General features: G+C 34.0%; 3 protein-coding genes across 13 annotated transcripts; 1 reads left to right on the top strand and 2 right to left on the bottom strand.

The window, feature by feature from the left end:
* Positions 1–11,631: 11,631 nt before the first annotated feature.
* On the top strand, positions 11,632–40,720 carry LOC125682417 (myosin-2 heavy chain, non muscle-like). Of its 5 annotated transcripts, XM_056157064.1 has the most exons (19): positions 11,694–11,791; positions 13,709–13,794; positions 19,064–19,168; positions 19,601–19,705; positions 19,931–20,044; positions 20,172–20,276; positions 20,804–20,929; positions 21,097–21,231; positions 23,377–23,484; positions 23,574–23,708; positions 25,395–25,529; positions 26,229–26,354; positions 27,712–27,837; positions 30,642–30,776; positions 32,394–32,519; positions 32,783–32,833; positions 35,413–35,547; positions 39,771–39,836; positions 40,062–40,720. In XM_056157064.1, the coding sequence occupies exons 3-19, from the start codon at positions 19,089–19,091 to the stop codon at positions 40,117–40,119; spliced, it is 1,866 nt and encodes a 621-aa protein (XP_056013039.1). In that variant the 5' UTR covers positions 11,694–11,791; positions 13,709–13,794; positions 19,064–19,088; the 3' UTR covers positions 40,120–40,720. The 5 variants fall into 5 exon arrangements, with proteins under 5 accessions (XP_056013040.1, XP_056013041.1, XP_056013043.1 ...); XM_056157065.1 differs by lacking the exon at positions 13,709–13,794 and having other exon boundaries at positions 11,632–11,791; XM_056157067.1 differs by lacking the exon at positions 32,783–32,833.
* On the bottom strand, positions 39,975–48,386 carry LOC125682418 (centrosomal protein of 128 kDa-like). 4 transcript variants are annotated; one of them, XM_048922985.2, is made up of 12 exons: positions 48,090–48,234; positions 47,707–47,844; positions 47,216–47,341; positions 46,464–46,489; positions 45,959–46,099; positions 45,149–45,292; positions 44,990–45,052; positions 44,653–44,847; positions 43,663–43,882; positions 43,037–43,114; positions 41,460–41,540; positions 39,975–41,303 (listed from the first exon to the last, which is right to left on the bottom strand). In XM_048922985.2, exons 2-12 carry the CDS (start codon positions 47,842–47,844, stop codon positions 41,082–41,084), a joined length of 1,434 nt encoding a protein of 477 aa, XP_048778942.2. In that variant the 5' UTR covers positions 48,090–48,234; the 3' UTR covers positions 39,975–41,081. The 4 variants fall into 4 exon arrangements, 3 of the variants coding, with proteins under 3 accessions (XP_048778942.2, XP_048778944.2, XP_056013044.1); XM_048922987.2 differs by having other exon boundaries at positions 47,988–48,109; XR_008800688.1 differs by having other exon boundaries at positions 41,271–41,303; positions 43,063–43,114; positions 48,090–48,386.
* A 1,706-nt stretch (positions 48,387–50,092) lies between these two features.
* On the bottom strand, positions 50,093–70,091 carry LOC125682420 (uncharacterized). 4 transcript variants are annotated; one of them, XM_048916931.2, is made up of 10 exons: positions 69,715–70,091; positions 59,998–60,126; positions 59,834–59,883; positions 59,515–59,715; positions 59,256–59,318; positions 53,559–53,750; positions 52,533–52,746; positions 51,424–51,501; positions 51,246–51,326; positions 50,093–50,894 (listed from the first exon to the last, which is right to left on the bottom strand). In XM_048916931.2, the coding sequence occupies exons 1-10, from the start codon at positions 69,730–69,732 to the stop codon at positions 50,589–50,591; spliced, it is 1,332 nt and encodes a 443-aa protein (XP_048772888.2). In that variant the 5' UTR covers positions 69,733–70,091; the 3' UTR covers positions 50,093–50,588. The 4 variants fall into 4 exon arrangements, with proteins under 4 accessions (XP_048772888.2, XP_048778946.2, XP_048778947.2 ...); XM_048922989.2 differs by having other exon boundaries at positions 59,998–60,253; positions 69,183–69,733; XM_048922990.2 differs by lacking the exon at positions 69,715–70,091 and adding an exon at positions 62,252–62,303.
* Between the last annotated feature and the right edge of the window lie 1,998 nt (positions 70,092–72,089).

Genomic DNA, 72,089 nt, shown 5'->3' with positions numbered 1-72,089 from the left:
CAGCATTCAGGATTAACTCGGGCTCAGACAGGTTTTGGGATTTAATATTCTCATTCGATTTAATAATGTGACGTCTATTGCGCCTGAAACTAGTACCAGTTTGGGCTTTTATAAGATATCTACGGTCATTCAGGCGACTTATTATGTGGCAAGGTTTCCATAACTTGGAATCTTGCTGAAATCTGATATTTTCACCTTCAGTTAATGGCAACAACTCATGGCTTGACCTATTGTAAGTCTTTGAGGTCTTATCCTTACTGTTCTGCATATTTACAGCAACCTCATGATGGTTTAGAACATTTGGGGCAAGCTGGGAGGGCAGTACAGGTAATATTGACCTAAGCTGTCGACCTTGCAATAACTCAGCAGGGGAGTAACTTAAGTTGTCGATAGGTGTGTTTCGATATTCCAAGATCCCTAGGTGAGGGTCGCTTTTGTTACCCTTAGACTTTTGAAATATTCTTTTGATAGTTTGGACAGTTCTTTCGGCTAGTCCATTTGAATGAGGGTGTTTTGGACTGGAAGTATCATGGTTAAACCCATAATCTGAAGCAAAGTTGATGAATTCCGAGGAGCTGTTTGGGGTCCGTTGTCAGACACTGCTTTTTCGGGGATGCCAAATCTTGAGAAGATTGACTTCATTTGCTTTACAATGAATTTACTAGTGGTTGTACTAAGGTGGGTCACCTCAAAGTAACGGCTGTAGTGATCTACTACAATCATATAATCCTTATTGTCCCATTGGAACAAGTCTGTGGCAACTACTTGCCAAGGGTAGTCAGGTGTTGGATGGGGGTTAAGGGGTTCTTTGGGGTTTGAATTTCTATAAGACAAACACTGCGGGCAACTAGATACAAGTTTTTGTACATCAGTATGGAGACCGGGCCAAAATAGGGCAGTACGAGCTCTACGGAGGGTCTTCTCGACGCCTGCATGACCTATGTGGAGGCTGTCTAGTATTTGGTTACGGAGTGACCTTGGGATAAGAATCTTATGACCATTTAGCACAAGTCCATCTATGTAGGACAATTCATCTATGTAGTTCCAAAATTCTATAAGAGAGGAGTCACACGACTTTCTTTCAGTAGGACAGCCATTCAGAATGGTATTGATTAAGGTTTGGAGGTCCAGGTCATTTGCAGTTGCGATGCGAATATAATCTAACCTACGGCTTGTGATGGGTATCCTACTAATGATGCTATGAACATGAGAGTCCATGCCCTTTGAGTACTGTGGGTAACTGTTTGGCAAATGTTTGCGAGACAGCGTGTCGGCCAGTGGAATTTTGGTGTCTGGTATATAGATGACATCAAGGTCATAATTGCCTAGTTGTAACAACATCCTTTGGAGACGGGGAGGGGCAGCATGAAGGGGTTTCTTAAAGATTGGAACAAGTGGCTTATGATCTGATTGGACAGTGATATTGCGACCATAAATATAATGGTGAAAGCGCTTGCATCCGAAAACAATTGCAAAGAGCTCCTTCTCTATTTGGGCGTAATCACATTTGCTAGGAGTCAAAGATTTCGAGGCATATGCAATAGGCTTGCCTTCCTGTATTAGGGCTGCGCCAAGGCCATGTTTTGAAGCATCAACTTTGAGTACTATTGGCTTAGATGGGTCAAAATATCTAAGAATTTGACCAGGGCTAGCGGTTAAAATGCTTTTGACCTCGTCAAATGCTCTTTTCTGGGGTTCGTCCCATGCAAACTGTGTATTTTGTGCGAGAAGTTTACGCATTGGGCTGGTAATGTTGGACAAATTAGGGGCAAACTTAGATAAGCAGGTCATCATTCCGAGAACAGCCCGGAGCTCGGCTTTGCTGGAAGGGGGTGGCATGTCTCGAATAGCAGCCACTTTTCCCGGGTCAGGTTCAATTCCACTCGAGGTAAGAATGTGACCGAAATATTTGACCTTGTCAACTGCTACATGCAGCTTATCTTTGTTGAATTTGAGACCTGTTTGTCTTGCTTTTGACAAGACCTTATGAAGAGCTTGATCATGCTCTGCTCGGGTTTGACCATAGACAAGTATGTCATCAACAAGGGCAATGACACCAGATATACCCTCAAAACATTCGGCGACCTTTCTTTGAAATTCATCCTGTGATGATTTCAACCCAAATGGTAGTCTCAAGTATTTATACCTCCCAAATGGGGTATTAAAAGTGGTTAAATATGATGATTCCGTGTATAAGGGAATTGTCCAATAACCGCAACGAAGGTTAAGCTTGGTGAATACTTTTGCACCTGTAAGTTTTAAGACAGCATCTTCTAAGGTTCTCATGGGGTAGTGGGGTCTTTGTATTGCTTTGTTAAGGTCCCTAGGGTCTAAACATACCCTGAGCTTACTACAAGTCTCAACTACAACGAGCGAGTTTACCCACTGGGTTGGCTCTGTGACCTTTGCTATTATGCCCTCTGACTGCATACGTGTCAGTTTCTGTGAAAGTTTCTCGTGAAGGACAAGGGGTACCTTACGTGGGGGTGAATTACTGGGGCTACTGAAGGATCAATTTGGATGGTGCATTCGCCCGGTAATTTTCCAATTCCTTCAAATATGTCTCCATACTCTGACAAAACTTTGCCTTTGGAGAGGATCAGTGTAGAGGGGGTGTGGTTCCGCTTAGGGCTAGGGGTCCCAGTGCTGTGGATAGAGTTGTGTTTTGAGAGGGGTTCTGGGGCAGGTCCTTTATCCTGGGGTGTGGCCCTGGGATTGCTGGTGGGTACTTGACTAGTGGTGTTACATGCATACACAAGTTTGATCAACTTAAATGTTAGACAATCTTTCAGACCTAATATAGCAGCTGAACATGTGTCAATAACATGAAACTTGAAAAACATAGACTTCTCTTTGTAAGTACATTTCAAAGTACAACAACCTAACGAGCTACATGTAATTGGCTGACTATTGTAGGCAGTAAGATTGGCACTACTAGGTATGATCTCTACATTCTGATCTTCTGAAAGCTTAAGTGCATCAAACACTCTCTTAGACATGATATTGACCTGAGATCCAGTATCGATCTTAAATCTGACAGACTTTGGTATTGTACCAGTGTGAACTTTCAATATACAAAATGCTTGGTCATTTGAACAAGTGATTTCTGACACATCTGAAATGCTATCAATAACAAATTCATTTGAACAACTCGAATCTACAGATTTCTCATAATGTGTGTACATCTCATCATTGACATTAAGAGAATATATAGATTTACAAACTTTCGCAAAATGATTATATTTTTTGCACTTTGTACACTACCTTCCTTTCGCTGGGCAGCGATCTTGTTGGCTGTGGTCGTAACCGCAATTTTTTTCACTGACCAGTAGGGTTAGGATACCTCGTAGATCTGTGTGGATCTCTGCCAGATGCGCCTTTCGTCTGTGGTCTGTTGCGATTGTTATTGGACAGGGATGGAGGTTTTCTGAGTTGACGTTTCGCGTTTCCTTGGCGATATATTTGTCTCCCACGATTACTGCCGGACTGTGCACGATGTAATTTGCTCTTCATCTGTATTTCGTCGACCGCACCTTTCATGGTCTTCAACTGTATCTGGCTGTATTCGTATGTTTGTAGAATTTGGACAGCTTTGTCTAGCGTCAGGTCTGATCCTGCGTTTATGAGTTTTTCGCATGCTTTCTCCTCCAACACACCGAAAACTAGACGATCTCTGATCATTTCTTCCGGATCGGTATAATTGCAGTCTTTGACAAGTGTCTTTAACCTTGTTAGAAATTGTTCAATTGTGTCGTTTCCTTGACTGGTTAAATTAAATTTGTACCTGGCGAAAATGGGGTTGAGTTTTGGCTGCACGTGCTTCTGAAATCTCTCGTAATGGGGAACCAATTTCTTCTTATCTGTCTCACTCATATCTGTCCAGGTATCTGCAATTTCTCGTCCTCGTTCGCCAACCCATAATAATAGGTATGGGACTTTAATAGGCTCGTCTTTGGCCGCTAACGGTCCCTTGAACATAAGCTCGACTGTAGACTGGAATTTCCGCCATGTTTCTGGGAGATTTGAGCTATCCCAGTCCATTCTGGGGATCGGAAGTCCGGTTAGATCTGACATCTTCCTCTGTAACTGTGTTTTCTAGGGTCCGATGATGATCTGACATCATGTAATAATTGTGTTCGTAAGATGGACTGGCCTCAGACACTAAGAAGGGCCAATCTGAAACACCAATACCCAACACGTGTTCTCAGCTTCACAGCTTTTATTTCAACTCCAAAATGAGACTGCAGTAGTTAATCGATTACAATCAAGGGGGAGTAACTCTAAATATAACACAATCCGTATTGTATCATATTGTACGAATTAAGTTTGACGTGTCGTAGAAAAAAATGGTTAAATCTTTGAATTTTTATCCCATTTTATCATGTAAAGAGACTAATATATCTTAAATGTAAAAAGTGACGTTAAAGTCTACAACGTCAAAATTATTTCATTCGTGAATCACATAACATGATTATGCCAGATATTTTGGTTCAACACACAATAAAATATCTTTGTAACGAACAAAAAACCGCATATTAAATTTAATTGCGTTATCATGTCAATTACCAGGAAAGGGTCGGAGAAAAACAAAACATGGTCTGACAAAAGTGATGATACAGCTAAATAAAGTGATCAAACATCGGTAGCTATTAAATCTGGCATACAGAAAATTAAAGAAAGCTTACAACAAACAGTGAAAACATGTGATCTTGAATCCATGGTAACAAATATTGTGAAAGGTCTCCTGAAAAATTATGAGAAAGAGTAGAAAAACGTGAAACAAAGTTTAAACAAAAAATAGACAGACTTACAACTGACGTTGGTAAACTAACAATGGAAAACGAACCCCTATGGAGAAAAAAAAATTGGTAGGCAAATAATACCACATCTACAAAAAGAAATAAATTAAGTCCGTGATTTAGCAACATTTTCCACAGTGAAATTGAATTGCAATTAACAATACAGCCGAAAAAATAACATCAAAATATATGGCATTCGAGAAACAAAAGGGGAAAACATCCTGGAGATTATAAAATCTACATTGAAAAAGAAGGGAGGGGTGTGTGTGTGGAAGTTGACCATCGAGACATTTAGGCGGTGCACCGCATTCCAGGATCCAGTCCAAACGCACCAAGGCCAATCCTAATGAAGATGAGAAACAACGACAAAAAGGTGAAAATAATGCGATACAGACCTGCTGTGAAGGACACATCAGGCAAAGTTCGTCTTGGGGCCGACGCCACTAAGGAGAACAGAGAATTGATTGTTCGCCTTTTAGACCACGAGAGTATAACATCTGCATGGTATTTTAATGGTTCAGTGTATGGTAACGTAAACGGAAAGCGAGTGAAGTTCGATATACTCGATGACATTGACTTCAAAGTGAAAAAAATCCGGGAATAGAAATTCCGCCCGCTATCAATTTAGACTTTGGTGTGAATTTATTGTACTTCCGGTGCCGTAACGAACAAAGATTTTGGACATCTGTCATCTAAAAAAAAAAATACAGTTTTTTCCACTTTCAACCATTAATATTTACAAGTACATGAGGATCGAACCACTTTAAGGAATTAGAAAAGATATTTTTATTGTTCATATGGAATAATAAAACACATAGGGTCAAAAAGGAGGTCATTGTTAAAGATATGAAGATGGGGGATTAAAATGGTAAACCTAATGGCATTTATAGCAACTATGAAATTATTCTGTATTATATATCTCATGTTTTCAAATAGAGGGATGGAACATTTTATTCCAAAGTTGGACTTCAGCAAATTGATAAACTGGAATTGAGTACATTACAATATTCTTGAAAACATTGAAAAATAAATTTTGGATAAACGTAATCAAAGCATGGTTTATTTTGCATAACCTTAGTAAAACGTCTGATGTTGCTGCTGATGCACCTCTATTTTATAAACCAATTATTCATATTGGTGGAAAACCATTTTATAATAAACAAATATTTGACAGCGGCATCAGACAACTGAATGGTATAATCAATGAAGAGGGTTCATTTCTTGGTTTTGAATCGTTTGCAATACTTATCCAAATACAAAGACGAATTTTTTAGTATATATAGCATTATTCATGCTGTTAAGGCTTGGGTGAAAAATTGTAAATGTGACAAACTATCAAAAAGCTCACAAATCAATTGATTATGTCAAACATATATACAGTGTTGAAATGCAACAAATCAAAACTTTTTTATGAAAATATAAATCAAAATACTTCAATCATATCAGGCAAAACAAAATGGAGTGAGCTTTTAGAAGTCAACACTAAAGAATGGAAAATGATTCATAAAATACCCTTCACAGTGACAAAAGATAGCAAAGTTCAATGGTTTCAATACAGAATTATAAACTGAATCTTAGGTACAAACTCTTTTATTCAAAATTTATATTTTAAAAAATGACTCATAATCAAAATTTATATTTAAAAAAATTACTCAAACTACTGCAATCATTGTCATTCCGAAGATGGAAGAATAGAACATATTCTAATATTCTAAAGGAATGAGATTTTTTTTTTTTTTTTTTTTTTTTTTTTTTTTTTTTTTACAATTTTTTCTTGCAGAATTTGAGCATTTTCTGGATGAAAAGGCTGATTCACAGATAGCTTTTACTTTTTTTTTTGGTTTTACTAAAAATGATAGCATGATACAAAACACCATTGTCTTATGGCTTAAATACTATGTAAATATGTGTACACAGCAAGATGCACTGAGAAGTCCTTGAGAAGTCCGTGCTGCAAAATCCCAAAGGAAGTTTTTTATGAAACAAAAATTTATGTCGTATAAAAATCGTAAAAAGGAAAAGTTTGATGCCCAATGGAATCGATGGAACCTGCTGTGTTATTCTCTCTCTCTCTCTCTCTCTCTCTCTCTCTCTCTCTCTCTCCACATACCTTCAGCTTATGCTTTGTTTCTTTTCTGGGGGGTTTTCTCTGGATATAATATTAATGTATATCTGATGTACCGGTATATGCACACACACAAAAATAAATAAAATAAAAAAAATAAAAAACCGCATACCTCCTTATCAGGAGTAGCCATTGTTAAATATATTATATTGGTTAAACGCTCATTATCAATCACAAAATTAAAATAGGAATCGTACCAGACTCTCGCTCGTGCAAAGTTTTGAGAGCGAGAGTCTGGGGGAAAGCGAGACTAGTGAAATAGACTAGTGAAGACAGATTAACGTCATCAACTGCTGACCGTACGTGAAATGAATCTACGTCTGTTGATATGTCACATTATCATACACCGTACATGTATTCATTGTATTGATAAGAAAATGGGAAAAAAGTGACGAGGCCTGTGGACGTTATTTTGTATTAAACTCTCGTTCAAAGTGTGTTTTGGTAAAGCAATTTTACTGGTATTATACTGTAATACTAAGCAAACATATTTATCAATTTAGAGATCGATAACGTTATGTGATTTTGAGACAATTAACTTTCAAGACCAATATAAAATTTAGATATTTTATCTTTCGTCTAGTAAATTGAGAAGAATGAAGTTTATATAAAAATAATGATAATCGCAATATTGTTTTGGAATTATTTCAATAGCATTCAAAATTATATAGATCGAAACCTTTTTTTAACTTATCAAGTAACAGATTGATAATGACCGGTCAACAAGGGATGCGTACTCCTCCTAGGCACCTGCTCCCACCTCTGGTATGTCCAGGGGTTCGTGTTGCACAATTAATTCTTAATTTTGTATTGCTTATAGGAGTTATGAGATTGATCACTGTTCGTTGTCTTCACCTTTCATCGACTAGTAGGGGTAATCCATTTTAATCCTCACTTAGAGTACCAGGGGCCTCTAGATTGGACACATTTATAGCTAGCACAGTAATTACAAAAACATATACAGGCATTAATCATTATGACGGAAAATTATGTTAAGAAGTACATTTTTGTGTATATATAATTAGGAACGGGGGAAAGTATTGGCTGTGATGATATTGTTAAATTTAGAAATTGCATTTCAATATTTTACATAAGCAAAAAGAAAACTCCCACAGAGCTCAAGATATTTCAATTCTGCACACAAGAATGCATCGTTTACCCTGCGCTATGCCACTAAAGGCCAGGTCACCTCAAATACTGGGTTATTATGACATAAAGGGGTTATTGTTACATGATGTTATATAACATACATGTATATAGATATTCATAATGTACATATGTACAAGTCCCCTGGGGATCCGAGTTAGAATAGGTCCCTAGTACCCCTTGTTTGTCGTAAGAGGTGACTATATGGGGCGGTCCTTCGAATGAGACCGCAAAAACTGAGACCCCGTGTCATTGCAGGTGTGGCACGATAAGAATCCTTCCCTGCTCAAAGGTCGTAAGCGTCGAGCATAGGCCGTCCAGACCTTCACTGGCAATGGTGAAATCTCCATGAGTGAAAAAATTCTCGAGATGGACGTTAAACAATATTCAATACAATATCGTAATGTACAGTGGATTCGAAAAGGGATACATTTATACTATCAGTTATAGCCCTAATTAAGAAATTGTTTGAGAAAATGAAATGTACTTTCACAAGTTTAAGAAGTGTGATACAAGTAGATCAAAAATTATAAACAGTTTTAAAAAATACAATATACATTTAATATGTTAAAATCTAAATGGAATTATTCGATTGCATATTTTTTTAGAATGTGAGATATACTGAGATTATACATTTAGATTTGATTGAGATAATGAGATATATTTCTGATATTTCATCAGGCGAATAAGAATAATACTTTTGGAATCATTTGAGAACCTTGAAATGCTATGAGGCATATAAGTGAGAAGTCATCAATGATTTAGAATTGTTTTCGAATTTTTAAAGAATATTCTCGAGGTTGCTGAGAAATACGATTAGATTTGATTGAGATGATATGATGAAACATATTTCTAACATTTTATCAGATGGATGAGAAATCTTGGTATAATTTTGGAACATTCATGAGATTATTGAGACATACACTTAGAATTGCTTTGTAACTTTGTCCTCATGGCTGATACTATCATTTCACTTATTTGTTTTTTGATATTCCTCTGAGTGGTATTCTGTCGTAACATTTTGTTGAGGAATTACAAAGTATTATTCTTCTTAAAGGACACATCTCGTGTTTTCAAAGTATACAGAATTATCTGCATTTTGTCTTCCTTATGCTTATAGAAATTAATTGTAATAGTTCGTTCACTGAAGTATTGCGATAATTTGCCACAATACGGACTTAAATCTAAGCCCCGATTTCAAAAAGCCTAGTTAATTAGATAGGTAGTCACGTGGTACAGTGACGTCATATGCGACCTTCGTCGATCAACTTGTTGTAATAGTAGTGTTAGATATTTTTAAAAACTCGGGTTTTAGGGGCCTAATTTATTTACCATGGATAACATTTATTTCGATGTTGACAAATTTCCCGAGTCTTATATCTTTTAGCCACCAGTGCATACAAATAGCGACCCAAATGTAGCGAGGAAAGCGAATATGAAATCTGCCTAAATTTGCGAATAAATAATGTTTACATGGGATCACTGTCTAAACACTATTTGGGAATGCCATTTCTGTAAACAACTGTAATTAGCGTTGTTGCTTTTCTAAAACAAACAGTGCAATTATTATAAAATTTATTTTTGGAGAAGTTAGATAGGCCTAAATTATAATACGATTATGTAGCATTGACAACTAGGCCTACTGTCACGGGTGCATTTCGGGGAAAAAAATATAATAAAAATGATCAAACTTATTGTGAAAATCACAATACTTTTAAATCATTTTATTCAAGCAATTTTATTAATCATTATATTTTGTTATCTACACGTTGTTACTTAGGAAGTGGGAGCGCGGCGTGCTGTTGTTGTAAACACGTACGCGTTCCTTAAAAAAAAAATGAAAGCATTATAATTCAATTCAAAGTTGGGAAATATCATATTTTATTGTTTATAATTGAAAGTTCTATTATCTTTTATCTTTAAATTTCGTTTTTAAAACTACCAGTTGGTAGACACTGCTAGCAAAGTTCTGTCTATGTTGTTACAAGGTGAAGGTCAGTTGGTGCGCGTGTGTATTGAATTTGAGAGCAGAACGGAATGCATATGCGGTAGGCCTATATGTAACAGTGCGAAGCTTCGATAGAACCATTTTCTCGCAGTTTATATACGTCTTTGTCCAAGAGCTTGTTTGAAAAAGTACAGGGACAAATTCTACTGGGGGGTTTTTATGGCAAAGTCGTTGTGCCGACAAAAAATATTCACGTCTTGTCCCTCATACCTTCCTTCGAAAATTGAAAAAAACACAGTCCAAATCATCTGTACTGACAGCAAGTACACCCTTAAACGGCACAAAACAACCCAATGCAGTGTTATTTACAAGCCGTTAATGTGATAATTGTTTGTTTGTCAATTAAATCTAATCTGTTTATGAAATGTCTAACAACTGTTTTCAAATCTTCTCGCTCGAGGTCGCATATGACGTCACAGATAATGGCGCGTAAAATATCGAAGAAAATATGCATATCGCAAGATTTGAATTTCATCGCTATCAAACTCGAAAACTACGCAAACTGTTTCTTTTAAAACACATGTAAAGTAGTTTTAGGCATGAAATGAATTAATTTTGCTGAAAAAATTAAAAAGTTTAAAAACATGCGATGTGTCCTTTAAATGTCATTTAATAAAAAGGGGAATATAATGAATAGTGATCAATCTCATAACTCCTATAAGCAATATAAAATAGAAAATTGGACAAACGCGGACCTCTGGATATACCAGAGGTGGGATCATGTGCCTAGGAGGAGTAAGCATCCCCTTTCAACCGATCACACCCGCCATGAACCCTTTATCTTGATCTGGTAAATGGAGTTATCCGTAGTCAAAATTAGTGTGCCCAGAACGGCCTAACAATCAGTATTAAACAAGTCAGACAGCACTTGGCCCAATGATAGATTGTATTGGCAAACTAAATTGTTATAGCGACCATAGAATTTGCAAAATGCTGACTTTAAACAAGACCCCTGTACCATCATCTTGTTTGTCAGTAGCCTGCCTCGATTTAAAAACTCACCATACACAAAATAAGCCCTTGCGTATCGAATCAATTTGCGAAATGCTGACTTTAAACGAGACTGTTGAAACTCCTGCACCATCGTCTTGTTTGTCAGTAGCCTACCTCGATTTAAAAATTGATGATACGCAGTGCAAGCTCTTGCGTATCAAATCAGTTGAGAGATATAAACACCATATGTAGGTGATAATGAAATATTGTTACATAGATATGGGAAGTTGACGATGGAGAAGCTGAAAGCATCCCGTTTATCATAAAGTTTAGTTTTTAGTTTGCCGTTTTCGCATATCAAAACTAGTGTGTGATTTATTCCAACAAATGTTTTATACATAATATGTACAGTGTATATCACTCCAAAATGCGGTCATATCATTAATCTAACAGTCTTATTACATTATAGGCCATTCTTACAATAAAGGATCGAACTAGATCGAACAACGATATGCATTGCAATAGAATATTTTCATTCTTACATTTCATAAAAAATAGTTCAAAAGGAAATTCCCATCTTAAATATTAGTATAGCAGTAGTACTATTAAAATTGTATATCTATACAGCATCATTACAAGCCAAGCCTAGTGCTTTTCAGTACTTTCAGTACTTTGATGTTTTTCTCTTCCTATTTGTGGTGTTTATGTCAACGTGTTCATTGCTATGCCTCATGCTTCAAGTACTGTTACTGTAATGAAATAAGAAGAGAACGTAAACAGGTAAGAAATTTGCTTTTTTTCTCAATTTGATGTCTTCAGAATTTTGCTTACCTCATTTTTACAAAATATTACAAATTAGCATATAATTAAGCCTAATATTGTGAAAACGAAAGTAGAATATATTTTCTTGTATATATATCAAACATAAGGTAGAAATATACATCAAAGGAAGTTAACATGTACATAAAACCCTTTAGATATGACTTGGTAAAGCTGTTGCTTATATACAATGTACCACGTATCATAGACGTGCAGTAAATTAAACATTTTCCTCGGTTTGTTTTATACTTCCCTACGTCATTCTTATTTTATCGTTAGTTATGACACGTCATATTTATATTTATTCCTCTATAAAGATATCTTACTTAATTTATGAAATATCTTGTTTTGAATCCGATATCTTATAAATTTTGTAAGATATCTCATATGATTTACAGTTTATAAGATATCTCATAAATCATATGATATCTTAGGTAATATATAAGATATCTCATAAAGTTTATAAAATATCTTATACATTAAACAAGATATCTTATAAAGTTTATGAGATATCTTATAAAAAAGAAGATATCTTACAAATTTATTTTATAAGATATCTTATAAAACACAATTATGATATCTTGTATGTTTTATAAGATATCTCATAAAATTTATAAGATATATCATATGTTTCATAAGATATCTCATATTATTTACAGTTTATAAGATATCTCATAAGATACATAAAATATCTTATAAGCTATATAAGATATCTTGTATATTAAACAATTTATAAGAGATCTTATGCTTACCCATGCCATTCTTATTTTATCGCTAGTTATTACATGCCATATTTATATTTATTCCTCTATAAATATATCTTACATAATTTATAAGATATCTTGTTTTCAATCAGATATCTAATAAATTTTATAAGATATCTCATATGATTTACAGTTCATAAGATATCTCATAAAATATATAAGATATCTTACAAACTATATAAGATATCTCATGAAGTTTAAGATATCTTATATGTTGAACAAGATATCTTATAAAGTTTATGAGACATCTCATGGAAATAGAAGATATCTTATACATTTATTTCATAAGATATTTTATAAAACACATAAGATATCTTAAATATTTTATAAGATACCTCATAAACTTTATAAGATATCTCATATATTTTATGAGATATCTCACGATTTACTGTTTATAAGATATCTCATAAGATATACAAAATATCTTATAAACTATATAAGATATCTCATAAACTTTATAAGATATCTTGTATTTTAAACAATTTATAAGATATCTTATAAAGTTTATGAGATATTTTATAAAAAATCATTTATGAGATATCTTATAAAATATGCTGTTTTTGGCTATATTTAGCTCTAAAACTTCATAGTTATTTCAAATTTCAAACATTTCGGTTGAGCATCACTGAAGAGACATTATTTGTCGAAATGCGCATCTGGTGCATCAAAATTGGTACCGTATAAATTTTACAATAAGACATCTTATAAAATTTATGAGATGTCATGAAACATAAAAGATGTATTATATGTTTTATAAGATATCTTATAAAGAAAAAAATATAAGATATCTCATATCTTTTATAATATATCTTATTGTAGCGATCAACCGGATTCGATCGCCGGTGGCCAGATAGCTCAGTTGGTAGAGCACCTGACTAGAGATTCAGGCGGCCCGGGTTCGAATCCCTGTCTGGTCCGTTGCATTTTTCTCACTTCCTGTTACATTATAAAGGGTATCAGATATCTCATAAACTTAAGAAGACACATGTATCTTATGACTATTATAAGATATCTTTAACATTTATGAGAAATCTTTAAAGAGCAATAAATGTAAAAACAGCGTGCCATTCCTGTAGCTGGTATCTTCTATTGTAATTAAAATTCTTTTGTTCAGAACCCTATAAATTCGGCCGTTCACTAAAACTCAGCGCCTTTTTTGTTGGTCTGCGGATCGAGGTTTCCCTTCTTTGCCTTATCAAGGTATTACTTTTCTTAATTCATTTCTGTTAAATACACTGGGTATTATGTTCAGTTATGGGGGTATAAAACGTATATATTATAGGCTTTTTAATTATGTTTTCATTTAATAAATTATAAACCGTGTTTCTGTCTTGTTATGTTGGAATTATACTGAAAACTGAGATCAAATACGAACCTGGGTTGAATATACAGTAGGACATTCAGAAATGAGTTGTCTTTAGACATATAGATATCACTAATTTGTATACAAGAGAAGTGTCCAAGTGACGCATAATTTTTGTAACTTCTTTTTCAGAAAAGTTCCAATATTTTCTAGTTCCGATACCCCGTATCTATCTTATCATTTGCATCTTCGCAAGCCAATGTTCGATTCGCTTACTCTCATCTCCCCCTAGCGGATTTAGTCGTTACTGAACTGTCACCTTACGGATCGATTGAGTTATCGTTCTTGGTGAAAAAAATCTAACCAATTGTGTATGTTACACAATGGAGTTGACAGAAGGAAACAATAAACTGTATATTTTAAATTTATGTGTGCATATCTGCTGTACACCTACGTCACATTTGCGTTTAAGGCGTGAATCACGTATTAAAGCATGTTTTTCAGATTTCAAAGTTTCTAGTTTTTGTTTTGATGTACTCAATTTTGCTGAGTTTGCAGTTTATTCCAGCACACACCATCCTTTATCGTCATTTGGGTGAGGTACAAGATCGATTATCTCTAGAAGTTGATGGTAAAACCCAAAACTTCCTTCGAAAATCGTCAGTCTTTTGTTTTTTGTTTGTTTTTAGACAAAATACCATACCACCAGTGACAATACGGGATAAACATGGGGTCGCCATTATTCAAACCAAACTGTATGTAAATGTATGGCGCGATTCAACTGAATGCCTTGGAAAGTGAAAGCGCGATATTTGGAAGCTTAGAAATGCGACTAAATCCACCAAAGGGGATATGAGAGTAAGCGAATCGGACACTTCCCATGCGAAGCTGTATTATTTGCCAAGCTACCTAATAAACTAGTTTGCGGTAAACTTGTGAGTGGGGGTGTCTCGGGTACACATTCAGAGTGAGTAAAATTCACGTGCCTGTCAATTGGAGTGCTTGTACACATTCTTTCGACCTGAGAATATTTATTTTGGTCACATTGATCATCGCGTTCACTGAAGCGAATAGGACTTTCACTGTCGGTGTGTAGTATATCAATGTGAGATGTATTCACCACTGTGAAATCATCAGGCACTCTGTGACCAGATTTCACCACGTTTTCCCGAAAACTTCTAGGAGTTTCAATTCTAAGATAACCCGAACTCGCATTAGATTTTTGTTCCGACTCCTATATTAAGTTTCCTACCTCTGCAGTAATGTTTTCAATTTATCTATCATTTTTCAAAATTTCAGATTCTAATACAAAAATATCTGCCTGGTTTGAAGATTATTTTTCATAAAGTTAATGCCCTAGTACCAAAAACATGAATTTTTGGATTAATACTTGGCATAATCACGTTATTTGATTCGCGATTCAAATAAGTTTGACGTTGTAGACGTTAACGTCAAATTTTACATTAAAGAAATAGTCTTTCCCAACTCAAATGTGATAAACAATGCAGGATTCAGCCATTTTTTTCTACAAAACGTAAAACCCAATCCGTACAAAATAATAAAATCTGGATTGTATTGCAATATCATAATATACAAAAATTATTTTCCATTTCATTTAATGTACATTAAAAAAAAAAAAAGGAAACAAGCGAATTAAATAACATGAGTATATACCGACGCAAAAACTATTGATTTGCAGCGATATTCATGACATTTCGGAGTCCGTGCTTTCCCCCGCATGGATTATAAGGAAATAGCGAATCAAATAACATGAGTATATACATGTATATACAGACGCAAAATTCTAAAATGTCATTAAGGGGGGGGGGGGGGGTCCCGGAAAAGGGTTTCTTTGGGGGATAAAAAAAAATGGGGCTTGGTTTTTTTGGGGTGTGTGTGAAATATTGAAAAATTATAAAGAAATAGCGAATCAAATAACATGAGTACAATGTATATACCGACGCATAAATTTACTACATGTAGTAGTTACCCAATATGATATTGTTGGTTATGTGCAGATACCGATGGGTGTGGTCATAATGACACGAGGGAGCGTAGCTCCCGAGTGTCATTATGATCACGCCCATCGGGTATCTGCACATAATCAACAATATTATATGGGGTAAGTGACTTGTACCATAGTTTACTATTATTCATTATATTTTATTACAATAGAAGATACTAGCTACAGGTATGGCACGCCGTTTTTACATTTATTCCTCTTTAAAGATTTCTCATAAATGTTAAAGATATCTTATGATAGTTATAAGATACATGTGTCTTCTTAAGTTTATGAGATATCTGATACCTTTATAATGTAACCACACCCATCGGGTATCTGCACATAACCAACAATATCATATGGGGTAACTATTACAAATCAATCGTTTTGAGTCGGTATATACTCATGTTATTTGATTCGCTTGCTGCGATTTTTCAATATTCCACACACCCCCAAAAAAAACCAAGTCCCATTTTTTTCTTTTTTATCCCCCAAGGAAACCCCTTTCCGGGGAAAACTTCCCCTTTAAAGACATTTTAGAATGTTGCGTCTGCATATATATATATATATATATATATATATATATATATATGATTGCATCAGTGTGTATAAGTAGCGCTTTAGGAACATAACAAAGCTTCCTTTCCAGGGAAGTCGTTGTGGCCGAGTGGACTTACGCACTGGTTTGACAATCTTGCTAGGCGGTGGGTGCCGTACGTCGCTGGTTCGACCCCGGGCTGGGGCGAAAATTTTCAGTACCTAGTTGTGATTATTTAGTGCTCTTTATATATATATATATATATATATATACTCATGTTATTTGAATCGGTATTTCCTATTCAGTACCTAGTTGTGATTATTTAGTGCTCTTTATATATATATATATATATATATATACTCATGTTATTTGAATCGGTATTTCCTAATAATTCATGTAGTCCGATATTTATTGTGGAATACATGCTTAATAATATCAATATTTCAAAAGTGCCTAAACATTTTCTTATTGGCAAAAGAATAGTAGATATAATTCATACTAAATCAAGACATAATTGTGCGCTTACCTATGATTTACACCCAAAATAAACATTGTCGATTCTCCTAACTGTGATTGTGGTATGAGAGAAGGTGCATATCATTTTTTCTTTCTTTGTAAAAGATTTTCAGTAGTAAGAAATGTTATGTTTAACGAACTCTTTCAAATACAAGAATTATCTATTATTGATACAAAGATTTTACTTTTGGGCAGTGACAAGTTGGGGTATGAAATCAACAGTAAATATTTTAATGCTGTTCACAAATTTATATTGAATTCAAGAATATTCTCATGATCGTAATTCATTTTATGCTATATGTACAATGTACATGTATTTATTTTGTCTATGTATATGTTTTATGACAATTGTTATCAATTAATCTTAGGTGAGAACCTCGAAAGTTGTAAGAACTTGTGATCAAACCTGTTGTATATTTTATATGCAATAAAATATATTCAACTCAAATCAACCATATCAATCCTGAATCTTTGCCACATATGTGATGTATATATATACATGTTTCCGATTTAAATTTACTCGCAAATTTAAAGCATTAACCCGTGGCACTTGTTTTCGCAAATAGGTATATGCTGTCATGAGTGCACAATAGCTTGTTTCAATCCCTCATATGCATATATGGTTGATTTGAGTTGAATATATTTTATTGCATATATAATATACAACAGGTTTGAACACAAGTTCTTACAACTTTCGAGGTTCTCACCTAAGATTAATTGATAACAATTGTCATAAAACATATACATAGACAAAATAAATACATGTACATTGTACATATATAGCATAAAATGAATTACGATCATGAGAATATTCTTGAATTCAATATAAATATGGAATCTGAATTGAGTAATCATTCGTGATACTTGTACTTGTGTATCTAATAAATCGTGTATTATGTCAAACCCTTTGTCATATAATGGCTTGCAAATTATGTATTTATTTTGCATCTTTATTTTATCATTATACGATAGGGGTTCAAACAAAATATGATAATGTTTCATCTCAAAACTTTCCAAAAATTCTGCAAAGATTTCTTTCCAAAAAGAGTTTCGAGTGGAATTTGCTCTTTGTTTAAAGTAAACAGGTCCAAAATGGCATAATTTTGTAATGTTACAACCAGTAATTTCAGAAAATATGTTTATCCAGCTATAATTAATTGTAAAGAGTCTCCTAAACCAAGTTAGTTTGAGAGATTTGATAAATATTTCTATATTGGTCATTCTGCAGCAGCCATTTTCAAAATCCAATTTTAGTGTTTTTCTAGAAATCTTCTCCATTTTATTCCCCATATAAATTTTTAGAGTTTTATCTTTTATAATAATAAAACTTAGTTTCTTCGATTTTCGAAGAACACTATTTAAAATATACATTTCGTTAAATTGAAGGGATGGGAAGGGGGAGGAGGAGTATAAACCTATATCCAGTATTTGGTGCTTAATTCTGTCCAAGTTATGATACAATTAATACCAAAACTTTCATGAGTTATGTTTTTAAAAAATAACAGACTCCTGGGAACAAAAGCACGGTGAAAACATATGATAATATAAATATAATCAGGTATGTAACATTGTTTTCAAAAAGTGGGAGGCAAGGTGAAGTTGACTTCACAATTGTCTGAAAATTCCTGACAAGCAAAAACAAACAAATATAACGAAACTCAAAAGCTCCAAATCCTAAATCGTGGGGGAGGAAGTGATGGGGGGGGGGGGGGGTATGGAACCCCATTTAGGACCTATCAAAAATGTTTTTGAAATTGAAATAACGAATTCGTTATTACAGATTTAATTTGTTATTTCAAACTTTTAAATTCGTTATAACGGATTAAATTTGTTTTAACAAATTTGTTTAATTGATATCACATTTCAAAATTTATATTAACGAATTAAATTTGAAAACACGAATTTTAGAAATGGTTAGTCTCCTCATTCAATTTGATGTTGTTATTTTTCATATGTTTTAATGGAACAGCCCTTTTCTGGAACATTTCACACAATATTGCAGGACCTGTACTCATAATGATGGTCTTGGTCCATTTTAGTGTTCAAAATCAATTCCTATTGTGTTTTATTTTGTATACAATGTGCTACATTTATTTCGGTCGAATTTCAGAACTGACAGTGTGCATAATCTCAACATGGAAAAGGAAAAACAAATCCGAAAGTTACAACAAGATAATTCCACTCTTCATGAATCAGAGAAACATTTGATGAGAAAGTGAGCATATTCATATTCTCTAAATTAACCCCATTTAGGACCTATCAAAAATGTTTTTGAAATTGAAATAACGAATTCGTTATTACAGATTTAATTTGTTATTTCAAACTTTTAAATTCGTTATAACGAATTAAATTTGTTTTAACAAATTTGTTTAATTGATATCACATTTCAAAATTTATATTAACGAATTAAATTTGAAAACACGAATTTTAGAAATGGTTATATCAAAATCATTAGTCTCCTCATTCAATTTGATGTTGTTATTTTTCATATGTTTTAATGGAACAGCCCTTTTCTGGAACATTTCACACAATATTGCAGGACCTGTACTCATAATGATGGTCTTGGTCCATTTTAGTGTTCAAAATCAATTCCTATTGTGTTTTATTTTGTATACAATGTGCTACATTTATTTCGGTCAAATTTCAGAACTGACAGTGTGCATAATCTCAACATGGAAAAGGAAAAACAAATCCGAAAGTTACAACAAGATAATTCCACTCTTCATGAATCAGAGAAACATTTGATGAGAAAGTGAGCATATTCATATTCTCTAAATTAACACCTTTTTGTGTAGAATTATGACATATATTAATTGTCTTTATGAAAATATTGTTAAAATAGCAAGAAACTGTTGTACCTAAATTCAGTCTAAAACTGAGCCATTTTAAAATTGTTTAAAGGATTAAAATATTAATCATGATATAGTTACACATGTTACATTTTAACTGCCCCTTATGTATCAAATATCCATTATAGAATAGAAACACTACAAGCAAATTTCAACACTGTTAAAGAAGAGAAGACTCTTATAAACAATGCCTTGTTCAAAAAAGAAAAGGAAATTTCAGTACTAAACCACGAACTTAGAAGGTATGTTTTCTGATCCTCTGGTAATTGATAGATAATTATATGAACAATATACATTTCATTTTAATTATATTTTTCTGGAAACTACTAAGTGTATTTGAAAAATGCCAGGTATTATCTTTTATTTTAGCTTACAAAACAAGGATGATATTAGAAAAGAAACAGAGAAGCAGAAGCAAGCTGTCAGTTTAGAACAAAAATCTGTTCAAATCGAGCTTGATCAAGTCAAGGCAAGGTAACCTGAGCTACAATGTTTCATTATGCTAATTGATTTCCATAGCACATACCTATAACACACAATTCAAATGAATGCTTTTAAAAAGCCTATTGAAATGCTAATACCGTAGATGTAACCAATTTAAATACATGTACATATCACAGATAACACAAATCAATGGTTACAACCGGATATGGATACTAGAGACTCTAATACATTGTATTATGAAATATCTATGGGAAGAAAATTATTATTGAATAATTATGTGATATGAATGCAGAGAAAAAGACAAGATATAGCAGATCTTTGAGTTCATGCACAGTTGTATAGATTGAATTATGGATTCATCTGTGTACTTTACCGGTAATGAAATGCACTATACAGCGCTTTGTTTCTGATTTATGTCAAATAGTTGTAATATAAATGTTATTGTACCTTAGCCTGGATAAAACATAAACCAACGAAATTCTGTAGAGTATAAAGCATAGTATTACTATGTACAGAATTTACACATAATTACTTGATTCACTTTTGTTTTTTTACAGATTGACTGAACAAAACAAGGAGATGAAAGCAGTGAAAGACAATGAACTCAGAATACAGTCTGCCATGAATAATCTTGAAACAGAAAACATGTCCCTGCAATCTGAACTCCAAAAACTTAGAACAAGGTATTGCATTCGTACAAAGCAGTCATGCATGGCGTGTATCATTATGATAAATTACTGAAAATACAATTTGCTAAATATATATATATTACATGTACATCAATATAGCACATGTACTTATATTTCCTGAATATTTTATAAATAACTATCAAATAACATTGATGTTAAAGTCTAGAAGAGTTGCAGAAGAAGTCGGACCATATGAAAAGAGAAAAAACAGATAAAGAGAAACGTTACCGTAATGTAGAAAAGAAAAGCAGAGAGTATGAGGAGGAGGTGAAAGAACTAAGGAGGCAGCTCAAGAGGTCAGTGGTCAACGACTGGAAGCAAGCTGACAAAACAATAAGCATAGGTTAAAAACGATGAAAAGTTTTGAGTTTTCAAAAAATATTCAATGCAAGAATGGGTGTTTATTAACTGTCATTTTCTGTAACCAAAAATCTCTGATTTTGCCTAATGGGTGTAATATCAGAGATTGGTATAACTTTTTGTTTCGGATTTATTTCCATGATACATTGTACATCCACTAGGAAAATCAAATGATTAAGCAAGCAAAGTGTCCAAAATGCAGACCATTCATATTAAGATTGCATAAACTAACGATATTTCTAGCAGTACCTGCACATAAATTTGGTCGTTGCACACATGCTAGATATTATAATGCTTTTATTAGTCCCCTACCAACGAAGTCACAGAGGACTTAAAGTTTGTGCTCCATCCGCCTGTCTGTCAGTCCTGCAAATAAGTTTTCCAGACTTTTTTATATGTGCTCGCAGATATTCATTTAATATTTGGTACATTGCTTTGCCATAACATGTTACAGATCAAGTTTGAATTTTGTCTTTGTCCAATGATTTTTCACTAAGTATAGCCCTTGGACTTAGAAAAGTAGCATGAATTATCAGTTTTCCGGACTTTTTTTATGTGCTTGCAGATATTCATTGATATTTGGTACATGGCTTTGCTATACATAACAAGTTACAGATCAAGTTCGAATTTCATTTTGGTCCGTTGATTTTTCACTAAGTTATGGCCCTTGAACTTAGAAAAATAGCATGAAGTATTAGTTTTCCAGACTTTTGTTGTGCTAGCAGATATTCATTGATATTTGGTACATTGCTTTGTCATGACAAGTTACAGATCAAGTTCGAATTTCGTCTTGGTCCATTGATTTTTCACTAAGTTATGGCCCTTGGATTTGGAAAATAGCATGAATAGTCAGTTTTCCTAGCTTTTTGTTTTGTTGTGCTTACAGATATTCATTTGATATTCAGTACATCCTTATGATTGCTTTGCCATAACAAGTTACAGATTGCTTTTGAAGTTTTCCAGGTCTAGTCTTTGTAGCTGAATAGTAGTTGATTTCCAACCATTCCTATCCTGGTTTCCCCATCTTCCCTTTTACCATATCCTTAGTCTCGTAATGAACTTCCAATATTGTTGCGGTCCAATAATTTTGTCTCCGGTAGGGGACTATGTATGCTATGCAATACTCTCAGAATGCTTGTTATTTTTAAAATGTATAAGATCACTTTAATTTATATACTAAACAACAGATTTTTATCTGTGCGTTAAATCACTCTATATTCGGTATTTCATTTAAACTTTATAGGAATATGATTGTGGTAAGTCTGATCGAGGTCAATTCAAGACATTTTTTGAGATAAAACTGAAATTCAGCTGTATACAAGTATATCAGGAAATGTAGGGTGAGTGGGATGAACCTTCAAAATACATTAACATTAGAGTATCTGTGTACAGACACCACAACACAAAACATGATATCAATAGTCATTATGTGAACCTGTTATACATGAACATTTTTCTGACAATAATAAAATGGAATGACATTCACCTCAACAAAAATCAACTAACATTAGACAACAAATTAACTGATCACCGAACACATTTTACTTCAGAAAAGAGATCCTGCCTAATACAAACAATCTCACATATTTCATCTCCAATATGTATAATCATCTAGAATAGGAAAGGGATCTACACCATGTTTAGATTTATAGATAATATAAAGTAGTACTGCAAGATAAATAAGGTTGATGCAAAAATGCACACGGTGCCAGATATTTTATTAGGTGAAAAGACTGCCCTAGACCATGTTCGTCTTTAATTACATCTGTAAACACCGCAATACCGCCTCTTTTGAGGAGTACTTTGAATGTTCTGTGCCTTAGTATGGAATTCCACACGCTGAAAAGAACTTTAATAGTTCTGTTAAAGGGAACCATCATGTGAAGATGAAGAGATTGTCATCTTGAATTTATTATTAATGGGGTACAGATTCCAAATTTTACTATCATAAATTGTGACACTTATCATTCTGATACTGATGAACTTGATACTATTTATGAACATCTTCTAAAGTGTCTGTGCTTCGTGTTATGATGGTATTTTATAGAGTAGAAGTGTTTTACGCCTTTTGATTTTTAAAGCTTTCAAGAAACAACATATGACAACAGAAAAGAGTCAGAAAAAGAGGCACATGTTCTCCTTAGAGAAAACAAAGCTCTTCAAGGCGAGCTTGAACAAATTAAATCAAGGTAATGTTACTACAAGTGTACATGCAACATAGTTTTCTTCATATAGTCCTATACAGCAATGCTCAAGTACAAATATGTGTGTTTTACAGACGTCGTTCGGATGCTGAAGAAATGAAATCCATGGTGAACGAAAATGAAGATAACAAACAACTCCACCTGAGAGCAGTGAAAGAAGTGAAAGACAAAGAACGAGAAATTACTGATCTACGGAGACAGCTTAGAGGGTTGGTTTTGAAATGTTAATATTTCGACACTGAAATTTTATTAAATCTTGACCTTTCATTAAAACTACTTTGTGTACAATTCTTTAAAGGATATTTCATTTTAAAACTTGATGTGTTACCTGTAATACTAGGTAATGAGTATAACTCTATGTTTGTCAACACTTTGTTCCTGATCCAGTTACAAATAGTTGTAGTATGTTTGTCAACACTTTGTTCCTGATCCAGTTACAAATAGTTGTGGTATGTTTGTCAACACTTTGTTCCTGATCCAGTTACAAATAGTTGTAGTATGTTTGTCAACACTTTGTTCCTGATCGAGTTACAAATATTTGTAGTATGTTTGTCAACACTTTGTTCCTGATCGAGTTACAAATATTTGTAGTATGTTTGTCAACACTTTGTTCCTGATTGAGTTACAAATAGTTGTAGCATGTTTGTCAACACTTTGTTTCTGATTGAGTTACAAATAGTTGTAGTATGTTTGTCAACACTTTGTTCCTGTTCGAGTTACAAATAGTTGTAGTATGTTTGTCAACACTTTGTTCCTGATCCAGTTACAAATAGTTGTAGTATGTTTGTCAACACTTTGTTCCTGATCCAGTTACAAATAGTTGTAGCATGTTTGTAAACACTTTGTTCCTGATTGAGTTACAAATAGTTGTAATATGTTTGTCAACACTTTGTTCCTGATCTAGTTACAAATAGTTGTAGTATGTTTGTCAACACTTTGTTCCTGATTGAGTTACAAATAGTTGTAGTATGTTTGTCAACACTTTGTTCCTGATCCAGTTACAAATAGTTGTAGTATGTTTGTCAACACTTTGTTCCTGATTGAGTTACAAATAGTTGTACTATGTTTGTCAACACTTTGTTTCTGATCCAGTTACAAATAGTTGTAGTATGTTTGTCAACACTTTGTTTCTGATCCAGTTACAAATAGTTGTAGTATGTTTGTCAAGTCTTTGTTCCTGATCCAGTTACAAATAGTTGTAGTATGTTTGTCAAGTCTTTGTTCCTGATCCAGTTACAAATAGTTGTAGTATGTTTGTCAACACTTTGTTCCTGATCCAGTTACAAATAGTTGTAGTATGTTTGTCAACACTTTGTTCCTGATCCAGTTACAAATAGTTGTAGTATGTTTGTCAACACTTTGTTCCTGATCCAGTTACAAATAGTTGTAGTATGTTTGTCAACACTTTGTTCCTGATCCAGTTACAAATAGTTGTAGTATGTTTGTCAACACTTTGTTCCTGATCGAGTTACAAATATTTGTAGTATGTTTGTCAACACTTTGTTCCTGATTGAGTTACAAATAGTTGTAGCATGTTTGTCAACACTTTGTTCCTGATTGAGTTACTAATAGTTGTAATATGTTTGTCAACACTTTGTTCCTGATCCAGTTACAAATAGTTGTAGTATGTTTGTCAACACTTTGTTCCTGATCCAGTTACAAATAGTTGTAGTATGTTTGTCAACACTTTGTTCCTGATCCAGTTACAAATAGTTGTAGTATGTTTGTCAACACTTTGTTCCTGATCCAGTTACAAATAGTTGTAGTATGTTTGTCAACACTTTGTTCCTGATCCAGTTACAAATAGTTGTAGTATGTTTGTCAACACTTTGTTTCTGATCCAGTTACAAATAGTTGTAGTATGTTTGTCAAGTACAAATATGTGTATTCTACAGATGTCATTTGGATGCTGAAGAAATGAAATCCATGATGAACAAAAATGAAGATAACAAACAGCTCCACCTGAGAGCAGTGAAAGAAGTGAAAGACAAAGAACGAGAAATTACTGATCTACGGAGACAGCTTAGAGGGTTGGTTTTGAAATGTTAATATTTCGACACTGAAATTTTATTAAATCTTGACCTTTCATTAAAACTACTTTGTGTACAATTCTTTAAAGGATATTTCATTTTAAAACTTGATGTGTTACCTGTAATACTAGGTAATGTGTATAACTCTATGTTTGTCAACACTTTGTTCCTGATCCAGTTACAAATAGTTGTAGTATGTTTGTCAACACTTTGTTCCTGATCCAGTTACAAATAGTTGTGGTATGTTTGTCAACACTTTGTTCCTGATTGAGTTACAAATAGTTGTAGTATGTTTGTCAACACTTTGTTCCTGATCGAGTTACAAATATTTGTAGTATGTTTGTCAACACTTTGTTCCTGATTGAGTTACAAATAGTTGTAGTATGTTTGTCAACACTTTGTTCCTGATCCAGTTACAAATAGTTGTAGTATGTTTGTCAACACTTTGTTCCTGATCCAGTTACAAATAGTTGTAGTATGTTTGTCAACACTTTGTTCCTGATCCAGTTACAAATAGTTGTAGTATGTTTGTCAACACTTTGTTCCTGATCCAGTTACAAATAGTTGTAGTATGTTTGTCAACACTTTGTTCCTGATCCAGTTACAAATAGTTGTAGTATGTTTGTCAACACTTTGTTTCTGATCCAGTTACAAATAGTTGTAGTATGTTTGTCAAGTACAAATATGTGTATTCTACAGATGTCATTTGGATGCTGAAGAAATGAAATCCATGATGAACAAAAATGAAGATAACAAACAGCTCCACCTGAGAGCTATGAAAGACAAAGAACGAGAAATTACTGATCTACGGAGACAGCTTAGAGGGTTGGTTTTGAAATGTTAATATTTCGACACTGAAATTTTATTAAATCTTGACCTTTCATTAAAACTACTTTGTGTACAATTCTTTAAAGGATATTTCATTTTAAAACTTGATGTGTTACCTGTAATACTAGGTAATGTGTATAACTCTATGTTTGTCAACACTTTGTTCCTGATCCAGTTACAAATAGTTGTAGTATGTTTGTCAACACTTTGTTCCTGATCCAGTTACAAATAGTTGTGGTATGTTTGTCAACACTTTGTTCCTGATCCAGTTACAAATAGTTGTAGTATGTTTGTCAACACTTTGTTCCTGATCGAGTTACAAATATTTGTAGTATGTTTGTCAACACTTTGTTCCTGATCGAGTTACAAATATTTGTAGTATGTTTGTCAACACTTTGTTCCTGATTGAGTTACAAATAGTTGTAGCATGTTTGTCAACACTTTGTTTCTGATTGAGTTACAAATAGTTGTAGTATGTTTGTCAACACTTTGTTCCTGATCCAGTTACAAATAGTGGTAGTATGTTTGTCAACACTTTGTTCCTGATCCAGTTACAAATAGTTGTAGCATAATTGTAAACACTTTGTTCCTGATTGAATTACAAATAGTTGTAATATGTTTGTCAACACTTTGTTCCTGATCCAGTTACAAATAGTTGTAGTATGTTTGTCAACACTTTGTTCCTGATCCAGTTACAAATAGTTGTAGTATGTTTGTCAACACTTTGTTCCTGATCCAGTTACAAATAGTTGTAGTATGTTTGTCAACACTTTGTTCCTGATTGAGTTACAAATAGTTGTACTATGTTTGTCAACACTTTGTTTCTGATCCAGTTACAAATAGTTGTAGTATGTTTGTCAACACTTTGTTTCTGATCCAGTTACAAATAGTTGTAGTATGTTTGTCAAGTCTTTGTTCCTGATCCAGTTACAAATAGTTGTAGTATGTTTGTCAACACTTTGTTTCTGATTGAGTTACAAATAGTTGTAGCATGTTTGTCAACACTTTGTTCCTGATTGAGTTACTAATAGTTGTAATATGTTTGTCAACACTTTGTTCCTGATCCAGTTACAAATAGTTGTAGTATGTTTGTCAACACTTTGTTCCTGATCCAATTACAAATAGTTGTAGTATGTTTGTCAACACTTTGTTCCTGATCCAGTTACAAATAGTTGTAGTATGTTTGTCAACACTTTGTTCCTGATCCAGTTACAAATAGTTGTAGTATGTTTGTCAACACTTTGTTCCTGATCCAGTTACAAATAGTTGTAGTATGTTTGTCAACACTTTGTTTCTGATCCAGTTACAAATAGTTGTAGTATGTTTGTCAAGTACAAATATGTGTATTCTACAGATGTCATTTGGATGCTGAAGAAATGAAATCCATGATGAACGAAAATGAAGATAACAAACAGCTCCACCTGAGAGCTATGAAAGACAAAGAACGAGAAATTACTGATCTACGGAGACAGCTTAGAGGGTTGGTTTTGAAATGTTAATATTTCGACACTGAAATTTTATTAAATCTTGACCTTTCATTAAAACTACTTTGTGTACAATTCTTTAAAGGATATTTCATTTTAAAACTTGATGTGTTACCTGTAATACTAGGTAATGTGTATAACTCTATGTTTGTCAACACTTTGTTCCTGATCCAGTTACAAATAGTTGTAGCATGTTTGTCAACACTTTGTTTCTGATTGAGTTACAAATAGTTGTAGTATGTTTGTCAACACTTTGTTCCTGATCCAGTTACAAATAGTGGTAGTATGTTTGTCAACACTTTGTTCCTGATCCAGTTACAAATAGTTGTAGCATGTTTGTAAACACTTTGTTCCTGATTGAGTTACAAATAGTTGTAATATGTTTGTCAACACTTTGTTCCTGATCCAGTTACAAATAGTTGTAGTATGTTTGTCAACACTTTGTTTCTGATCCAGTTACAAATAGTTGTAGTACGTTTGTCAACACTTTGTTCCTGATCCAGTTACAAATAGTTGTAGTATGTTTGTCAACACTTTGTTCCTGATCCAGTTACAAATAGTTGTAGTATGTTTGTCAACACTTTGTTTCTGATCCAGTTACAAATAGTTGTAGTATGTTTGTCAACACTTTGTTTCTGATCCAGTTACAAATAGTTGTAGTATGTTTGTCAAGTCTTTGTTCCTGATCCAGTTACAAATAGTTGTAGTATGTTTGTCAACACTTTGTTCCTGATCCAGTTACAAATAGTTGTAGTATGTTTGTCAACACTTTGTTCCTGATCCAGTTACAAATAGTTGTAGTATGTTTGTCAACACTTTGTTCCTGATCCAGTTACAAATAGTTGTAGTATGTTTGTCAACACTTTGTTCCTGATCCAGTTACAAATAGTTGTAGTATGTTTGTCAACACTTTGTTTCTGATCCAGTTACAAATAGTTGTAGTATGTTTGTCAAGTCTTTGTTCCTGATCCAGTTACAAATAGTTGTAGTATGTTTGTCAACACTTTGTTCCTGATCCAGTTACAAATAGTTGTAGTATGTTTGTCAACACTTTGTTCCTGATCCAGTTACAAATAGTTGTAGTATGTTTGTCAACACTTTGTTCCTGATCCAGTTACAAATAGTTGTAGTATGTTTGTCAACACTTTGTTCCTGATCCAGTTACAAATAGTTGTAGTATGTTTGTCAACACTTTGTTCCTGATCCAGTTACAAATAGTTGTAGTATGTTTGTCAACACTTTGTTCCTGATCGAGTTACAAATAGTTGTAGTATGTTTGTCAACACTTTGTTCCTGATTGAGTTACAAATAGTTGTAGCATGTTTGTCAACACTTTGTTTCTGATTGAGTTACAAATAGTTGTAGTATGTTTGTCAACACTTTGTTCCTGTTCGAGTTACAAATAGTTGTAGTATGTTTGTCAACACTTTGTTCCTGATCCAGTTACAAATAGTGGTAGTATGTTTGTCAACACTTTGTTCCTGATCCAGTTACAAATAGTTGTAGCATGTTTGTCAACACTTTGTTCCTGATTGAGTTACTAATAGTTGTAATATGTTTGTCAACACTTTGTTCCTGATCCAGTTACAAATAGTTGTAGTATGTTTGTCAACACTTTGTTCCTGATCCAGTTACAAATAGTTGTAGTATGTTTGTCAACACTTTGTTCCTGATCCAGTTACAAATAGTTGTAGTATGTTTGTCAACACTTTGTTTCTGATCCAGTTACAAATAGTTGTAGTATGTTTGTCAAGACTTTGTTCCTGATCCAGTTACAAATAGTTGTAGTATGTTTGTCAACACTTTGTTTCTGATCCAGTTACAAATAGTTGTAGTATGTTTGTCCACACTTTGTTTTTGATTGAGTTACAAATAGTTGTAGTATGTTTGTCAACACTTTGTTTCTGATCCAGTTACAAATAGTTGTAGTATGTTTGTCAACACTTTGTTCCTGATCCAGTTACAAATAGTTGTAGTATGTTTGTCAACACTTTGTTTCTGATCCAGTTACAAATAGTTGTAGTATGTTTGTCAACACTTTGTTTTTGATTGAGTTACAAATAGTTGTAGTATGTTTGTCAACACTTTCTTTCTGATTGAGTTACAAATAGTTGTAGTATGTTTGTCAACACTTTCTTTCTGATTGAGTTACAAATAGTTGTAGTATGTTTGTCAACACTTTGTTCCTGATCCAGTTACAAATAGTTGTAGTATGTTTGTCAACACTTTGTTCCTGATCCAGTTACAAATAGTTGTAGTTATAAGACAGCTATTGTACCAAAGCCAAGATCAAACATGGAATTAAGTAATTATGGCAAATGTTGAATTCTAGTATTACTATTTACCATGTTTTTACACTTAAAGCTGCGGGATTTTCTGAATGAATGAAACAAAGAAATCATAACATTAAAAGACAGTAAACTAGATCACAGTCTGCAATAAAAAAAATTCTGACAGAAAACACTTTACTGCAATCATAACTTTAAAAAACTGAAAACAAGATGTTTTTGTTTTCGCAGTCCTTTATAACGGCCACAATATTGAACATGGGTTATGATACCGTGTCATTATGTGTAGAAATTATGATATTAAAAAAGTTTTCCAAAAATTGAATATAATAATTATATAGAAGACTTGCATCGATTCTTAAAAGAAAAGAATCTGGAGTATTGATGGCGTATATCACTGTGACAACTGAATGAAGTGTATTTGACTACATATATATATATATATCATATCAATATGCTGCATAGAACTTCTAAAATATTTGATTAAGAGTTTTCAATTGTTGATGTTCTAGTCTCCAAGGAATGGAGAAAAAATTGGATCTTCTGAAAAGAGAAAAGGCAGATAAAGAAAAAGATTACAGGAATGTAGAAAAGAAAAACAGAGAGAAAGAGGAGGAGGTGACAGAACTAAGGAGAAAGCTCAAGAGGTCAGTGGTTGACTGAACGCAAGCTGGCGAAACAATTAATAGTACTACTTATCAACAAAGCTTAGTGATGAAAATAATAACTCTTTTATCTATGAACAATACTAGGTTTCATCCATATGTCAATTCCATATATCCAGTGAACTCAAGATAAAAGACACTACAGTCTTCCATATCTGTTTCATATTGTGATATTCTATTGAACGTGGATATTAAATGTAAACTAGGAACTCAACATTATGACAAGCAGGATCAGTTTCATCTCATATGTAGCAATATTCCATTATCACTTGCATATAGTGTTCATGTCTCTCAACTGAAGTAATACGCAAGAGCATGTTCTTCATGTGATCATTGTTAAATCGAGGCATGTTACTGACAACTAAGTTGATGTTACAGGGGTTTTAACAGTATAGTTTAAAGCCATCATTTTGCAAATTCTATGGTCGTTATAATGGTCTATTTTTCAAATCCCTAGCGCAAGAGTAGGACCACAACAGAGATTGACATTGGTTTTATAAAGGAAAATAGTCCTCTGTAAACCACTAGGGTACAGATTGTCAATTTGACAGGCATTTATTTTATATAGTGTTTTATAAGTTATGTGGATATCAAAATATTGGGTGCCAGGGTGGGGTCACAATAGGAATGAGAAAAGTATGGATTTTATTTTATTTGAAATGTGTGTACACTTGTATATACCTGTTAATCATCCGTTTCATCTTTGGTGCTCAAAGCCCGCTGGGATCGACCCTGGGCTTGATTCGTTGCTAAGGCCCATTGGGATCGGCCCCGGGCACACTTTGTAATTAGCTTTATACATAGTTTTCTTCTTAGGTCAGGTTTGATAGTTATTTGGTTAGGATAGTATTGAGTAGCCCCCAGAACGCCAAACTTCAATTTATGTTTCATGTGTTGGTATTTTATACAAGAAGTATTGATATGTCCATGTATGTAGTTTTTATATTTAGGGGTTTTCATGTAAACCCAAATAAACACTAAACTTAAACTCTATTGGTTGTGTATAAAATATATGTACACTTGTATATACCTGTTAATCATCCGTTTAAAACATTAATTTTTGTAATGGTGATTGAAAACATATCACTCCTTAAATGACAACCATATTGAATGTATAATTATGCAAATAATATAAATATATTGATTTATTATGAAACAATACATGTAGATTTACATAGCTGCATAGTAAAAGATTATGTTAAACTTTTTATATTTTGTCGTCCAGACTTCGAGAAACCGAAGAATTGATGAAGAAAATCAATAAAGAGAAAATTGATTTAGAGGTCAAGAATTCCACACAGTGTCGTCAGGTTCAAGATATCAAAGACGAAAAAAATAGGCTACTTTCTCATATAGAAAGGAATTACATTATTACATTACACATTAAAATTTTCAAATATCAGTGGAAATTAACTTGCAGTGAATTGATTATTTCCTGTTGGTATGTTGATGATTGGAGGTTTCATTTTCGGGAGCTTAATTTTAGAAAATACATATATGTGTGTTTCATTGTATATTATTATAAGATAATTAACCATATACAAGAACTAAATTAACTGTGTATCTGCAGTTTTCACAAAATAATGATATCTTTTGTAGTCTTCAAGCTTCTTCTGAACGTACTGCTCAGGAAAATGAAATAACACAACAGATTTGTTTAAAATTGAAAGAAGAGCAAAGGTCTAAGGAAACAGAATTACAGAAATTAAAAACAGAAATTTCAAGGTATCAGTAAATTTGACTCTTACTTTCTTTTTTTTTTTTGTCATTGTGTTCAGTTTTTTTCGGTAACAGAGCAGCGAAAAAAGGGCTATATATGTACATGGTAGTACCACGGCGTGCAAACCGGTGTGAAACTGAAATAAATCCAGAGAATATTTGTATTTGATTTGAGAATTAATTGATGGTGTATTCATATTATTAGGGAGTAAGTAGAAAAGTTGTACGCCATGTACATTCAATTTTCCATGTAACAATTCATTTTGCAGTTTACAACACAGACTGAGTGATCAGAGCTTGCAAACGAAGAAGGCGTTTATGTATGTGGTGATCTGTGTATGTATGTGGTGATCTGTTTATGTATGTGGTGATCTGTATATGTATGTGATGATGTGTTTATGTATGTGGTGATCTGTTTATGTATGTGGTGATCTGTGTATGTATGTGGTGATCTGTGTATGTGTGTGGTGATCTGTGTATGTATGTGGTGATCTGTGTATGTATGTGGTGATCTGTTTATGTATGTGGTGATCTGTGTATGTATGTGGTGATCTGTGTTTGTATGTGGTGATCTGTTTATGTTTGTGGTGATCTGTTTATGTTTGTGGTGATCTGTGTATGTATGTGGTGATCTGTTTATGTATGTGGTGATCATGTGGTGATCTGTTTATGTATGTGGTGATCTGTTTATGTATGTGGTGATCTGTGTATGTATGTGGTGATCTGTGTATGTGTGTGGTGATCTGTGTATGTGTGTGGTGATCTGTTTATGTGTGTGGTGATCTGTTTATGTATGTGGTGATCTGTGTTTGTATGTGGTGATCTGTTTATGTTTGTGGTGATCTGTTTATGTTTGTGGTGATCTGTGTATGTATGTGGTGATCTGTTTATGTATGTGGTGATCATGTGGTGATCTGTTTATGTATGTGGTGATCTGTTTATGTATGTGGTGATCTGTTTATGTTTATGTATATGGTGATCTGTTTATGTATGTGGTGATCTGTGTATGTATGTGGTGATCTGTGTATGTATGTGGTGATCTGTTTATGTTTATGTATATGGTGATCTGTGTATGTATGTGGTGATCTGTTTATGTTTATGTATGTGGTGATCTGTGTATGTATGTGGTGATCTGTTTATGTATGTGGTGATCTGTGTATGTATGTGGTGATCTGTTTATGTATGTGGTGATCTGTTTATGTATGTGGTGATCTGTTTATGTTTATGTATGTGGTGATCTGTGTATGTATGTGGTGATCTGTTTATGTATGTGGTGATCTGTTTATGTTTATGTATGTGGTGATCTGTGTATGTATGTGGTGATCTGTTTATGTTTATGCATGTGGTGATCTGTTTATGTTTATGTATGTGGTGATCTGTGTATGTATATGGTGATCTGTGTATGTATGTGGTGATCTGTTTATGTTTATGTATGTGGTGATCTGTGTATGTATGTGGTGATCTGTTTATGTATGTGGTGATCTGTTGATGTTTGTGGTGATCTGTTTATGTGTGTGGTGATCTGTGTATGTATGTGGTGATCTGTTTATGTATGTGGTGATCTGTTTATGTTTATGTACATGTATGTGGTGATCTGTTTATGTATGTGGTGATATGTGTATGTATGTGGTGATCTGTGTTTGTATGTGGTGATCTGTTTATGTTTGTGGTGATCTGTTTATGTATGTGGTGATCTGTTTATGTATGTGGTGATCTGTGTTTGTATGTGGTGATCTGTTTATGTTTGTGGTGATCTGTTTATGTGTGTGGTGATCTGTTTATGTATGTGGTGATCTGTTTATGTATGTGGTGATCTGTGTATGTATGTGGTGATCTGTTTATGTATGTGGTGATCTGTTTATGTATGTGGTGATATGTGTATGTATGTGGTGATCTGTTTATGTATGTGGTGATCTGTTTATGTATGTGGTGATCTGTTTATGGCCGAGTGAAATATTCTGGCGTGGGTGTAAATCAGCAAACAAACAAGCATAGTCTGCTGATATGAATGTATGTACTCCACTAATAAAGGGAGATGTATTGTACAAATCCTCGACACACAGATGGAATTAAAGATACTTAGTAATCTAATAATAAAAGGAGATGTATTGTACAAATCCTCGACACACAGATGGAATTAAAGATACTTAGTACTCCAATAATAAAGGGAGATGTATTGTACAAATCCTCGACACACAGATGGAATTAAAGATACTTAGTACTCTAATAATAAAGGGAGATGTATTGTACAAATCCTCGACACACAGATGGAATAAAGATACTTAGAGCAGTGGTATTACAGGCAATTATATCTCTTGGGTTCGAATTACTATTAAAGAGTAGTAAATTCGTACATAAACAATATAATTGCCGACTGTGAGTTGTATGACTTGAATAATTATTTCATTTTTTCGTAGTTCTCATGGATAATTATAGACATGTGTAATATTTAAAAAACCTTGATAATGTGATGTCAACAATTCCCTGGTTCTTTGGAGTTGAACTTCCAAAGATGAATTGAATATGCACTACTTAAATTTCATTCTGTGAAAAGTGCATTAGATTAAGACAGCAAATGCTTTACGACAGTTGGGTAGTCCAAATAAACCCATTTACCACATGACCAATATAAATGTAAACACAAAACAGAAATTTTTACCACTTTGAGGTTTCCCCAATGATGCAAGGTACACCAATATCTACAGTTGGGTAGTCCAAATAAACCCATTTACCACATGACCAATATAAATGTAAACACAAAACAGAAATTTTGACCACTTTGAGGTTTCCCCAATGATGCAAGGTACACCAATATCTACATGTAAGCCATAATGAAATGGATGCTAAATGTAAATGTATCCAGATATCTTCCTTTATTTAGTAAGATTCAATATTTTAGACTTCAACAAGCAAGTCAAAATTTTGAACTGGCGAAAAAAGAGAAGATGGATGTAGAACAATATTATTGGCACATAAAGAAGAACAATAAGAAAAAGCAGCAAGAAATAGAAGACCTCAGGCGAGACCATAACAGGTACGGATAGTTAGTCATTCATGATTAGGTAGCTATCTACATATAAATCGTGTTACGGATAGTTAGTCATCCAATAAGAAAAAGCAGCAAGAAATAGAAGAACTTAAGCAAGACTTTTTTTAATGTGATATACCTGTATTTCAAAGAAGAAACGTATTGCGATCGACTGAAAATGCCGCTGAATATCGGAGCAAATAATATCGCTATGAATTAATTCGTAAATTTTCTGAAAATGATTTTTTTAAAATTCAAATACCTATATTAATGTTTTTTATATCATCTTTACAATTAGTATGATCAACTGGATGTTTCATGCAGTTTTATGTCAAATCCGGGGGGGAAAACCCAATAATTATGTTGTTTATTGTAGATAATAGAAGTTTAGTGTAGAAATAGTCCTGTTTATGATGATTTTGTTTAATTTTTCTCCTCATATAATTATCCCAAAAGTTTGACTATTTTCTCTGTGTCATTGGTCAAAGTGGTGGCCGGTTCATAAAACTTCATAAAAAACTCTAATCAGTCGGACATACTAATAATTGTATCTTAATATGCACCCACCAACCAACGACTTGTGAAGAGAACCAAAGCTGTCCATCAGCTAGACCAACATCCACAAACTTTAGATTATCTTTGTCGTGACTCTCACATGACAAATAAAATAGTGTCTCCTTTGTGAAAAAGTCTAGATGGAAAGCAATTTTGCACAACAGTATTTTTCTTCTTCTGTTTCTAACAGGATTTTCACACAAATTAATAAAATCATGTAGAAATTTTCATTTACAAATTAACTCAATGACGGGGATCAATCTGAAGTCAATAAATTTTTGGAGAAGGCTTATATAGGCTGCAAGCCTGCTGCCTAATCCATTTATGTTTCATACATAATAAAATATTGTTTTAAAAAAAATTTGGTAGAATTTTGAAAACAATGTGAGTGATGATCAATAGCATAAGGTCATAGTTTGTTTGTTTTTTTAGTTGTTATAGTATTTCTTTTGCCTTGATGCAAATGTTAACAAAGTTTATTAGCTATCAAAATTACTGTTGTCATTTTAAATCTAACACAAGTTAATTGATACCTGCATCAACGAAAAACATTCATCATGGCGTTATGCTCCTGTTAATAACGTGGTTTTGAAAATTGCCACGTCACACGACGGTATAATTCATAACATTTCATTTCGATGAAATCTTGAATATGGCAATAGAATAAATAACAACATTTGGAAATGAAATCGTAACATTTCTCCGCACATAATGATTAAAATTTCCGCCCGATGCATTGGTTGAAACCCCCTCAGTAGATAAAAGAGTAGTTATTTATGAATCTGTAAATGGTGGGTTATCATATGCTGTGAGAAGTCATTGGTTGATAGGTGGAAAAATGCCACCTTGAATATGCAAAACTATCGGAGAACATACAATAAAATTATTGTATTAAAAGCTAATCATAAAAGCAAATATTATGTGTAATGCAAAGAATAGGTCACTAGGACGGTTATATCATTCCAAGGTTTGAAAAATATAGAATGATTTTTAAGTTAATTGTTTTTTCAATCTTTAAGTTCAAATAGGCGTGTCTTTGCAAAAACATTGCTCTCATTAGGATCATAACCCCAGAGCAAAACTTGCATGTCAGTTTTTCTTGAAATAACATCACATATGTAATTTGTTTTATTTGATTCTGATACTAAATATACAAAATTTTAATAAGAAACTTTGTACCTGAATAAGAAAGCTCATGACATTGTGTGCTAACCAAGAAAAAGAAAATATTATTCAAGAAATACATAGTTTTTTATTAAGGAAAGAATTTAAGAATGTTCGCAGCCGCATTCATATGTGTTGATATTCGTGGACAAACTTAGTGCATGTAATAATCACGCAAAATTGTAGTGTTTCATTTATTTTCATTACATTGAATAGGAACAGCGAATTAATTTCGAGATGTAGGGTTCATGGAGAGTGTGACCTGTCGACAGGGAATGTTTATTCCTCTTAGGCACTTGATCCTACCTCTGGTATATCTAGGGGTCCGTGTTTCCCCAACTCTTAAATTTGTATTGCTTATAGGAGGTGTGAGATTGATCACTGTTAGTTATCTTCACCTTTCATAGAAAATACTGAGATGTAAAAATTACTTGTATTAAAGTACATGAGAAAAGAATTCAGTAGAACAGTAATTAAAAAATATGCAAACTGTACATTGCACTTTAAACAACAATTTAACAAAAAGATGAAAATAATGAGATTTCTAACTTCACTTGACAAATTACCGAATCAACATGACAAAGTTAACAAATGTTTCTCAGGAGTTTGAATCCCTCCGTTGATATAACGATGGAGAGACAAATTTTAAGTGATAACTATGAAGAACTTCTGAATCAAAGATTTTTAAAATGAAGTAAAATGTTGTTTAATCATACATATTATATTATTAGATAGGACACACACTTATTTTATTACACATCTGAGATAGGACAGCAACTTTTTTTTATTTTTTAGAAGATAGGACATACGGTTTTAAAAAATGGAAATATGGAATGCGCCGGTCCCAACCCCTAATAAATATTGACTGGTCCCTAACTTCACCTATATTCAGGAGGGAATAGATCAATACAATCATATTTTTGTATACTTTTTAATACTTTTGTATTATGATGTCATGTATCTATTCCCTCCTCGCAAAGACTATCATGAAGTCATGACGTCACAATATACGTCTCTAAGATAAACAACTTGATATTCAATATTTGTATTCACCTGAGGATGGATGTTAAAATCCAGAAAGCGCTAGTGATTTAAATATATTTTGGAACTGCATATTTTCCTGCTTTTTTATTGAATTATTTTGACTGTGTGATATCAACTCTTTCTATTTGGATTAGATATATATATATATATATATATATATACAAAGCACTAAAATGACCAACGACACGAACACGAACAACCAGATTGTCAAATTTTCGGGACGACCCGTCCCTTCTTCAGGATAAACGAAAAGAATTACATATTAACAGAGAATAATAATAAAAACTACATATAAATACATCTAGCACTGCAACTACACTAATCTACAAACGTATTTACAACGCAGACTACATGGGTTTTTTTGTCTTTAGGCTTGCCAATCAATGTTAAAAGTGGAGCGAATTAGGACATGCCTTATTCGTCCAAAGAGCTGATCCAATACAAAAAAACAAAAATTTTGGATCAGCTCTTCGGTGACCAAACAAAAAATTGTGTCAGTGAGAGAAAGATAAGAGAGAGTGTGTGAAACAGCAACAAATTAATTATTTTCAAGGCATGTACACGGTGGTTTAATGTAAATTGAAGATAAACATACAAATGCTGGGAGATGGTTATATGATGCCAACTAAAATGATGGTCATCGCCAGCCACCTCTGTGATACATTCTGCAATTTAATTTAAATTACGCCGTCACATGACGTGTCATGTTGAGATTGCACAAATAAATCGACATGGCGGGGAACAGAAAATCTGTGTTGTTTTTTTAATTGCCATCCCCTGTGGTGCCATGAAAATTTGAAAAGGTTTGGGCCTTAGGGACAGGGCAAAAATTGTCAAAAACGGACCAATTTTCAAACGGCACATTTGTAAAACAAAAACTAATTGCATGGTCATGTAGAGTAAGAAGAACTCTACAAAAACGTAAATTTCACGATTCCTGACGTAGAGGTTGTGACTCCAGGGCGAGGCCAAGCTTGGTATCTACCATTTATGTTTAAAACCTTTAAATAACATCATCTTTACTGCTATTGATATTGAATTGATTCTAAATGGATATCAGAAAGAGCTTGTAGCTCTTTACCAAAATTGTAACATTGTGATGTTTCTCTTGATGGATGGCCTGTTGACAGAACTTGAAAATAAGACCATGACAATGTCATTTGACCTTTCTGTAGACCTTATTGACTGTGACGAGGAGTTCAACCACATACTTCAGAAATACCATAAAGATTTACTGAAAATATTTTTAAAAATGGCACACAAACAAGACGATTCACAACGGTTTGAATTCATTTTATTCTATTGGAATGTTTATAGCCTAGGCAATAATCCCATTTCTGGATTTTCCAGGAGTCCCTGTTTTCCCTGCTCTCAATATTGTTCTTTGTGGGATTTGTGAGATTGATGACAGCCCATGCATTAAATATTATTGTTAAGATTATGTTATCACATTAAAATATTTTCAGAGAAATTGAAGATTATAAAGCAAAAATTGTCGCATTAAAAGAAAGCAGGGATCAGCTTTTGAACAGGTAACTCTCCTGTCGTTTGATTGATTCTTAGTGACCTTTTTATCCAAATATTCTCCTTGTACAATTCCACAAACACTTTGTGTATAATTATTACATGTAATCATCACTGTTGTTTTCAATAATTAAAATGACACGAAATATTGAAAAAAATCTTCATTTCAACCAATTTCTGCTAATTCAGGATATATCTTAAAAACGAGTTCATAGTCTTCCCTTTTATTTCAGACTCAGCCGCATTGCGGGTGCTAAATTGAAAGACAACAACTCAAACACAACTGATTAACAGACCAGTAAAAGTTGCTGAGCACTTTAGTGAACTTTAGCTCGAAGAATGGACAAATCCGTTAGAAAATCTCACCGAAGCAAAAGCAGACGCTTCGTGAAATAGTGGTAGTATAACTTCGGTTCAAATCCAGAGATTAGGTAAACTTCATTTAAAGTTTCACCTATAAATTGCACTTGAAACTCACTATCTCAATAATTTCAACAGAGATCTCTACATCGACATTATTTTCATAGGCATCAAAGCACCTTGGAAACTTTTATGCCTGTAGTAGGAACAGCCATTATATGTGTAAAAATTATCACAATTTCATGTGCAAAAGTCACAACTAACACTAAAACATAATTTATTTATGACATATTTTGTCATTACGTTAAATTCTTAGATTGAGATTTTTTAATTTTTCATGGTGCATCTATTATGGAAATTATAGAACGGTAGTTAAGCCAATCTTGCATATGAAGCAGCGAAATATTGAATTTAAGTACAACGTGGTCAAGTTGTAATGACATCTGATTGATTATTAAGCACAACTCTCAACTTTCGTATACAAATTTGCACTTATCATATATGTAGATAAAAATAAACCATGTGAAATGTGCTAATGACTTTCATACACCCTTATAGCATTTGCAGTACATACATGTGGACTGTCTGAGTTGATATGTACACTGTTATGTCAGTATTATAATTGATACGTTCTAATAGGATAAAATAGACATCGTCAGGTACCAAATATACAACAACAACAAAACTATTCATGTTGTCTGTCTGGTCATTGATTTTATACCTTGTCAAATGGACCACTGTAAATATTGAATAATATCAGAATATCAACAAAAGTCTATCGATATAGCCTGCTACATGTGGAATATCTTTTCCTTTCATCGCTTCATTTCTGTCAGTGGCTCAGCCACACCTTTCCGTAGCAGTGGTCCATTTTCGTGCAGTTTTAAAGCCGGTCAAACAACGAAGTCTAGTAAACTTCCTGACTTTGTATAAAACTGGAAATAATCCCTCTCCAACTGTGTGTTTTTCTTGTGTCCTCCAAAATAAAACACCATCGGTGGCTGTTGCATCGTCATGAACCAACACATTTCCGTGCATGATTCAATGAATGGTTTGGATGGTTTTAGATTAAATAACGTTGATTTTCTCTTTTTCATCAATGTGTTTATACAATCCTGAAAATATGTCAGAAATTAGCCCATTTAAATGTTTATTTCATTTTTATTCATCTTCATTGAACGAAATTCCCATGCACATCTACGTAATAAATTATGTTTCACGCTATGTAAAAGATTCATAAATTTCATTCATAAACGTGTGTGCTGCTGTACCTGTTTTAAAGTTTCAATACTTGTCTGTAATGCCAGTCGCCTCAAGCCAGCCATCGTTTGTCTCAATTCATAGCTGATATTCTGTCGTGAGTTAAGAAGGAACAAATTATGAACCAATGACTAATATGTCTGACCATGATCATTTGATGTCAAGATTACAATTATTCTTTTCATAAACTTGTACAAGTACAAATTCCCGGTCATATTTTAAGCAAAGTGACGTCATAATTGGTTGATTTTCGACTTGTGTGTTCTTGCAACGCTAAACTAACCCTATCAAAAGATAAAGAAGACACGAAGAGAGGTGTCACCAGGGGTCGGGTATACCAAGGAATTTCAATGAGAGAGTGATTGCCACTTAATGTGGAAAGATCAGAGATTTGTATTTTCTGTTGCTGATCATTTAGATCCGCCACAGCATCATTTGTATTATGACATCAAAACATTGAATGAAAGGCGAAGATAACGAACACTGATCAATCTCATAACTCCTATAAGCAATACTAAATGGAAAGTTTGGCAAACACGGACCCCTGGATATACCTGAGGTGAGATCAGGTGCCTAGGAATATGACGTCATATATATCGTTTCCCTGGTTATGACCAATATTCAAACAATAAAATGCTTTCTTTGTTGTTTCATCGGGTGATGAAGGTAACTAGCATTGCAGAAAAAATGCATAACCCGCATAAGAAAGACATTTTATTGTTTATATTTATATCTTTATATTATTATATACCCATCAATGTATCGGTTTTTGATACTGTTGATTTCACAGAGTGTGATCCGATTTTCTGATTCCAGATCAGTATCCTCTTAAACTGATGACGTCACAATGCATCAACGTTACGTTTTTGTGTGGAAAATATCGCCGCGTCACAAACAAGACTGTGTACACAAAATATAATTTCACTGTATGTATGTCTGTTTTAGATGATTTATATTACATTTACTATCTTATGAATGTGAAATTAAAAATAAATAACGGAGTATATAATCAATTCCAAAGTGAATGTGTTATCGATGTGAAAATATGAAAACCTGAAGACGTTTTTCCTTTTGTCAAAAGAAAATTTCAAAATTTCGCAAGAACTTGAGTACTGTTTACTATCCATTGTAGGAGCAAACATACCTGTCTCGGGATACGTTTTTCGTGCATTTATAGCAATTATTAAAACCAGTAAATTAGCAAATGAAAAACAGACCTCTTTAAAAAATCAAAATAGACAAAAAATGGAAAGCACAGAAAGTTCAGACGATGATATATAAACCGAAGAGAACTTGGCAACGATTACAAAAATCTACAAGAAATAAAACAAAATATACAGACGACTGTCAAAAAGTGTTATCTATAGTTACATGTATTGTAAAAGGTTTACTTGAAGATTACCAAAGAGAACCGGAGAAAAGAGAATCAGTGTATACACAAAAGATAAACATGTTAGCAAACGAAGAAGACCGATTAATTCTCGACATTAAAATGTTACGGGATATCATTTGAACAACTTTGACATTGACTACATGTACATTATTGATACTCTACTTTACAGCAGTAAAACTGTTAATTAAACTTTACCTCGTCTGTTAATCTTAGCGCTTTACCTATGTCTTTCATTATCTGTTCTGCCATATCGATACAAACAGATGAAATATCCTACAAAAGATAATAAATCAATCAGATAAGAAAATGTCACTGAAATTACGAAAGTATCCTAAATACTCTGGTTTCGTTAATTTTAGTGGACATCAACTTGCTCCATAAAATCCTCTGTATTTCTTCCTTATCCTCTTTTTTTTTTTAAAGTGTGTTATTTCATCAGCTAATTTTATGGAGTTGTTCACAAAAAGGACGTCTCCATATGAGTGAAATACTCTCGAGAGGGACGTTAAACATTATTCAATCAATCTATCAACCATAAAAAACAACGAATTCAGCGTGCGTCAACGCAAACTTACAAAATCACAGTTACGATATATCATATCATGCATTTCATTATAAAATTTGTATTCTCAAAGTTTCGTTCCGATGCAAGAAATGATTCTCGTTGAGGTACCATTAATCCTTAATATTTAGGTGCCACAACGCAGAATAGAGCTTGGGCACGTGCTAGAGAAATGTCATACAAAGGTGAATTCATACCAGTCTATGAAATCCTTGCGTATTATATATTATGAAATTCATTGTTAGACAAAGAAAATTACTTTTAAGAGTATCAACATTTCTGTGATGGCCTCTTTTTCAAGTTTGTTTCCTTGTTCACTGCTTTTAGCCTGTTTTGTGCACTCTTCTAAAAGATCAGTCCAAGGTCCGTCATAAATTTCTCCAAAACGTTCTGCCAGTTTGATCGGTCTGTTTGGGTCACTCAAGTCTTTGATGGAAGGGTTTCCTTCTGTGACTTTGGCCCCTGCGATTTCACTAAGTCTACAAATAAAAAAGTGAAGATAGCGAAACGTGATCAACCTAAATAATCCTAGAAATTATACGAAATTAAGAGTAGGGTTAGGTGCCTAGGAGAAAGAACCATTCCCTACTGACGGGTCGCACTTAACATGATGTTACAGAGGTTTCAAAGTCTATGGTTGTAAGAATAATCTAATTTGCAAACACAACTTATCGTTAGGGTGAATGCGGTCTAACGTGTTGCATTACAAATTGTTACGCTGTTCTTTACGTACTGAATTTGACTACGGATTTTTCAGGGGTCTATGTTTGTCATACTTACAATTGTATATTCTTTATGGTATTATTGAGATCGATCACTGTTCGGGTTTCTTTTTCACGTTTTCGTGCAATAGAATAAGTGGATTTGTTAAAAATATATTGTGTAGACTTGAACTCGAAATATAATGAAATACACGACTAAACTTTTTATTGACTAAGAATGTTGTTTAATGCTTATGTTATTAAATCCAAGTTTAAAGAATTGACAGCGTGATTCGAAAGGATTATCATCCGTAACTGAGGTGGTTTAAAGAACTTGTGATGGGAAACATCCATAGTAATAAAATTCAGTCTTTATGTTGGTGTGTTAAAACGCTGTACCATCCTACTTACAAAAATCCTTCTCTTGAAAATCAAATCAAATCAAATCAAAATGATGTAGGGATTGATTATATGTTATTGTTGGTGCTTTCAGATATGGTATCCAAGTTTACTAGCATAGTGAACAGAACTAAAAATGTGTCATATACCTAGTAATCCAGTAGTTCTTTTCCCCAACCAACTTCGTATTTAAATGTCGTAGACCCTCCACTTCTCTTTTCAGTCGTTCACACTCGTGATTGGCATTGTTGGTACGCATAGCTAGAGACCTGCCCTTGATATCACCGATTTCTGATTTTTCTCTATGAAGTTGCATCTCTTGCTCTTGAATCTTTGATGATAGTCTATAAGATTGTCAAAATGTGTATACTGGTTGAACATAAAATGTATCGTCACTGCAGTACTAAATATTTCACTGGCTGAACATAAAATGTATCGTCACCGTACTAAATATTTCTTGCATTGAGAAGAACTATATAAACGTACGTTTTATTTTCCGCTTTGAGATTTTCTGTCTCGATGCCCATTGCTTGTACTTTTTTCAGCAGTCTTGCAAAATTTAAACATGGGTAACTTCACATTAGTAAATGTACAATATATTCAATTTCATTGAAATAAACACTGCAAATAAAAAAAACAGCACACCGACTGTTTTCTTCCTCATGTCCTGTCGTTTTTCCTTTCTGCAAATCGTCTACATATGTTGTTCGTAAACTTTCTAATTGGGAAGCAGGGAAATTTTTTTGTTGCATTGAAATCCAATCTGCTTCTTTGTCTCTATCTTGCCTTCTAAATAGTTATTTTTATTTGAAACTTGATTAGTTTGTTCAAAAAACAATGACAATGATAAATTCCAAAATAAAACTTCCCATTTTCATTCGATTATTCGTTATAGACAAGTATCATATTGACATGAAATCATGAGCATATACTCTAAAGATTAACTTGTATTCTAGGCTTATATCAAACAGTGTCACAAATACTACAGAGGGTATGACCTCATTCAGTTCTGTTTTTGTGTGTTTTGTTCTTCTACTGACTGCATACTTTTTTTAATAGTGTAATACTTAGGAATAGGTAATGCCTCATCACTTACATAATGTACTTAAGAACACTGGATATATCATTAGACTACATATAGTCATTGATCATGATTCAAACAGTATAGTACAAATTCATTTTATTTTAAAGGAACGTTTACAAGAATAGCACATTTTCCTCTTAGGATAATTTTTCTTACGAATCAGCGAGTAATAAATGTAGATTTTGCAAGTACAAATGTTTCACATTTTTTAAATCTATAGTATATAATTCATAGACTTTGGTGTGAGAATCGGATTATGTAATATTCTACTGAATTATGAACATTATTCGCCTTTGGATTCTTTAACATATATATAATTATATCTGTACATTACAGAGAAAAAGGAAATAAGATATCGGATATTGACTTACCCTCCCTTGATTTCTCTGACAATAGCATCTATGTCTTTTTTCAGCACTGACACACTCTCTGACTCTGTGAGAGAGATGTTCACTCCAGTAGAGAGTAGTTCTCTTCTTAAGTTCTTTAACCATTCTGTGTCTGTTGTTTGCCTATATTTATTTTCAGTACAACTCAATCAATGCACAACAACCATGTCGTTGTGTTATAACATTTATCTTCATTATACTACTTCACATCTTTTTTTATAAATCGTAGATGATCCAAAATACTGTTTTACTGACAAAATGTTACAAAGTGATTTGTCATTTCGTTCTGTAAAGATAATGATTTATGGTTGTGCATCTCTCCACAATTATATATGACACTGTTTGTTAAATCTTCCCATTAATTTGAAGCATTCTACATTGACTGTGTAACTTTTCAGTGCCTGCAGTTACATCATGTACATGTATCACTTCCACATTGTAAACAAAACCACAGATGTTCGATATTTTGTTCACGCAGTATACTCACAAAGTAGGGTGTTTATTCTTCAGTTCCTAAAAATAATACATTCATTTTGAAAGTTTTACCCATTTTGTTAATTTTATCTTGTATATCAAATTGTTTTGAACAAATTGATAAACAACTTAAGAAATACATTTACCTTTAAAGTGACTGATTCACGATTTCCCCCAAAATTTTGTTTTTCACTTTAAATGAACAAAATCTACAGTTTCATATGTTTAAAGGGTTTCACAAAGCATTAGGATTATATATCATGACAGAAGGATATTATAGAGAGTTCATTATTTGTTTTGAAAACAAAGATTGAGGTGTGTTATATTATTTACGATGTTTTCTAAATAAATGGATTTTGATCCAAGTTTATTATATATATCATATTTCAAGTACACTTAGTAAAATGTGTCTTTAGAAGTTAAATTTGTGACTGTACAAAATCAAGATGCTGTAAATTACAAAATTAACAATTTGCTGGTTTGTTTGTAAATATAAAAAGACACATGTCTTGGTTTACATAACACAGAGTTAAGGCTAAAATATTGCTCTTCTCCTTGCACTCTGAAGGTCCAAATTTTGGTTGTCAACAATAAATGAGTTATATTCTTAATCTTTAACATTAAAAAATCAAACAAAAAATCCAAAAAAAAAAAAACCAGTCACTCTAAGTTCATTAGGCAACACCCATATACATGAATCATGGGACTCTCTCTCTCTCTCTCTCTCTCTCTCTCTCTCTCTCTCTCTCAAGCATACTTTTTTACCTGTTGCAATTTTACTAGATGGCTTTCGATGGCTCTTTCGGCATTTGCCTGTTTGGAATGCCCTGTCTCTCTAATCGTTTTCTTTAAATCTTGTATCTCTTTGTCCAAATTCTCCAGACGTATACCCTAACCAATTAAACACGTTTTCTTTACTGTACATGTAAACAGCTCTTTTAATGCATGTAGCACGTTCTGTTCTAAGGAGGAATAGCACACCAGTGAAATCTGATATGGTTGAAAAGTGAAGAATGTGTACAATAACTCTTTCGAAATTTAAAAGTTTCGATTGCATTTGAAAGGGATATCAATGTATACTGGTGTACCATCCCATGGTTGGAGTGAAATAAACTAAACTGAAGTAACAGTTATATTTTCATCCAAGTTCCCAAAGTAAGTCAGCCATTACGATGTACAGAGTATCATCCCTCCTTAAATGTCTAATATTTCACACACACTTTTGGCGTGGAAATGATAATTAACAAGGTTCTTACCAAACTATAAACCTGGTATATACTTCTTAAAACATTGAGATGTGCATCAAGAGACTTCATGATTTCAGAATTGCCTAGGTAATATGATAAAAGAGAATCTCGAATCAGTTGTACTGGATCCTTTCCCATCGAAGACATCTACAAAATGCAACATTGTAAAGTCAAGCACGTTTAGTACAGTGTATACCGCTTGATTTTCAATATTTTCTGCCATATCTGATTGAAAATTTCTAAAACGAAACTAGACTTTTAATGATTTTGTTTTGTAATCCTTGTAATACCTTTCATCATAGTTTAACATTGACATGTCCAAATTCAGTAGTCAGTAGATGTATGAGTAGATACTAATAGTACTAGAATAATTCATACAACTGATATCTCACCTTCGTGGTCTCTCAAAATGTCCCCACTGTCTACGTACGCCCTGTATTTAAACAAGCTAAAAATAATTTAAATTCCTGAAACAGAATACTGGTTTTCCCCTTCTTACGGGAACAAATGACTCGATGCATTATTTTTTATTTTAAACCACATTTCCCAGATGATAAGCATAAATTCTATTCAATCTGAATCTTTATCAGTATCGCATTATCAATTCCTGGGTATTGCTAAAGCGACTCCCGGTATACATAGACCCAAATTACACAAAGTTAATGACTTCCCACGGACTCTACAGTTATTTAATAATTTCTTTATTTCTATCTTTCGTGTCACTGAATCTGGTCACAATCTATATATTATTCTTTTGATGATAGTGTCTTTAAATGGTTATTGTATGATTCCTAACGGCAATGACAATAATAGAAATCACCTCATGGTTGAAAAGTTTAAAATTCTGACTTGCGCGACATTGAGTGTGCATTTTCAGCATTAGCAAAACAAGCTATCCCCAAATCTATTTGTAATCAGCAACATTTTTGTTTTACTATGTTTAATTTGAAATCGAGATTATTTTTTTTTACATATCTGCCTTCAGAGAATGTCAATTAAAAGAGACAGAGAGCATGCAGCCCTGGAAACTGCATTTCTACATGAAGTATAAGATTTCCTTTTACAGTATGTTTGGATGACAATCGAAGAAAAGGTGTAATTTCTAGTTGTTTAAATTTTGAAAAAGTGCTTTAGTCTTACGATTTAGCAAAGCTATATATGTTATGTACACTTTACTTATAACTCTCTTCATGTATGTCCATCCTCCAATATTCACTCCACTTTTCATATTGTATACTTTTGTGTTTATACTTTGTAATTAGATATGTAATGTGCTGATGAGCCGTAAGGCTCAAAGCCAAAAAACAATACAATACAACCAGTAAAAATTGGTACACTGCACTGAATGTACGGAAGTCGGTAGTTACCAGAGTATAGAATCTCAATATCAATTTAACTGGCGGAAGTCGGTAGGTACCAGAGTATAGAATTTCAATATTAATTTAACTGGCGGCCGCCACTTAATTTATACATAGTGAGTGCCAATTTTAAAAAAAAACCAATTTACTTTGTACTGCTTAGTTATCAATTTTCAAAGAGTTAAAATCGTACGCAGACACGTGGCATCGTATTTCAAAGTGTTGGTACAGCCGGAGGAGAAATGTTCTTCTAAAATTGTGCACAAGCAGAAAATAAGCCTAAAATTGTCTCTTCCCTAATCTTCATATTCCTTAATTGCAGAGAAGAGGGCTCTGTTCAATTCATTCAAGATTACATTCTTACCATTACTACCACCAAAAGAGGGGGACAACCCGCCAATATATCTTATTTTGCATGTGAAAATAACTTAATTTACATGGTAAAATAACGAACGTTGTCAAAAGTGGAGGAGCACCCCCTGGTTCTACGTGCCTGGTACATTGGTACGAATTATTAAGTATACATTAATATTTTCTCGTGCCCGAATCTATTTATCGACATTTGATATCATGAACATTTATGCAACTTTGTTAATTAACAGCACGATCGACAAACAATGATGCTCTTTTAATTGTATAACACATACATATTACTACTTACTGGAGAAGGGGATTACGGGAGTTGTACCCCTTTCATTTTGGGAAAGAGAAAGAAAAAGAGAGATAACAATTGAGTAACCGGCGGTCGTCTGATAGATTAAGTGGCAGCCGCGTAAATCAAGTGGCGGCCACCAGTTAAATTAAGTGGCAGTCACAAATTAAATTAAGATTAAATCTATAGCCTGGCACCTACCGGCTTCCATAAAAATTGTAACATTTGAATGTCAACAACGAAAATTTCATTTTTCTTGGTTTGAAAACCACGTATCAGATACTTCACTTTAGAGTTTTGAGTTTAGTTTCACCTTCATAAATGTTTCTGGGGAACAAGCGTGTTGATTTGCTACTCGTTTTTTCTGTATGGAATAATTCTGATATTTAATTTTTACGTGTTTATTAGTCAGTCAGTTGACAGAAAGTGTGCAAAAGGAAAACTAAAATCACGATGTACATATAATAGTCAGTATTAATCAACAGAAACCCATGTAATAAAATGTAAAAATTGTTATTGTTCATTTCTAAAAATTGGATTTCTTCAAGCATTAATTTCTTTAGGAGAAAAACCTTCTGTTTTAAAATCTATACAATTATTAAGAGTTTAAAATCAATTACCAGCTGTGTAATTTGAGGAAATACTTCTAATTTGTCTTTGAAATACGTAGCAATTTAACATTATTAATCTTTCAACAATATCATAACTTTATCTTAAATATATATATGAATGTCATAAGATATATGTCTTGGGCAATAACAAATATGCATGATTTAGTAACTAGCTATTTCATTTTCTACATTGAATTCTTTTTTTATATCAGTTCTTTTTTAAAATTGTTTAAATTTCAAAGTTTTAAAATGAAACACCACAATGGTCCTTTAATTCTTCTTCTTCTTCTCTTCGACTGGTTGAGCTATTCCTTTACGAAGAAGGTTTCCGTCTTTATGCAGCAGTAATGCTGGCCACACTACATATTTCAACTTTGTCCCTGATTGTGAGTAAAACTGAAATCGTTTTTTATCGAACTCCTGTCCCTCCCCACCATCGTGGTAGTAAAACGCCAAGGGCGGATTCTGGATCACCATAAACCAGCACACATCGATACATTCGTCAATAAAAACGCTCGCTGACGTCATCTGTTTTACACATGACGTACTTTTCCTCATGACTTCTTCTTTGCATTTCTGTATAAAATGTCATTAATATTATCATTAGAGCTGAAGATTTTCGATGTGCTGTATTTCAATATATGCGTGTATACCTATCTTTTCATACGACGTGATCAAAGAGAAAGAAATAAAAGTTAAATTGGATATATACATGTGTATAAGGAGGTAGGCTGTCTACCCTTTTGTGACATCTCTATTGGACACGTGACACAATACATGTTCAGGCTTTTAAAAATCTAATATACATGCATATATAAAGTACAAAGATTTATATTTACAGACGCTTTTATTTGATCATTGCATATAACATGTATAATGTGGAATACTAATTGAACTAATGTTTACCAACATAATCTTTTTACCTACCTCTTGTATTTTGTCAATATTTTTCTGTGACGCCAGTTTTACCAAACTGTTGATTTCATGATCCAGGGCTGTAGTTATATTCTAAATTCATCCAAAAATCGTGGAATATGAATAACATTCATACCCGTTGTAATTCAAAGTATCAAGGATTTTAAAAATATCTAAAAGACCTTCTTACCTCATGATGCAGCATTATTGCTCCTTTAATGTCTTTTATCATCTGATTGGACACGGCATAACAGGCATTCTGACAGTCCTTAAAACAAATAAATCAGGACACTGCAAGTACATTGTATTTTGGAAGATTTTATAAAAGTTTGATTTAGTTCCAGGTTTCTAACAAACTTTATTTTTATTCCATTTCCCTTTTTACTTAGAGATGAGGGTAAGTGAATTCAACAAATGAAACTATAATTTGCTGAAGTGACATTGCGCAGAGGCGTCGGAAACCCCACCCACTAGTCATAGTAGAATAAAACTAACAGAGCAAAGAAAAAGAGAAGAATGTGAAGGAGACACTATAACATATCTCATTATATGTATTGCAATGATATCGCAAGTAGAAATCTATAGTTGGACAACACTTCATCTATAGTCCAAATGACCAGTATATTTCGTGCTGTACACTATAGAAGTATTGATACAGGTAGAACGGTGACATACAGTTTTCCCATTACGCTACTGAAATGTATCATTTCCTAAGCAAAAACGTTCATTCGATATTTGCTTTAAATACATCGAGGAGTGCCCGGCAGGAGTTGGGGTGAGGGGGTCAACTTTTCTGGTCCTAATTAGACAAAGTAATTTTGAAGAAGACTAAGATGAAATGCAAATGCCTAAAATATTAAAATACAAACAAGTAAAACATGCAAAATATACTAAACCAACCAACTTCCCAATTACCACCACCACTGAATCCCATCAGTTTACAGTGATTTTATATGAATGTCATCAAATTGACTGCAATAAATCTTAATCAGGCAAATAAAAAGCAAAAAGAACCAAAAGACCCTCACCCCCGTAACATAAACATGTCAAAACAGCAATTTCTGTGGACTTCACTGGAAAATGACGTACAGTGAGGCAAAGCTCCGCGAGGATTTTAGAGAATTCCTCCTTGACCTAACCAGACCTAACCAGAGCGTTACTTGAAGGTGACCCCTGTCTTATTTTCCTCCCCACTCCCACCACCACCACCACTGCTTCCGACGCCCACGATAAAGCAGTGCTATTCTTTATTTCTGATTGTCGATTTAATGTGGAGCGGTGATGGGTGTTTAGATGTACCTGTAACAAACACTTCAAGCCATCGGTGGCTTTCTTTTCCTCCACCTCTGTGCCTTTGGTGTGATGGATCATGAATTCCTCAAAAACATTAGTCCAACACGCATCATACAGCTCCCCAAACCTCTCAGCCAATTTGATTGGGCGGTTGGGGTCGCTTAAGTCTGTTAATTGAGTGTTGCCTTTTGTCATTTTGTTTCCAGCCATTTCACTTATTCTGGCAAAAGAATTTCCATAGACTTTCATTGGCAAATCAAAAATATCAGCAAAATTCAAAGCACTAAAAGTCTCTCATATAGTTTTAATACTTAATTTTCATACAGATTGAATGTTCTAGTAAAATCCACAGGTGCTTGTGGACAGGACTTCCGGTATCCCCCCTTCCTGTATTTTTGAATGTTCAATTCCTTGGGTATTTTGAGTGTATTTTTAATAAAATATGTAACTTCAGGGTGTTTATATTTCAATGGCACACACAATTTTCGCATATAACCTGTTTTTAAAAATGTTGTATCACCGATCATAATATTATGCCCACACAGCACAGTAACAGTTTCACAAAATGACTAACTTCATTTCAGTTTTGCACTTCAAAAATCAAAAGGAACCTATCAAGGAATAATAGATTATAATAAGAATTCAAAAAATATATACATTTGTAATTTTTCAACGGAGAAAAAAATCCCTATATAGATATCAACTATTTACATGATACAGAATCTGAACAATTCCGTGTGAAGCGTACAAAGATTCTTTACTCTGCAGGCTCGACATTTTAGAAATGTAAGTCATGGATATTTTAAATATGACGGTAAACACGATGCACGAAGTTCCATGTCAAGGCATAAGAACCCTCACTGCTACTGCCCTGAGCACCATGTATAGATCAAAATTTGTTGCATAACTTAAAACCAGGCAGACAAGCAGAAAAAATCCTATATTTCAATACCTTTCCACTTTCAATGGCAGTACTTATTTGTTCAATTTCACAAGTAATGCAGAAAGTCAGCCAAAATAATTAATAATTACCTCCTAACCCAGTAGTTTTTCTCTTCATTGATGTGTCCCAGTTTATGTCTCAAATCTTCCATTTCTTTTCTCAGCCTTTGCACTTCCTTTTTCGCATCCCCTCTTAACGTGCCGTACTTCCCAGTGTACGTGGAATGATCCGACTTGATCTCCTGTATTTCTAAGTCTTTGGAATCAATTTCTTGCTTCATTCTGTAAATTAACTATATATATGCAAGACTCCAAAGTGCGATGGGACTCCAAAGTGCGATGGTCTGCGCCAAACTCCGATGGTGTGGCACGCCAAAGTACGATGGTCCTCACTCATGCGCCAAAGTGCGATGGTCTGACACGCCAAAGTGCGATGGTCTGACACGCCAAAGTGCCATGGTGTGACACGCCGAAATCCATTGGTTTGTAAACGACACAGTGTTTTGGTACAGACTGAACCAACCGTGTGTTGTTTTACCAAAATATCAGTGCAAAATCCATGTACAAAAATAAAAATAAGAACTTATTTCATTACCATCTAGTTTTGGTATTAAACACAAAATTTTCCAACGCGAAATCGTATAGAATGTTTTGTATTATAGCACATCCCCAGGAATTTGATACGTGTACGTCAAAGTAATGATAATGAATTAAAGAATGTTTGGCCGAAGAAGATAGTTCGACAACAAATGTACTTTGCCGTTCTCACTATCCTCAACAGTGTATATCTTCCCGTTGCTGTCGTCCATGTAACATTTCTTCAGTTTTATTTTGAAAGACGTTAAGAATGACGTCACAATGATTTGAGGTCACAAACGTTACTGAACTCCGCACCATCGGACTTTGGCGTCACCATCGCACTTTGGCGTCCGTAACGTTAACAAATCATCGCACTTTGGCGCAGACCATCGCACTTTGGCGTGACCATCGCACTTTGGAGCGACCATCACACTTTAGAGTCTTACACACACACACACACACACACACACACACACACACACACATATATATATATATATATATATATATATATATATATATATATATATATCAACATGCAAGGTGAAGATAACGAACAGTGATCAATCTCATAACTCCTACAAGCAATACAAAATAGATAGTTGGGCAAACACGGACCCCTGGACACACCAGAGGTGGGATCAGGTGCCTAGGAGGAGTAAGCATCCCCTGTTGACCGGTCACACCCGCCGTGAGCCCCATATCCTGATCAGGTAAACGGAGTTATCCGCAGTCAAATCAGTGTGCCAAGAACGGCTTAACAATCGGTATGAAACACGTCAGACAGAATTTGACCCAATGCGATGTTGTATTGACGAACTAGATCGTTATAACGACCATAGAATTTGCGAAATGCTGACTTCAATCGAGACTGTTGAAATCCCTGTACCATCAACTTGTTTGTCAGTAGCTTACCTCGATTTAAAAACTGACTATACCCAGAACAAGCTCTTGCATATCGAATCAGTTGAGATATATAAACACCATATGCAGGTGATAATGGAATATTGCTACATAAATGTGGGAAGTTGACGATGGAGAAGCTGAAATCATCCCGTTTGTCATACAGTTGAGTTGTCAGTTTGCCGTTAATGTCTACTTTCAATACAATATCTAAGTATGAAGCAGAAGTGGACGACTCTGTGGTGTCCTTTATTTCGAGCTCACAGGGATATATCAAATCGACATATGAATGAAAGCTATCATTGTTAATAGACAAAACGTCATCGATATATCTAAAAGTCGAATTGAAGGTCACAGCGAGAGATTTTTTCTTCTCACGTAGAAGTTTTTGAATAAATTCTGCTTCATATGAATATAAAAACAGGTCAGCTAACAAAGGAGCACAATTCGTGCCCATGGGAATTCCAACAGACTGTTGGAAGACCTGATCACCAAAGACCACGAAGATATTGTCAATGAGGAACTCTAGCATATTTTTTATTTCAACTTCAGAATACTTGTGCGTGGAATCAGAGTGGTGTTTAACAAAGTAAGTTTTTGAATGACTGATCACTAGATATGAATATTTCCGTTTTCCGTTTTTGTTGAAGAAGCAACTGTCTATGATGTCAAAAAGTCTAGTCTTTAATTTATCGTGAGGAATGGTCGTGTATAGTGTTGAAAAGTCAGATCCACAACGTGTATACAAGGTCAAATTCAAGAAATATACAACGACACGAACAGTTACGCACCAGGGTTAGGTGTCCCGAGTAAAGTTAAAACAAACATCATACAATGTAGCTCGGTGCACTTCATACTATATGACGTCATATTATAAAAGTACGTCACGAAGTACAGGGCTATAGTTGTATCGCGGGGAAAATGTCATAATATTTTCTCGTCATTTATTGCCGTTACCTAGTGTTCAAGCTGTATGTGTTAAAATCTGTTTGTCAGATGATTTTTTTCCTAGCTTTCTTCGATAATATATAATTCTCATATTTTATGTATGTGCACGAAAGACTGTAAAGTAATCTTTACATCACTTTATGACCTTGATATCGCCCCCGATGTGTATAGTCATTTGGATTAAAGAAAACCAACGCATGTACATATCGACTCCATATAGGTGAAAGATGACGATATTTTATTTCGATCAAGGCATATTCAGAAAGGTAACTAATTACAGATTTAGGATTTTGATACGGAAGGTACAATATTTTGCCTCGTTTAGATACGATTTGGATGTGAATGTGGAAAATGCCCAACATTTGAGTTGAGATAATGGAAATTGCTATATTTGAGGGGATATTGTACCGATCCGTATCACTCTTTAAATTTACCATATCAATGTCGACATATCAATCCCAAACTGCAAATGATTTGAGTACATCTTTCACCTGTACCGAGGTGATAAACAACTAAAAGTCTAGCGGATAAAAATAGCTCTACGTCACTTGTATGACGACGTAATAGTTAAGCAAAGGATTTCCCCACGTGATACGATGTTTGTTTATGCATTGACAAACGATTTTTACTAAAACTATGCGACGCTTGAAAGAATTTTACTTTTATATGAATATGCTGTTATTACTTGTTATTTTACTCGGGACACCTTAACCCCGCTGTGTAGATTATCAATTTTTTGGGGACGACCAGTTCCTTCCGCAGGACAAACAAAAAGGTTTACATATAAGATGACTAAAGATAGGCAACAAAATATAGCACCAAAACTACAGTAAATCTACAAACATATTTACATTTGCAAATTACATATCATGTTCATTGTTTTTGGCTTGTGGATCAATTCATCGAACGAATAGGACGTGTCCCAATTCGCTCCCTAGAAAGCATAAAATTTTCAGTGTGAATACGTTTGCAGATTGATTTAGTAGTTTTTGCGTATCTTTTGCCATCTTGAGTAAACCTTTTCTAATGTCCTGAGGACGAGACGAGTCGTCGTGAATGAAAATTGGACAATCAAATTGCTTGTGTCGTTGGTCATTATATATATATATATATATATATATATATATATATATATATATATATATACTTCCCATATTTATATAGTAGTATTCCATTATCACATGCGTATGTTTACCGGTATGTTTCACAACTGATTCGATACACGAGAGCATGTTCTGTATATGATCAGATTTTTAAAATCAAAGCAATCCACTGACAAATGCGTTAATATAACAGGACTTTTAACAGTCTTCTTCAAAGTCATGATTTCGCGAATGGCCTATATTTTTCACAATGCTATGACAGTTATTTCCCCCTGATTACAGAGGGCGCGCAGCACATTGGGATCCTCAGATGGCAGTGGCATATAAGGCATAAATCGAAAATTTACAATTTTTGATTGCAATCAACTGCCAGGTAAGAAATTTTGCTTTGAATTGAGTTAAATGACTTTAAAATAGTATAACTGAACGATAATATTTTAGTCACTGATAACATTTACTAGTATACATGCATGTGTCCCTTGTGTGGTTTTCTCACAAGCAATGTATGGTCATGATGTAACAAAGTATGCAGATATCAACTAGTCTTCGACTTCTTTAGATCAGAACCAGGGTGTCTTTAGTATATCAGCAATTCTTCATTATTGATTTTTATCAATATTTTCGACAACCAAAACACATGCAATAACATGCCTAAAAACACATGTACACGTACAACCAATGCCTACACGTATATTATCAATTTGTCTTTTCACACTGAACAAAACTACTTGTTGCTAACTGTACATCAGGTGCCAATAAACAGATCATATCAATGATCTTGAATTGGTATCTCTAGTGTAATATTTCTGTTGAAATGTTTTTTTCACGTGTGATTCAATCTTTTGAAAGCTATATTTTGTGTACATCAACTCACAGCTTTTCTTGCACTTCAATTACTCAAATGGGCACAAAAACAATTATCAGGTACGAACAACAATGGATCTACCCCTATCTAACATGCAAAGTTAGATATTTTCACGTGCAGAGATCTATCTATAGATAGCCCCTCCCTCTTTTTCTTTTAAAAAAGCAGCCTTGTGAATGGTAGTGGAAATGTAAAATTTAACCGATGAATGGAATTGAAATATCAACCCGGCCTCTCCGCCTGCCCTCTCGAGCTTTTGGATTTTTATTTATTTATTTTCTTTTAATTCAAGTGTCAAGAATTTTCGGGCAATATTATAAAGTCAACATCCCCCTTTAAACGACGCTACATGCCTGATTATATCACATACTTTCATTGTGCTATTAATTCTAGGTGTCTGTTGATTTTAAAACAGATTACTACTGAAATTCTCGGTATTGCAATTTTGCATTATAACATGGACAGCAATAAACGTGAAATACATGTATACTATAACATCCCCTCCCCTTTCACCAACATTGTACAATTTGACAAAGTGCATATTTCAAAAAAGTTTTCTCCATAAAATCGAAGAAATTACCCACCCCCTTTGGTCATAGATATGATACAACCTGTTAAAACTCAACATAATAAAGAATTTGGTACCGTAAGCTTTACTATACATTATCTAATAATACTATTTATGTGAAGCTTACGGCCGCAATCGTAAGCGCGCCCCAAACTTCCGGTGTAAGGGGGGTACTGTAAATGTATTACATCTATTTGTGTATTCTATTTAGCGCCTTTGGCGGAACACAGCTTCCGCTAAATCAAGTACATCGCTAAATGCCATCCGTAAATCTAGATGTTTAAAGTAATTCAGGAATGCGCTAAATCAAATCTACGCGAACTTGTTGAAAAAACGATTTCTGCCAAATATCGTACACGTCAAATATAATACGTTTACAGTATCTACAAAAATGTAGACCATTCTATGTCGTTATAAAAATATTTGTACATACAACCTGTCATTGAATGCTGTCTGACGTGTTTCATACCAATCGTTAAGACGTTCTTTACATACTGATTATGAGTATGGATTACCCCGTAACTTGATCAAGATATAGGGCTCACAGTGGATGTGACCGGTCAACAGGGGGTGCTTACTCCTCCTAGGCACCTGATCCCACCTCTGGTGTTTCCAGGGGTCCATGTCTGCCCTGCTCTAAATTTTATATTCTTAAAAGGATTCATGAGATGTATCAGTATTCGTTATATCCACCTTTCATCACGATGTAGAGAACTTCAAACGGCTAGTTAACTATCACAGGACTATTGAGAGATGAGAATCCATCAAAAGAGCAATAAAGTCAATGAGATGTTTTATACAAATTATCTGCGCGTACTCACATTTCACACTCTTCTTTTAACTTGTCATTCTCCTCCTTCATCGACGCCAACTCCATATCTTGCCTAAACGAAACGCTTGATACAATCTTATCTCATTAACATGAAATCTTCCTCAGTGCCACAAAATATATCTACATTTCTATTTAAAATCGTCTATGTTTATGAAAGAACTTACGTCTGTACTGATGCAAATTATAAAATGAAATGCTACAAACGTTAAGAGAGATCACACTTATTGCTGCTATAGGCTTCCAAATACCTCCTGTTCTTATCCTCGAGACCTTTAAGTTTCTTCTCATAATTTTGTATTCTTTCGGACATCACTGCTATATCATATTGAATGGCTTCAACCTTGGTACTGTTTCCATGAAAATTTGGAAATGCTTTACAAAGGTTTCGTTTGATTTCTTGCAACCGTTTGACAGGAACTGGTACGGTTTCCTCGTCCCCATGACACGCACTGGAAAATAAGTTTATGCATCATTTGAGATAGTTTGTAGACACAAAATTTTCACTCTTTTCAAATGGAAATATATACATAGAGTATATTCAGAATATTAAAAGAATTCACGTATTACGTTTGGTGTTTCAAATTTCTGTTTGACTTTTTATCGATAGGGTGTTGTACCTTGAAAAATAAAGCAGAAAACACATGGTCATTATATTCCAATAGGGTGGACGTGGAGTTGTTTATGGTCGTTATGTTTGTAATACTTCTAATAAAAATAATGTGTAATCTCACCATTTCAATAGGATGTTCATTATGCAAAGTTTTACATTCTTGAGTGGCTTCTTTAGATATGTTCTGTTCGCAGTTTTCATTCACTTTTTCATTAGATGTGTCCATCAGGCTTCCTAAGCTGCTGAAATCCTGTGTCAATTAAATGTTAAGACTTTATTCGGTTTTCGTTGTAGACATACATATACGGTATACTTCAGTCCTGCTATACACACACGTATGTTAAGGAGGAATAGCGTGTCGTCATAATGGATGATTTCTATTTGAAACATAAATAAAAATATATAGATACCGGTAATACTGGTGTATTTATGATAAATCTAATTGCTGGTTAACGTGTCGCTGATCTGTAGATCGCGGGTTTTGAGTCCAGCAAGGGTTTTAATTTTTTTCAGATTGCTTTCTAGTAAAACCGCATTTTTTAAAAACTAAATAAGGTATATTTGAAAGTGTTTAATTTCCAGATATTGTTGTACATATCCTCCAGTTTCTAACCTTACCAGACGTCTCTGGTGTGAGTACATGTGCAGTTTTTATATGTTATATATATATATATATATATATATATATATATATATATATATATAATAAAGAAAAATTAGAACGCCGAAAATAACTCAACCGGTTTCATTTTCAATTTTCAAATCTATAATGTGTAACTAAGCAATAATGTCATAACTCTTGAAAATTGAAAATGAAACCGGTTGAGTTATTTTCGGCGTTCTAATTTTTCTTTATTATACTATTACTTGTGTGGATATTTTCTTATATTTTGGATTTTATATACACATATATATATATATATATATATATATATATATATATATATATATATATAAATTGGACATTATGTACCATTGTATCCAGGTGATCATCATCTTCGCTAGCCAAGTGTCCGATTCGTTTACTCTCATGTCCTCCTTGGCAGATTTAGACGTATTTTTCATACCTTCCGCGAGAGATTCGATTGGTTGTGACAATTGTTTTTCGCCCAATCGAATGCAATGGCACTACTATCAAAAACGTCATGTAAACAAAAATGGCTGCGTCCATGAAAAGCAAAACGTGCAGAATATGCAATTGTATTTTAGATAAAAAGTCGCGAGAGGGGTCTCTCGCGGAAGTTATGAAAAATACATCCAAATCTGCCAAGAGGGAGATGAGACTAAGCAAATCGGACACTTGACTAGCGAAAATGGGTGATCATATGAGATTATTTATCATTAGATCTAAACAGTGAATAACAGAAAATAAAAATAAGTCTCCACGTTTCATCAGTTTACATAACATACAGTGTCAGTTGACTTGTTCGCTGCATAACAAAATAATTATATGGTTAAAATGATCATTTAAAAAATGAAGTGTATCCAGTAATATAACAAAGATAATGTATGAAAAACATTTTATCAAAACGTCAATATCATGAGCTATCTTTAAGACAGCATTTTTCCTTTGTAACTATCAACATCCCCTGAAAAGTCTCTGTAAATAAGTCAAGGTTCCTCAGAATCCCTTCTCTGATACGTCAGCTTATATCATAGTTCTGAAGTTGAGATCCTTTTACATATGTTTTCAGATATAATACGAGTATCCAATAATGGCATATTAGTATATGTTATTGGGGGGGGGGGGGGGGGGTCAATGCATTTGGTTTACTACATCTATAAAGTACATGTACTTCAAAGTAAAAGTGTACTTAATATAAAATAAGTCAATATCGTGATCCTCAACAAGTTTCTGGAAGATGGGCACTGAAATTGCACCCAAGAATAACTTTTGTAAAAATAAATCAAAATCCCGCATTAGACATATTAAAAAAAAGTACATACCATCTATCCTTCTGTGTTTAATTAAGCAGAAGTGATAATTTTTTTAGATAGGTTACATGAGGAATATGTTTTGGTTCCAGCTGACAAAGCTTGTAACAACATTGTCTTTGTTTGTAAGGCTCATTATTACAACTGTATTTCAAACGAACTTGGCATTAATTCCACTTTTGGTAATCGTACTTAATACTCCATAAGCCCTTTCAAAAAACGAAATTCTTCAAAACCATGCTTCAGTTTTAGACACATTTCATATCCCAGTCAATGGGTCGGGTGAATATGAGTTACAGTACCTATACTGGATTCCTAAACTTCATAAAAACCCTAACAAACAAAGATACATTGCTGGATCCAGTAAATGTTCTACCAATCCCCTATTTTTGTTCCTCACGAAGACATTAACAGCTGTGAAGGACAAACTTCAAACGTACTGTGCGACTACATATGCCATATGCCAGAAGTGGTGTAAATCAAATGTGGATTCTAAAAAAAATTTAAAGAACTTTTACTGCGAGAAACTTGAAATAGCAAAACTTTTCTCAAATCAACAACATCAAAACGTATGACTTTTCAACACTTTACACAACATAAGCATTGTATTGATATTGTATTGAAAGTAGATATCAACGGCAAACTAACAACTCAACTTTATGACAAACGGGATGATTTCAGCTTCTCCATCGCAAACTTCCCATATTTCATTATCACCTGAAAGTGGTGTTTATATCTCTCAACTGATTCGATACGCAAGAGTTTGTTCTGCTTATGGTCAGTTTTAAAATCGAAACAAGCAACTGACAAACAAGTTGACGGTGCAGGGGTTTCAACAGTCTCGTTTAAAGTCAACATTTCGCAAATTCTATGCTCGTTATAACGATCTAGTTTGCCAATACAACCCATCATTGGGTCAAATGCTGTCTGACGTGTTTCATACCGATTGTTAAGTCGTTCTTGGCACACTGATTTTGACTACAAATAATTCCCTTTACCTGATCCAGATATAGGGCTCATGGCGGGTGTGACCGGTCGACAGGGGATGCTTACTCCTCCTAGGCACCTGATCCCCCCTCTGGTATATAAAGGGGTCCGTGTTTGCCCAACTATCTATTTTGTATTGCTTATAGGAGTTATGAGATTGATCACTGTTCGTTATCTTCACTTTTCATCGATGGATATGAAACTCGAATTTAATCTGTAATTCAACAATATAAAGAGACATACCAAGAACGCTGGGAGTAATTAGAAATTTTTCAAAATCTTAGGGTAATAACTTTTGTAAAAAATAAGTCGATCGACATGAAAGTCGAGCTGAGCTTAAAAGTCATCAATATAAAGAGAACTACTAAAAATTAGCTCAATATAATCTACAAACACAACAAAATAGTCTGGAAAACCAACATAAGGAAGGAATAACAGAAAGACGGACGGAAGAGGGTAACACTGTATTAACACTATATACATGTATATCCTGGATAATTTCATGGTGGGAGTACAAAAAAGGGAACCTTTGAGGTTCCATCAATGTCGAATCTCTGTGTCACATTGTTTACATGACAATATGTCTATTTACTGCATGATAAGCCATGACTGACTGAGAGTAATTATTCAATAAAGGTACATACTTTATTTTCATGTTTTATAAGATTATTTCACTCAAACCCTGAAACGGTACATGAGGTACATAAAACGTAATTACACAATACATGTATGCAATAACATATGGGTCAAACAGGGAAAAAACCCAGGAGGACAGACGACAATATTATTGCTACAAGTGAATATTTCATTTAGGTGAGATTAATTAAAACACATAATTTGCAATCATGTACGAAAAATACTATTAGTATTTATACCAGATTGCGTTTTCAAAATACAGTAAAACACGGAGCATCGCTACCAGTCCCCGTGACTACGCCCTGGACACATTTGGAGACCCCATATCCTCTCCTCTCAGATTTTGTTCCACGCCGCTATACTGAAATCCTGGATCCGCCCTAGCATGGTCCCCGCTCCCGCCACTTTTAAATCACTCGTATCGATACGAGTGATAAGTAAGTGCCAGGGGCGGGGACCACACTAATTCCGTCCATACAAGTACTTGGGGAAAGGACCTTGTCTATCTAAGAAGTTATATATATTTTTTTTAAATACATGAAGGTATGAATTGCAACCCTTCATTCCATTATACTTTTCATGAAGCGCGTTATATCTACAGGGTGTTGCTAAAACGCGGAACGGAACAGAAAACATTGCATGTAATAATATTACGAGGAGGTCATCATTGTAAAATCAAATGGTTTAATAAGAATAAGGGAAACAGAAATTACAGAGAGAACGGGAAGTCATCCTCAAAAATTACTAATGATATGTACTTCAAAATCATTATGATTTATTATGAAAAATATTTAGCAAGCACCTGTGATTTGTCATTTTCTGATTCTCCTCAGATGTTTTCAACCCATTGAATTTGATTTCCGTTCTACATATCGCATTAAATTATAAAGCGAACGAGTCTGGTGTATGCATAAAAAGTTCCCCCCATTTGATGAAAGGTGAAAATAACGAACAGTGATCGATCTCATAACTCCTATTTAAGCAATACAAAATAGATAGTTGGACAAACACAGATCCCTGGACACACCAGAAGTGGGAAGTGGGATCAGGTGTCTAGGAGGAGTAAGCATCCCCTGCCGACCGGTCGCACCCGCCGTGAGCCCTATATCTTGATCAGGTAAACGGGTTTATTAGTAGTCAAAATCAGTGTGCCAAGAACGGCCTAACAATCGGTATGAAACACGTCAGACAGCATTTGACCCAATGATAGGTTGTATTGACGAACTAGATCGTTATAACGAGGATAGATTTTGCGAAATGCTGACTTCAATCGAGACTGTTGAAACCCCTGTACCATCTACTTGTTTGTCAGTAGCTTGCCTCGATTTAAAAACTGACCGTACGCAGAACAAACTCTTACGTATCAAATCAGTTGAGAGATATAAACACCATATGCATGAGGATCAGCATTTCATGCGAGTATAGTATTTTTAGAAGTAATGAATAATGATATTAACCTTTCTATTGATAGCTAGGCAACATTTAACCTATGTAAAATTGCTATTTATCTTTATAGTAATTTTCTTAGAATTTTAATAAATTTGAGATAAAAAGTTAAAAGATAAAAACATTTTCAAAAAAAGTTGATATTCTTTATTAGAACACTTCACTTTGCCATAGAAATAATGCATTAGATTGATAAAGCAGAGTATTAGAAAGGTTTTCCTTTTTATTTAAGTGTGATATGATTTGTAAACAACTGAGATGTATCTGTATGCAAGGTGAAGATAACGAACAGTGATCAATCTCATAACTCCTACAAGCAATACAAAATAGATAGTATATGACTTGAACACACCTAAGTTCACTAAAGGTTTAAACCCTGATACTAACACAACAAAGTGAATTCCCTATTGTGAAAGTACTGCATTTCTCTTCTAATTCATTGATGAGGTGAATAAAAACAAGTGCAGCAACTTTGCCTCTACATTGAGAAGCTTCAAAGTTTTTAATATGAGGAAAATGAGAAAGTACCGATAATTCCTGGGTTGTTTTTAAGTCACTTTCAAGAGCCAAAGGCTCATGTGAGCTTTTCTTCAGAACCACTCCGCCAATTTCGACCAGACTTGGCACAAAGCATTCTTGGATGAAGGGGATTCAAGTTTTTTCAAATGAGGGGCAATGTCCTTCTCCAAGGGGAAATAATAGCGAAATATTGAAAATAGACTGACAAATTTTCAAAATTTCAATCAAACTTGGTAGAAATTATCCTCGGGAGAAGGGGATTCAAGTTTGTTGAAATGAATGGTTATGCCCACTTCAACAGGGAGATAATCACAAAAATGCAAATATAGGGTGGGGTCTTTTAAAAAATCTTCTTCTCAAGAACAACTAGGCCAGAAAAGTTCAAATTTACACGGAAGCTTTCTGACATTGTGCAGATTCAAATATGTTAGATCCATTACCCCTTGGGGTAGAGTGGGGCCACAATAGGGAATCAAAGATTTAGATGCAAATTTATACAAAGGAAAAAATCTTTATAAATCTTCTTCTCAAGAACCACTAGTCCAGACAAATTCAAATTTACATGGCAGGTTTCTGACATAGTGCAGATTCAAGTTTGTAAAAGTGATGCTCTCCGGGGTTAGTTTGGGGATCAAAATTTTAGAGCAAATATATAAGGGACATTTTTAAATACGGGTCAAGGTGACTCAGGTGAGCGATGTGGTCCATGGATTTCTTATTTTCATATTGCGTTAGAAATGCCATATTGGACATATTTCTAGTTTTTTATTTTCTCTGTGTCTCCTCAGATCTACACATATCCGCAAGTCAGGAGTACATGTACGAACGTTCACTTTATATCAATAATTAACTTTCATTTATATGTCGATTCGATATACCCCTGTGAGCTCGAAATAAAAGACACCACAGAGTCGTCCACTTCTGCTTCATACTTAGATATTTTATTGAAAGTAGACATTAACGGCAAACAGACAACTCAACTGTATGACAAACGGGATGATTTCAGCTTCTCAATCGTCAACTTCCCATATTTATGTAGCAATATTCCATTATCACCTGCATATGGTGTTTATATATCTCAACTGATTCGATACGCAAGAGCTTGGTCTGCGTATAGTCAGTTTTTAAATCGAGGCAAGCTACTGACAAACAAGTAGATGGTACAGGGGTTTCAACAGTCTCGATTGAAGTCAGCATTTCGCAAAATCTATCCTCGTTATAACGATCTAGTTCGTCAATATAACCTATCATTGGATCAAATGCTATCTGACGTGTTTCATACCGATTGTTAGGTTGTTCTTGGCACACTGATTTTGACTACGGATAACTCTGTTTACCTGATCAGGATATAGGGCTCACGGCGGGTGTGACCGGTCGACAGAGGATGCTTACTCCTCCTAGGCACCTGGTGCCACCTCTGATGTGTCCAGGGGTCCGTGTTTGCCCAACTATCTACTTTGTATTGCTTATAGGAGTTATGAGATTGATCACTGTTCGTTATCTTCACCTTTCATCAGTGTTAAAGTTTTCATAAAAATATTGTCAATAGATGCTTTGAAACTGATTTTAACACCAAATATTGAAAAGTGAGGTCAAGGTCAAAGGAAATGTCAAAGTCAAAAAATATTGATGCAGTTAAATAGATGATACCAATATGTATCAGCATGTAAGGTGTGGTGAAAATATCTTCAATAGTTTCTTTGAAACTGGGCTAAACACAAAGCTAAACGCAAAATTTGACGGAAGGACGGTTCGAAGACGGATATGACACATTTTTGGCGGGGCTTAAAAAACAATTGAAACAGAATCAATGTAATGTAAGGTGAAATTTATGACCGTATTAATTAAGACGAATTAACAGATATGGAATAGCTAAAGAGCTATAACAGAGAATGTATCCTTCAATTGGATTAAAAGGTATTAATCTAAATAATAGGATGCCAGAAGTCAGATTAGACCTAAACTGCCAGAAGTTCTATCGATTGGAGTCAATCTCTGATGTTAGTTTTTAAATAAAATGATGTCCACCTTGTTGAATTAATAAGATAATGGATTATCATTGTTTTAGACATACCACACCCCCTGTATGACCGTAACACTGACTGCTACCATACATGTAATCTTGACTGAAATTCGGCTTGGCTAAATATTTGGACTGACGCCTTCACCGAATCTCGGAGCAGTCCTTCATATTCATGTCTGGAAATTTACTTTCAGCTTCGGTCTGTTCTAACAGCAGTGTCACTTAAGTACACATTAATCGCTAGAAAGCTGAAAGTAAATTTCTAGAAATGAATTATAAAGGACTCCTTTGCGTGTTCTTTCCATCCATAAGATTCTCTGCTCACTAGTTAAAACCAAAATTACAAGATTCTTGTAAAACACTTTGTGAACTTTCATACGTACATCTAACTTACATGTACTTTCATTAATTTACGGTGCATAATTTAAAAGAATTGTTTTACCGCTTGTAAGCAAATTTTAAAACAAAGAAAAGATTTTAATCAAAATAAAGCATATTTGTCCGATTTTTGTGTTATTTAGCTACATTAAATTCATTAATAATTCTAATTCTTAAATTTCCGTTCCGCGATTTAGCAACATCCATATATATATTCTATTTTCCTTTCTGTTGCAATCCCCAGCATATACTATATATATATATATATATATATATATATATATGTGTGTGTGTGTGTGTGTGTGTGTGTGTGTGTGTGTGTGTGTGTGTATTTATCAGAATTGTCACTTGTTGGATTGCCCCTTTGTCCAACAGTTCCTTCTTGGTGATTTCATGAATTTTTGTAGCTAAATTTGGATATTTTTCAAGAGAAAGCAAAAGTATAAAAGATAAGAATAATAATATGTAACTTATCCATACTTGTACAGTAGGTCTGATAAATGAAATAAAGAATATGTTTAGAACCTTAAAACAAAACGCACATGGAACTGATAAAATTATTGCTGGAGAAAATCGTGATTCTCTCTCTCTCACTCTTATCAGATGATGATACGTACAAGATGTATACATAAGCCAAGGTAATTATTTGGCATTAATGATCTAGATATCTTTATATATATATATATATATATATATATATATATATATATATATATATATATACACATGTATATATATATATATATATATATATATATATATATATATGTGTGTGTGTGTGTGTGTGTGTGTGTGTGTGTGTGTGTGTGTGTGTGTGTGTGTGTGTGTGACTTGCATAGATGGTCAAGCGGTCTAGCCCGCTGGTTACATGCTGCTAGAGATTTGGTATATATATATACATATATATATATATATACATATATATATATATATACATATATATATATATATACATATATATATATATATATATATATATATATATATATATATATCTGGATGGTCGAGCGGTCTAGTGCGCTGGTTACATGCTGCTAGGAGATTTGGTTCCGCAGGTCGTGAGTTCAACCCCGGGTAGGGGCGGAAGTGGGTATCCAAATAAAGTGAAATTTTCTGTGCTTTATATATATATATATGTGTGTGTGTGTGTGTGTGTGTGTGTATTTCATAAAATGGAAATTAACCATACAATCTGAATTTTAAATAAATTTCGAAGACAAAACCATTGGAAATGTAAATATATCAAGTCATCTTACAAACAAGAGTACCCAATTTGAATCTGACTAGGGTTGGGTAATTTAATAGGCAGTGCATGTTTCATGTGCATGCATATCACATTTAAATACATGTACTATATATAGCAAACTTGAAATCTCCCAAACCTTTGCAAGAACGATAGTTATGAAAGTTTCCTCCAGTTCTTTGGCATACAGACAACACCCCAAGTTCCGAGAGTTGAGATTGTATCAATGTATGGTTTGTATCTTTTGCTCGATATCGATATGCTCTATACACAACTGTACACACGAATCCCTATCAGTGATATTTTACTTCCTCTGTATTTTTCTATTTTAATTCAAGTGCCCCGTTAGTCTATATGATTAAATTCATGATCAAACCGAAAGTAGGCCCTACATGGCGTGTAATATTCAGTTTTTGTCATTTTGGGGGTCTTCAAACACGGTCGATATAAATTTAGATCACATCAATCCGTGCCCAAATCCAACATTTCAATTTAAATTAAATCTATTGAAAATCCTTCACAGTAACGCATTAAGAAAATCCCATGCAACTTAGAGGTTGTTCATTAAGGTTGATAACTCAGCAATCATTTTTAAAAGTACTGTACATTTGTACACGTTAATCATTCACAATACAATGTAGACCTTTTATATGAATCAAATGAATTCTTACCACTCGCTGTACAGGCATCCACCCACTACAGTGAAAATCGATGTATACTTTACCAAAGGAAATGAAAAAACAGGAAATTGTGTGAATTTTACAAAAATATACAAGAGCGGGTCCACAAAATTTTCAAAGGGGTGGCGATCCCAGTTTTTACTTTTTCCTAAACGGGGGGGGGGGGGGGGGGGCAAAAAGATTTCCAACAAAAGAAAAAAAGGGGTGGTGGTGGTGGTGGTCAAACCCTCCCTTCTACATCCATCACTGGCTCTTTAATCCACCATGGCGGGATGTGGATGTCATATGCTACTTCCGAATCACGCCGTCGTTTCCTTAAACTTTTAAATCTACTAACAAAGGAGAAGACGCCGTCAACATAAGCGACATTCTTGTTTTCCAGCGTACAAGTTCAAATCTACACCCTGTATTTCCTACAAATATGCTTCTTCTATTGCATCCAAACTTTTAAATAACAAACCAACTTTACAGTGCCTAAATATAGGCCATCTTACACATAATCAACCTACATTTCCTGAGACATGTCATTACTGGTGATGTAAATATACCTCTACTTATATAGTTAAAAATGACGACCCGGGGTCATCGATTTCAAAAGGTCCGAAATTCAGAGAGCCCCGAAATAAAAATAATAATAATAAATGATAAAAATGTGGCACTAATTAATATGCTTCTGTAGTCCCAATCTTTCAATTGGCGACATAACTTCATCTCTACCATGAATTTTGTTGAAGATTATGCCAGATGATGGGCTGAATATGAAATGGAAGAACTTAACGATACCTTCTTAGAATGCATAGGCAGCTGGATTTTCCCCCAATGAATACGGAACATAAAAATATTCATATATTGTAATCAGTCATTCAAAAAATTACTTTGGTAAACACTAGTCAGGGTAAACACTAGTCAGATTCTACGCACAAATAAGTACTCTGAAAAACTTTATCAAAAAGATGCTAGAATTCCTCATCGACAATAGCTTTGTGTTCTTTATTTATCAGGTCTTCCAAAAACATGTTTGAATTGCCAGCATTTCGCAAATTCTGTGTCGTTCTAATGATCTTACTGGCACATACCGCCCGTCCTTAGGTAAAATGCTGTCTGATGTATTTCATACCTATTGTTAGGCCGTTCTTTACACACTGATATTGACTACGGATTACTCCGTTTACCTGATGGAGATAGAGTGCTCATGGCAAGTGTAACCGGTCAACAGGGGATGCTTCCTCTTTCTAGGCACTCGATCCCACCTCTGGTCCGTCTAGGGCCAGTGTTTGCCCTTAGTCTACCCTCAATTTTGTATTCTTTGTAGGAATTACGAGATTGATCACTGTTCCTTATCTTTTCATCCAACACTGATATATGAATTCGTCATGGAATATTTTACATATTTATCATTAGAAAGCACTTGTTTAATTTTTAACAAGGTACAACAGTGTAATATCTTCGTCAATTTGTCAGTACAACAGTTTATAGTTTTAATATCAAATTGTACAATAGAGAAAAATGTTGCATCATCCTTCCACAGGGACTTGTCCTATAATCAAATTTCATTTTATAGTCTAAAATGACTTTTATTCCCATGAAAAATATTGCTGCCCCCCCCCCCCCCCATATTGTGGCCCCAAAGGATCACAACATAATCGAACTTGAATTCACACGACTAACATAGCCTTGTTGTTTTGGAGGTCAAGGTCACAAATCATGGTATGAAATGTCTTGTCATACGATATGCAAAATGTAAAAGATCTAACTTTAATAGTCCACGAAATAAAAGACACCACAGAGTCCTCCACTTCTGCTCCATACTTAGATATTTCATTGGAAATAGATAATTTAAATAGCAAACTAATAACTGAACTTAATGACAAACGGGATGATTTCAGCTTCTCCATCTCCATCATCCCATATTTATGTAGCAATATTCCATTATCACCTGCATATGGTGTTTATATATCTCAACTAATTCGATACGCAAGAGCTTGATCTGCGTATGGCCAGTTTTTAAATAGAGACAGGCTATACTGTAATTAAAACAAGTTGATGGTGCAGGGGTTTCAACAGTCTCGTTTAAAGTCAGCATTTTGCAAATTCTATGGTGGTTATAACGATCTGGTTTGCCATCACAACCCATCATTGGGTCAAATTCTGTCTGACGTGTTTCATACCGATTGTTAGGCCGTTCTTGGCACACTGATTTTGACTACGGATAACTCCGTTTACCTGATCAAGATATAGTGCTCACGGCGGGTGTGACCAGTGTTTTATATAGACCATGAGCCAGTAACACATTACCTCCCCCTCTAGGGATTTTTCTACACTATGATTTTTTGAAAGTGTGTATAAAATAAAGGTAAATGAAGGTT

This window comes from Ostrea edulis, chromosome 2 (genome assembly GCF_947568905.1).
Source record: "Ostrea edulis chromosome 2, xbOstEdul1.1, whole genome shotgun sequence".
Taxonomy (NCBI): Eukaryota; Metazoa; Mollusca; class Bivalvia; order Ostreida; family Ostreidae; genus Ostrea; species Ostrea edulis.
Note: the sequence above shows the minus strand (reverse complement) of the source record. Positions and strands in the feature narration are given on the sequence as shown.

What these genes read in the sequence shown, in the direction of transcription:
- LOC125682418 (XM_048922985.2), bottom strand. Translation starts at nt 47,844, where the DNA reads ATGTCTTCGATGGGAAAGGATCCAGTACAACTGATTCGAGATTCTCTT. An exon ending in AAGAACTACTGGATTACTAG is followed by an intron (nt 43,883 to 44,652) that starts GTATATGACACA and finishes TTTTATTTGTAG; the next exon opens with ACTTAGTGAAATCGCAGGGG. An exon ending in CGCTAAGATTAACAGACGAG is followed by an intron (nt 41,541 to 43,036) that starts GTAAAGTTTAAT and finishes AACTCACGACAG; the next exon opens with AATATCAGCTATGAATTGAG.
- LOC125682420 (XM_048916931.2), bottom strand. An exon ending in TTAAAAGAAGAGTGTGAAAT is followed by an intron (nt 53,751 to 59,255) that starts GTGAGTACGCGC and finishes GTTAATTTACAG; the next exon opens with AATGAAGCAAGAAATTGATT. An exon ending in CAATAATGCTGCATCATGAG is followed by an intron (nt 51,327 to 51,423) that starts GTAAGAAGGTCT and finishes GGATGAATTTAG; the next exon opens with AATATAACTACAGCCCTGGA.
- LOC125682417 (XM_056157065.1), top strand. Translation starts at nt 19,089, where the DNA reads ATGGAAAAGGAAAAACAAATCCGAAAGTTACAACAAGATAATTCCACT. An exon ending in GAGAAACATTTGATGAGAAA is followed by an intron (nt 19,169 to 19,600) that starts GTGAGCATATTC and finishes GTCAAATTTCAG; the next exon opens with AACTGACAGTGTGCATAATC. An exon ending in CTACGGAGACAGCTTAGAGG is followed by an intron (nt 23,709 to 25,394) that starts GTTGGTTTTGAA and finishes TGTATTCTACAG; the next exon opens with ATGTCATTTGGATGCTGAAG.